General features: G+C 45.9%; 2 protein-coding genes across 3 annotated transcripts in view; both read right to left on the reverse strand.

Moving 5' to 3' along the window:
• Positions 1-2,573, reverse strand: part of LOC132398015 (uncharacterized) — a 7,324-nt gene extending 4,751 nt beyond the window's left edge. Inside the window, exons 1-2 of the mRNA XM_059976945.1 lie at positions 2,387-2,573; positions 1,025-1,519 (exon numbers count right to left, since the gene is read on the reverse strand). Of these exons, the coding sequence (XP_059832928.1) occupies positions 1,025-1,519; positions 2,387-2,573 (682 nt within the window). The remainder of the gene's footprint in view (positions 1-1,024; positions 1,520-2,386) is intronic.
• Positions 2,574-11,103: 8,530 nt separating this feature from the next.
• On the reverse strand, positions 11,104-59,505 carry LOC132393093 (cell division cycle and apoptosis regulator protein 1-like). 2 transcript variants are annotated; one of them, XM_059967883.1, is made up of 21 exons: positions 59,361-59,505; positions 56,390-56,499; positions 55,243-55,313; positions 50,068-50,203; positions 49,328-49,451; positions 48,350-48,490; positions 45,668-45,893; positions 43,492-43,605; positions 42,632-42,798; positions 41,345-41,555; positions 36,632-36,715; positions 34,784-34,978; positions 32,056-32,247; positions 30,788-31,099; positions 28,094-28,211; positions 26,626-26,699; positions 25,375-25,524; positions 23,740-23,866; positions 15,640-15,831; positions 14,185-14,390; positions 11,104-11,704 (listed from the first exon to the last, which is right to left on the reverse strand). In XM_059967883.1, the coding sequence occupies exons 2-21, from the start codon at positions 56,421-56,423 to the stop codon at positions 11,675-11,677; spliced, it is 2,904 nt and encodes a 967-aa protein (XP_059823866.1). In that variant the 5' UTR covers positions 56,424-56,499; positions 59,361-59,505; the 3' UTR covers positions 11,104-11,674. The 2 variants fall into 2 exon arrangements, with proteins under 2 accessions (XP_059823866.1, XP_059823876.1); XM_059967893.1 differs by lacking the exon at positions 59,361-59,505 and adding an exon at positions 57,581-57,638.
• Positions 59,506-67,366: the final 7,861 nt, after the last annotated feature.

Here is a 67,366-nt window from a genome sequence, read left to right on the forward strand (position 1 = left end):
TCTCTCTCCCCTCACTCTCCTCAAACTCCCAACACTCTCCCCACACCCTCAACATTCTCCCCACACCCACAGCACTCTCCCCACATTCTCAACTCTCTCCCCACACTCTCAACACTCTCCCCACACCCACAGCACTCTCCCCACACCCACATCTTTCTCCCCACACCCACAGCACTCTCCCCACACTCCCAACACTCTCCCCACACTCTCAACACTCTCCCCACACCCACAGCACTCTCCCCACACTCCCAACACTCTCCCCACACTCTCAACACTCTCCCCACACCCACAGCACTCTCCCCACACTCCCAACACTCTCCCCACACTCTCAACACTCTCCCCACACCCACAGCACTCTCCCCACACACACATCTCTCCCCTCACTCTCACTCTCCCCACACCCACAGCACTCTCCCCACACTCCCAACACTCTCCCCTCACTCTCAACTCTCTCCCCTCACTCTCACTCTCCTCAAACTCCCAATACTCCCCACACCCTCAACATTCTCCCCACACCCACAGCACTCTCCCCACCTTCTCAGCTCTCTCCCCACACTCCCATCTCTCTCCCCTCACTCTCCTCAAACTCCCAACACTCTCCCCACACCCTCAACATTCTCCCCACACCCACAGCACTCTCCCCACCTTCTCAGCTCTCTCCCCACACTCCCATCTCTCTCCCCTCACTCTCCTCAAACTCCCAACACTCTCCCCACACCCTCAACATTCTCCCCACACCCACAGCACTCTCCCCACATTCTCAACTCTCTCCCCACACTCCCATCTCTCTCCCCTCACTCTCACTCTCCTCAAACTCCCAACACTCTCCCCACACCCTCAACATTCTCCCCACACCCACAGCACTCTCCCCACATTCTCAACTCTCTCCCCACACTCCCATCTCTCTCCCCTCACTCTCATCTCTCTCCCCTCACTCCCATCTCTCTCCCCTCACTCCCATCTCGCTCCCTTCGCTCTCCCCACATTCCCATCCCTCTCCCCATCAGTTTAACTTCATTCCCACGAGGTCTGTACGAGGCCAGTCTCCCGGAGCCCCCAGCACTTGACACGATCCAGGTGAAGTCACTCACGGGCGTCGCCTGAATCGTCAGTGGGGCTCGGCTCTCGGTGCTGGCAAACGGAGTCAGCACGACTGCGTGTTGGAGAGTCGCCACGGACACGAAAGGTCGGCGGGCCCGGATCGCCTTTCTGTATCTGCGGCTGAAGGTGGCGTCGAGCTCCACACCGTGCCCGTGACCGAGCTTCCCAGCCTGGCCGTGGTTCCCGCACGCACTCCGATCCTGGGCACCCGAACCAGAGGAGGGAGAGGACTCCCCCCCGCCGCCGACCACGTTCGATGTTCTAGACCGGAGGTCGCAGGGAGAGCGAGCAAACTCCACATAAACCGTGCCGGAGATCAGGATCCATCTTTGAACTTCACCCCATCCCCGACCCATCTCTGCAATCTCCACTGGCGCTCCGCATCTGCTTCCTCGGTCCGTCGATAACATTTTTCTCCCTCTATGAGGCCACGGGTTGGACGAGCACTGTTGTTCCGTCAGGGTAGCTTCCAACATTCATCCCTCCAACTTCCGCTCACTTCTCCCCGATCCCTCTTTCTCTTCCTCGATTCCCCATTCTCGCTCCCATCTCACACCTGCCCACCACGCCTCTGGTGCCCCTCTTCCTCCCCTTTTCCCCCATGGTCCACTATCTTCTCCAACCCATTACCTTTTCCGCCTATCACCCCCCGGTTTCTCACTTCACCCACCTTCCTCCTCAACTATCACCTCCCAGTTTCTCACGTCACCCCCCCCCTTCCCCCTCACCTGGCCTCACCTACCACTTCCCGGTTTCTCACTTCCCCCACCCTCCCCCTCACCTACCACTTCCCGGTTTCTCACTTCCCCCACCCTCCCCCTCACCTACCACTTCCCGGTTTCTCACTTATCCCACCCTCCCCCTCACCTGGCCTCGCCTGTCACCTGGCGGCTGGTACTCCTCCCCTCCAGACCACCTTCTTACTCTGGTTTCTGCCCCCTTCCTCTCCAACCCTGATAACCCCAACGATGGGGAGGGGGACGCCCGTTATCCCGCCGCGGGAACCACCTCCGATTCCAACCCGGAGCCGAGCGCTCACACCCAATTCAGGCAACACCCTTCCCATCACCTGGCCTCTCATATCACCTGCCCAGTTTGTCAGCCTTCCCCTCTCTCCTCTCCTTCTGCCCCCTTCCTTTCCAGTCCCGATGAAGAGTCTCGGCCTGTTTATTCCCTCCAAAGCTGCCCCCCGAAGCGCCGAGCTCCCCCCAGCAGTCTGGGCGTGTCGCCCGAGGTTTTCAGCACCTACACACTCATTTGATGCCCCCCATCCGCTCCCGCTCACCTTGCCGGTACTTGTGCAAGATGTCCTCTGCGCTGTCGTCGGTGGTGAACTCCACGTCAAAGCCTAGATTGCACAGCACTCGATGGAGTCTTTTCGTGTCTCTCGCTGCCCCCACCCTGCTGGGGAGGTCACGGGTAAACTTCTGCACCGAGACGATGAGAGCCCTGGCCTTGCTCCCCTCCGCCATTCTCCCGGTTCGGCCGCCACCTCTCGCCGTCGCGGAGTGACAGGACTGGCCCCTCTCGGATGAGACAGTTAAGGGTCGGAGGCCGGCGGTTCGGACGGTCAGCCCTCGATTCTCAGTCAAAACGCGCCGTTTCTCTCTCGAAGTGACTCCGTCGCCGAAGTGGAAATTGCCTTCGGAGCAGTTTATCTTCGGAAATTACTTCAACTTTTACGCACCGGAATCGCCACGGGCCGACTATTTATTGCTCTCAGCCGCTCCCTTCAGACAAACGGAGTCCGAAGTACAAAACAGCTGCACATCAAAGTCTTTGCGAATGTGTGCTTGACGCGTCCCACACTGCCCTCCATCCCTCTGCCTATCTTTGATCCGGGCAGGATATCCCACCCAGCCACCGCTCTCTGAAAAGAAGCTCCCCTCTCACTCCCGCCTATCCTTTCCTCCGAACGCCTTAACCTCATGCGACCTGGTGTTAGCCATTTCGGCCCTGGGGAGAAGCGTCCGGCTCTCTGCTCGGTCGATGCCTCTTATCATCTTGTGCGCGTCTATCAAGTTGGGACGGAACGGACGGGCCAAAGGGCCCGATTCTACCCTGCAGTGCTCTAATGATTAATTTTTAATTGGAGTCTAATACACTTTGACACTAAACCTGGATTCTGCCTCCAAGTTCAACCTCCCTTCAGACTTTTCCAGGTTGGACTCCACCTCGGAGGCACCAGAGACATCCCGAGCAACTCACGCGGCAGAATCAGGCCGTTCAGCCCATCAACTCCGCTCCGTCGTTCTATCATTGCTGACTTACTATCCCCCTCCCACTCTCCCCGGAACCTGGCGGGGATGCAACCCAGTCTCCTCTCTGATGGGAGCAGGACGTGATCAGGGTGACTGGGACCCTTCGTGATTTTACTGACCCCTTCCCGTATAGATGTCCTTGACGGTGGGCGATGCTTTTTACCCTTCCTGTCTGCTACAGAGTACCGTGCAGCGTGTTCATCAGCAGAAGGACATGTGTGTCGGTGTGCAAAGCCCAGCTCTCTTCAGCCTCAAAACGCAGAGGGGTGGGTGAGCTAGCTTGTCGGTGTGGAATGTGTTCTGGGACCATGAGAGGTTGTGTGGGATGTTCACTCCCGGGGGTTTGAAACGGCTTGCAGTTCCGGCGTCAGGCGTCCGGCGGTCAGGATGTTGTGTCCTAGCTGTCTAGCTATGCAAGCCTGGGCAGTACAATATGGAGTGCAAGCTGCTGCCCATGTTGCAAGCTTCCCCTCTCCACATCGGATGAGCCCGAAGGAACGGCAGAGGCCGATGGAGTTGCCAGTCAGCATTGAACTCACTGTAGGGCTGCCTTAGCGACTCCAGCTCCGGATCTTACTCACGGAGTTTACTCCCGAAGCCTTCCCCATGATTAGGTATGGCGCAAGTCAGTGCCTCCAGCCGAACTCTGTCTTTTTGTGTGTCCCCCCCACCCCCAGCTGTCAGTCTGTGGTTCTGTATTGCCACGTGCTCCTGTCCCCGCTCCTGCTCCACTCCGGCCCCTGTATCACTGAGTATTCTGTCTCTCGTCTGTTTCTCATTATTACCTGTGTTGCTGCCACCCGTGTCTCATTGTGCTCCACCTATCATCTGCCTCTCTGTTTATTGCTCAGTGTATTTCAGTCCTGTGTTTTCACCCGTTTGTGGCCAGATTGTGCCGGTGAATTTTCCTGAGCCGGTCTAACATTCGTTTCTGCACTCTGTCCGTCTGAATATCGACTCTGCTGGTTTCCCGATTCTGGTTTATGGATTTCTCTGGATGTTTTGATCTCTGCCTGAACGTTGATGCCGACTCTGTTTGCACCTCGGGATTTGTCACTCAATGTGTGCACGGTACTGGGTCTGCGATTGGATCCCTGCTCCCGAGTCCTGCCAAGATCAGAGTTTTCCTTCTAGATGAGCTGCCAACCACGGCTGACGAGCCCCTTCTGCCCGGAGCAACAGGTTTTAAAACGCCAGTAACCCGCCTTTTCCCCTTCTCCAGTCAGTAGAAACGGTACCACCGAGGCTTTGTAGCTAACCGCTCAGGAAGGATAGGAGCTGGACGGTTGTGAGAGGCTATTTGAGGCGTATGCCATTGGGGGCATTTAATAGGTAGTGAGATCTTGTCCCCATTACCATCCCCGGCTACAACAACCTCAGGAAACCATTGCTGGGCCGCCCCAATAAAGGGAGGGGGGAGGAAGCAGTGCGAGTTCTCCCGAAGTCAATAACCATCTCCTTTGTCTTATTGACTCTGAGGAAGAGGTTATTTGTTTGGACCAAGCCTTGAGCTCTCCCCCCTCTCTGCTGGCCATCTTATTGTCGTTGGCGATGAGCCCCGCCACCGTCGTGGCATCGCCAAACTTGACAATGTGATTGTTCGGTGCGTGGCTGAGCAGTCCCGGGTGAGTAAAGCATACAGCGGGCTCAGCGCCCAGCACCGGGGGTGATGGGGAGCGTGGGGCGTTTGTGCAGACCTGAGGTCTCCTGATTAGGAAATCCAACACCCAGATGCACAGAGGGGTATTTAGACCGAGGAGTTTGTTCACCAAGGTGATGCACCATCAATAACTCTGAGACGTGAGGCGAGATATCGGCCAATCGACCACCACGCTACATCCTGGAGACTGAGGGCAGGGCTCAGGTCTCAATCGCCTTTATACCGGTGTCTGTGGGAGGGGCCACAGGAGCAGTCAGCGGGGGGGGGGGGCGTGGGGCGTGTCCAGACAGGTATATGTAGTTTACCACACAAGGTTTGTAGGGCAATGCTGAACTGAAATCCAGAAACGGCGTTCAGTAAGTGTCCTTGTTTTCCAGGCGCGTCTGGGTGCGACAGAACAGGCCAGCAATACTAACTCTCCCGCTAACTTTGCCCGCTTAGTCACTCCTCCTCGCGCTGTCTCTGGTCAAGTTTCCCCAGTAGTTCTCAAACTCTGCCCTCCCGTTCACCATTTACACACCCCGACAATAAAACTATTGCTAGCTTGGCTAATCAAAACAATCCCTTCAGTTAAAGTGCTCTACTAGTTCATAACTCCTAAGGATTCCAGACACGGGCATTCCAAAGGGTTTCACTTATTTTCCACTCACACCGTTACAGCGGTTTGTAGACAGCAGAACGGCCCCGAAAGACCCAAGGGGCAGTTTAGAGTGTCCTAAAATAATGCCTGGGTTAGCGGGAGCAGGCGCACCGCCCTCTCCGCAGGCAGATTGAGCCCCTCAGTTCGGCTTTGCAGAGAGGTGTGGAGCTCGGATTTGACGGCGGGCGGATATCTATATTGGAAAGTTAACGACAAAGTGTGTCATAGAGAAAACATCTGTTTATTTGTAATTTTTTGGGTATATGTTTTCATTTGTCTTTGTAACTACTTCTTTCTTCACAACTTTTAGGGGGCTTTTTTATTCACCTGCAACTAGATAAAAAACCCTCTTGCACTGTCTGCTGTTGCGGCTCACCATCTTTTCATCCCCGATTGGTGACCCTCGTCGGGTAAGCTTGCCCACACCTGGCAGCCAAGCGCATGACAGATGCTTGCCACTGTCACAGAGAGCGTGACAGGAATGGCCGTTCAGTGCCATCGGGCGGTAGTCGTTCAGATCCGAGGGGTGTGGAATTCTTTCCTACTCGGATGATGGTGGCAGATTTGAAGCGTGTGGAGACAGCAGTTGGGATGAGAGATGGATCGAAAATGCCCCGTGAAGACGTCGGTGAGCTGGTGTGCCCACACCCCGAGTACTCGGCCTGGGGAAACTTTCCGCTCCGGGTCTGCGGCTCTTAGACAGGGGCTGCTCACCTGGGTGGCTGGCGTTGAGTTGCGATATTGTGTTTATCTATATTAATCCCATTTGCCTCCATCAATTCCACCTCGCTCTCTGCCCTGCTCGTCCAGATCCTCCTAAATGTCCCTGTCTCTGCCTCAGCCGCCTCCTCCGCAGCTCATTCCGGTCCACTATTCCGTGTGAGAAAAGACTTTGAGACTCTCCTGACTGGCTGCATCACGGCTTAGTACGGAAACACCGATGCCCAGGAGCAGAAACGCCTGCGGGAAGTCGTGGATACAACACAGAGCATCACAGGAAAAGCCATGAGCACGTCTGTAATAATAAGAATTATTATTGTTGCTTTATCATCTTTTTGTATTGTGCAGTTTGGTGACTTTTGCCCGCTGGTTGCTCATCCCCTCGGGGCAGTCTTCCATTGATTCTATATTGTTTCTTGTGAATGCCCGCAAAAATGAATCTCGAGGTTGTATGTGGTGACGTATGTGTACTTTGATCTTTAAACCCCCGCCACCCAGGCCGTGCTCTCTTCGCGCTGCTGCCATCAGGAAGGAGGGACAGCACCACCGAGTTCATGAGCATCAGGCTCTTTAAGCACTGTGGATAACTTCACTTGCTTCAACTCTGAAATGATTCCACAACCTACAGCCTCACCTTAACACCCTTTACAAATCCCGTTCTTGGTATTATTTATTTTCAATTTGTCTTTTACACACAGTTTGCCAGTCTACCCGTTTACGTAGTTTGTCCATAAAATTCTAATTGTTTCCTTTCCCGTAAACGTCTGTAGGGAAATGAAACTGGAGATAATATGTAAATACTTTGATAATAAAGTTACATTGAACTTTGAGATTCCAGCCACACGCGATTATGCAAATACACAATACTGGAGACACTCAGCATCTATGGGAGTTTCGGTCCTTCATCAGGACTGAGGCCAGATTAAGGGAGGGAGTGGCAAGTGATAGGTTCTACAGGCTGAGGCTTATTAGATTGTTGCCGGGAACGGGCGCGGCTCCAGAAAGCCTTATGTCACCATTGAATGATAACATATTCGTGAGAGCTCTTGGCAGGCGCTGTGGACAGGTCACGTTGTCCTCTCGTGGAAAGATCTATAAATAAAGGTCACTTCATACAGGAATAAAACGTTTTTTTTTTCCCTCAGAGGGTCTATCGGGCTCTCTGTCTCACATCTAAATAGTAGATACTTGATATCGGTGTTGGGTGAAAAGAACAGCGAGAGCTGGTAAGGTGCAAATTTGGAGATACAATCAGATCGGCCACGGTTTCATTAATTCTGCCCAACATGAGAACTAGGAGCATCTGGCCCCTAGAACCTGCTCTTCTATTCATAGGACCTAGGCTTATCTGCCTTTTCCCCAGAACCTGTAATCCTCCTGCTATGCAAAAATCCATCGGACTGTAGATAAGATCTATTTAATAAGGTGGCCTCTACTGCTTTCCTGGGCAGAGGATTCCAGGTTCATTAATCTCTGGGAAAAGCAGTTCCTGCTCACCCTTGTTCTAAATCTATTCCCCTGAATCTTGAGGCTATGTCTTCTTAATCTAGTCTTATCTACCACTTGCCAATAAACAACCCCTTCCGAGAACATACTTAACTCCGGTGATTGCATTACCTAATACCAGAGGGGAAAATCTTTCCTGCCTACATCTTATATACCCCTTCAATTCTTCAGAATTCTAGTGAGCATACTGTATTCCCCAATCTCTCCTCATAGGCTAACCCTCTCATCTCCAGAATCATTTTTTGCACGTCACGGGAATGGAATGACACTGCAATGAAATCTTCCGCCACAAAGAACTCATGGTAATTACCTCCTGTGTTCTAAACACCACTCATTGGGCAGAATAAGGATTTTAAAAAGTCTCTGACCTCATTGTAAAGTGGAACAGCTTTTCCATATTGACTCTGTTAAAGTTTATATACCTTTCCCATCATCCACATAATCTTTACTAGCACAGTCAAATTGGACTTCAGAGTCGGATGTGTTGTCACAGTAACCAGGAACTTTGCTCAGGTACACTGTGCTTACCAGCTGCTAAGTGGTTAGCAGAAACACGAGGAAGTCTGCCGATGCTGCAAATCCATAGCAAATGCTGGAGGAACTCAGCAATATCAAGAGCCTACTTTGCCAGAAACATTGACTGTTGACTCTTTTCCATAGACGACGCCTGACCTGTATTCTGTGTGTTGTAATTGTGATTGGAACTGATTTATTTTAACTGCACTTCATGTATTGTTAACCACATTGACTTTTGTTCTAAACTTGTCAGTCCAGCACTTGGACATGCCCGTAGAGGAATGCTGCCAACTGGCACAACACCAGTTGCAGAGTACAGGCTGAGGGACAAACTTGAAGCTTGGTGCAGCCACCGCAAGAACTTGGTAGGGAAGAACCAGACTATAGTGTTTCTCCACGAATGGATGGGAAGAGGTTGGGTTGGGTGAGGAAGTGCACCACCCTGGGGTAGGGGCACCAAAAACACACATGAATTTTGCTACACTATTCCATATGGCTGATTTATTATACCTCTCAACCCCATTCACTTTCCTTCTCCCCATAACCTTTTGACACTCTTACTTGCTCAAGAATCTTTCAACCAATCTTTAAATATACCCAATGACTTGGCCTCCACAGCCACCTGTAACAATAAATTTTACAGATACACTCGCCTCTGGCTACAGAGCATGAGTAACAAGTCTTGTTGGTCTTAATTATATATACCACTTAACACATTATGAAAATAAGAATTAAAAGGTATTGCATGGTATATTTTGATAAATAATGTTTTGAGTTTATTTTTTAATTAAAAAAATGAATCTTTGACTTCCTCAGCAGATTAGTTAGTAGGTATCAGTAAAAACATCTTGCTGACCATCAATAGCAGCGTACCTCATGAATGTGTGCTTCGCTTAATGCTCTACTCTCTACACCCACGTTTATGTGGCAAGGCACGATGGAAACGCCACCTATATATTTACCGATGATGTCAGCAGAATCTTGGACCAAGACCTACAAGAATCGGGTAACTGTTGAGTGGTGTCACAATAACCTTGCAGTGAAAATCCAAGTAACTGATTATGGACTTCAGGAAGAAGTTGGGGGAATACACACCAGTCCTCATCAAGGGGTCAGCTGTGGAAAGTGTGAGCTGCTTCAAGTTCCTGTGTGTCAACTCCTGAGGATCGCTCCTGGGCTCAATGCGTTGATATGTTGAAGCCAGCATGCCAGTTCATTACAAGTTTTGAGATTTGGTTATGTCACCAAAGACTATCAACCTCTGCACGAAGAGCATCCTAACTGGTATGGTATCACCACCTGGTATGGAAACTCCAGCACACAGGATCAAGAGGCTGCAGAGGGTTGTGGACCCATCCAGCTCTATCCCAGGCACATCTTCAAAAGGCAGTATAGATACACCCTCCAGGACATGTCCTCTTCTCATTATTACCTCTAGGTAGGAGATAAGGTCCATGAAGACATAGCTCTTTTCCCATCCAGCATCAGATTTCTAAAGTCTCACTAATCCTCCTTTGAACTACTGCATTTATTTATTCTTTTAGAGATGCAGCAAAGTAACAAGCAGGAGTACCCAGAGGAAACCCTACAGTCACAGGGGAAACATACAAACTCCTTACAGTGGAAGGAATTGAACACAGGGTGGCCAGCATTATGCTGCCATACTTCTGTTGAAAGATCACAAAACAGATTAACGCATTATATGAAAGACATATATATTTTTGCACTAACAGTGACATAACTGTGCTCCCATGCATGTAGCCATGGGCATCATAAACACCAGTTACGCTAGGACATTACTATCTGAATGTATGGCAGTCTCTGCTGTGTCCAGAAGCTGCCAGACGTGTGGAGATGGGGCTCCTACAACAGTCCAGCATCAGGTAGCTCCGAAATCTGGTGCAGCCACAGTGAAGATGACTATAATGTCCATCGAAGGTGTGGCACAGAAGTGACTTTCTTTTTTATGGTTCATAGGGATGGTAGGGACAGCGTAGGGAATTAGAAGTCAGCAGCATTAAATGAAATTAACCGGTTTTGGAGGCCACATTGAAGTCCTTTCTGGCCAAAGGCTGGGGATCCCATGGTGCTGAGATCAGTAATCTCAAGGTCAGTGGTCTGCATGGGCAGGAGTCAAGAGGGACGGTGTCACCAGGGTTAGAGGTCTGTGAAAATCTGGAGACTGAGGACTGCAGGTCAAACCCATGATCAGCAACTCCTGGGATTGTTAGCTAGAGGTCAGTGAAGCTTTGAGCACAAAGCTGAAGGTTGAAGTCCAGAGGCTTGGCAAGCCCGACAGCTAGTCTGGAGGTCAGAGGCCCAATGTCTGCATCTGAGAATTGGAGGGCCCACGGCTGAGTCTGGGAATCAGAGGCAGCCTGTTCTAGTGCTGGAGGTATGTCTGTCTGTCGGCGGGAGAGGGTGTTTTGTTGTTTTACAGAACATTGTGGGCATGATATATTGGTGCAGAATATGTAAGAACACTTGAGCTGCCCCTTGGTCAGTATTGGCTATTAATACAAATGAGGCACCTCACTGTTTCAATACACATGTGATGACTATGAATGCTCTTTCAGAGAAAAGGCTGGCCAAATACCCTCCTCAGCTGTGCAAAAGGGGAGAGAGGGGTATAGGAAGGTGCCCATAATATTCTCAGTAAAGATCGACAAGACAAGGAATAAAAGGCACAAGACACTCCGTAAGTTTTAAAAATGAAGAACCTTTATACTGTAAACACTGACATCCTGACAGAAGGGTGGGGGTGGTCAAAGGTCCAGAAAGAAGGCATCTAAAGGAAGGGGGGGGGGCAGTGGGATCCATTCCCACAGACCACAATCTTAGGAAGAACTGGAACAGGGTGTGTCCCATGAATGATTCCACAGCGATCAGTAGTCTGTGCAAGGAATGGTGCGCTCCAGCAGGCCGGCACATTGCGATGGAGAGGGGAAAAGGGCTGTACTTGCCCAGGTTTGCCAGAATACTAACAGGGGTGACGGGCAGGGGTTTGGGGAGAGAGCACGCCCTACTGAGGATGTGGCTTAGACATGGATGGTTACACCAATACACACATCAATTGCTGCTCCTCAATTGTACATCCTGGATACAGTGCACAGGCCGACGCAGAAATCAAACAGCACACTTTGATAAAGTTGCAGGTTGAGACATTTTGTGTTTGTTAGGATAAGGAAAGCAAGGGTTCACACAGGTCACTACATCTGGTGGGAAGTGAATGGATTCTATCAGGGATTTCTTCTTTCAATTACCAGCGCCTCATTTGTCCTTCTCTGTCAAAGCGTTATTCTGAAAAAGAAAAGCAAATCAAAGTGTAATTCAAGGTACATTTATTTTTAAAGATCATACAGTATATGTCACCACATACAACCTTGCAGGCATACTCAGTAAATCCAAGCATCATAATAGAATCAATGATAGGTTGCAACAGGGCAGACAAACTGATGTGCAAGACAACAAACTGTGCAAATACATACATACATAAATAGGCAAACAATGAGAACATGAGATGAAGTAAGTCCATAGGTTGTGGGAACAAGTGAAGTTGAATGAGGTTATCCCACTGGATCAAAGATCTGATGGTTAAGGGGCAGTAACTGTTCCTGAACCTGGCAGTGACAGATCTGAGGGTCCTGCACTTTCTTGCTGATGGGAGCAGTGAGAAGAGACCATGGCCTGGATCAGAAACCATGTTTCTCTACCAGGCTGTGATGCAACCAGTCAATATACTCTCCACCACACATCTACAGAAGTTTGTCAAAGCTGACCCTCTTCATCTTTGAGGACTGGTCCAGCAACCCCCAGTTTCCTCCTTCTAAAGTCGACAATCAGCTCCTTGGTCTTGCTGACATTGAGTAAGAGGTTGTTATGGCACCACTCAGCCAAAGTTTCAATCTCCTTCTTATATGCTGATTTGTCACCAACTTTGAGCTGTCATACGTGTAAAGCGAGTAGAGCAGGGCACTAAGCACACAGCCTTGTGGTGCACCTGTGCTGATGGAGAATGTGGAGGAGGTGTAGTTGTCATTGTGAACTCACTGGGGTCTACAAGTGAGGAAATCAAGGATCCAAATGCACAAGGAGATATTGAAGCCAAGGTCTTGAGTTTATTAATCAGTTTTGAGAAGACGAATCATGTAAATAAAAATAATACTGAGAACATGAGTTGTAGGGTCCTTAAAAGTGAGTCTGTAGGTTGTGGAATCAGGTCAGAGTTGTGGTGAGTGAAGTTATTCACACTGGTTCAGAAGGTTGTAGGGCAATAACTGTTCCTGAACCTGGTGGTGCGGGACCCAAGGCTTCTATACCTCCCGCCTGATGGTCGCAATGAGAAGAGAACATGGCTGAAAGGTGGGGGGCCATCCAGAGAAACAGGGAGTCTCACCTATTTAACCACAGGATGCTCATTGTTTACGGCAACTGTAGACAGCTGAGCTTTACTTGGATAGCAAAGAACCCTCGAGAATCCCGAACACAAACCCTTCACCTCGAGGCATTCCCCTACACACCTACAGAGAATCCGTGCCAGAGGAACGCCACCTTTGATTAAAGAACACAGAATCCCAAAGGGGTCCTGGCATGGAGACACCAACGTGGGATGGGCACAGGGAACACTGACTCTCTCCTACACGACCTGTTGGTCTCATGGACAGACCCTGGATCTCCACAACACAACACACCACACCTCAGCCCATCCATTCCTCAAACGAGGGAAAGCATGCATTACTGGAAAACACTTCCTTCATTAGACAAAATTTTGTAAATTGAAGTTGAGTGAAATACACAATGGAACTCTGCCATATCATTTTTTAAATTTAGAGACATGGCACAGTAACAGGCCCTTCTGTGTCAACAACCCCAATTAAACCCACTTGCCCAATAAAGCTATTAAAGCGTACATCTTTGGAAGGTGGGAAGAAACTGAGAGCATCCAGAGGAAACCCATACAGTTACAGGGAGAAGGTACAAACTCCTTATAGAGTTTGGTGGGAATTAAATTCAGCTACCAGCATTAATCTGTAACAGAATTAACACAAAGCTACCGCACAACCCCCCCCCCCCACTCCCCCACCGCCCTGGTTCGGTGTGTTATATCCGATTCTGGGTACTGGATTTTGGAGTCTAATTCTGGTGCGGTTCTGTGAGAAGTCTCTGTATGTCCTCCCCATGGAGTGCACATTCCTCCCACAGCGGGTAGGTTAACTGTTCACTGTAAACAGTCCTGTGATTAGGTTAGGGTTAATCGGGGCTGTGGTGTGGCCAGAAGGGCCTATTCCACACTGTATTGCTAAGTTAATATCAGGTGCTAGAGTAGCGCAGCAGTTAGCGTGATGCGATTACAGCTTCAATTCCGATGTCATCCATGAGAGTTTGGAAGTTCAACCCGTGCAATGTGTGGGTTTTCTCTGGATCATCCAGTTTCCTCCCAGAGTTCATTCGTTCCCATTAGTAGGTCGTTGTAAATTGTCCTGTCATTAGTTTGGGGTTAAATTGGAGGTTGCTGGGCTGTGGAGCTTGAAGGGTCAGAAGGGCATTTTCCATGTTGTATGTCTAAGTTAAATAAATATGACACATCCCATGATGTATGATTCATGGTAGCAAAAAAAAACATTAAATATTTGTTAATCAAATTATACCTAGGCCAACTGCATCTCAGGGTAAGGCCAGGCAAAGATCAGGGAAGTGTGGACGTGCATTCAGTTGAAGTGCTTGAGGAGAGGTAGGGACAGTGGATGGGGAAGGTGATACGTGATATTTCCAATAACTACCTTCTTGATGATGCGCTGAATCTCCTCCAGCATGGAATTGAGATTCCTGGTGTTGTCCTGGAGACGCAGCTCGTAGAAGATCTTCAGTTTCTCGGCCGCTTTGACCCGATCCTCCAGCTCGGACACCTGCTTCTGCATCTCCTCTATCTTGGAAGTCAAGGATTTGTTCACAGTGTCGTTCGAGGACACTTTCCCCATGGCTTCAGCTGCAGGAGAAGATAGACCAAACACCATCAGTCCTTGCCCAATACCACTGAATTCTCCCCACACTGGGCATCTCTTTACACTCTGACCAACACCCATACCCTGCCATTCCAGTGCTGCTCTCTGCCCATATACCATATTCACCACACTGCCCATGCTCCATTTTTTTTTTACCAGTGTTGGGATTAGGGTGTAGAATGGTTATTTTTCGTGTAGGTTAACATCCCTATGCTTGCTTGTTTATATATATATATTTAAAAAAATCACCCATATACATATAATTGTTCAGTAAATTTTCCATCAATTCTAGCACAGCTGCTTCTGTATTTTAAGAAATTTCTTAGCTTTCTGTAGCAGATGTCATGCGACATGAATCTGGCTACTTTATAGGTTAATTGTTATCATTGGATTTTTAAAAAAAATTCTAGTCTTAGTAAGAGGTGACCACATTTTATAGTCTAAATTTTCTTTGTTCTCTTGATACCTCTTCATCTTTGCTCTTGTAACATTTAATGATTGTAAGCAACAAGTTTTATGCCTCATTCTTCACTTCTGAAGAATCTTGCCAATTTAACAGCATTAGCATCCAACACCGACCAGGCCCTGGTTGCACTCTGATCCATCTTGTACAGTTTGGACAATACCCATGCAATGCTGGATACTGCCTGTAATCCACACCACCCCCCCCATACCAAATCCACTCCCCCTCACCAAGCCCTGCCCATCACTGTGCAGGACACTGATCATTATGTTAATCGCTATACTACGTGCTATCATTGCCTGAAAAACAGACACACGAGGTCACTGAATGGTGAGATAGGAGACCATTAACGGTTCAATTCAATTTTAAACCCCCCTCCTATAGCCCATAGTGTCTGGAGTTCGGAGTCCTATTCTGGCACCGTTCTGTAGGAAGTCTCTGAGAGACCCGTGGAACGTTAAGGGGGGGTTTCCTCGCACAGTCCAAAGATGTACTGGGGAGGTTAACTTGTCATTGTCAATTGTCCTGTGATTAGGTTGGGGTTAATTGGAGTCTTGGGGTTGCTGAGCTGGGGCAGTATGGCGTGGAGAACTGGAAAGTCCTATTCTGCGCTGTATCACTAAATAAGTAAATATAGACCGACCCAACTCTCGACGCCTATCTGCCCGCATCAAACCCCCAGATCTTGATCTCAATCACCCATTTCCTATCCAACCATCATTCATAGATCCAGCCACGAGGAATCACCCCACACTAGCCACAACTCTTACCCAGCTGGCTCTCCACGGTGCGCAGCTTTATTTCCATGTCGGCACGGTTTCTCTCATCCCGCTCCAGTTTCTGGATTAGGTTTCCAACATTGACCATGTTGCCACTGTGCTCGACAAGGCTGCCGTCTCCAGACCGTGTCCGGGGCTTGACTGCTGTGACGTTGGTGTTTGTTGGCAGAAGATGCTGGTTACCTGAGGGAGGATAGCAACAAAAACCCCATCTTGTCAGAAAGGTACTGGGAGGCAGGAGAGTAAAGTGTGGGGGGGGGGGGGGGGCAGAGGTGAGATGAAGCCGGTGAGGGAGCTGCACTGACATAAATCCAGCCAGAATTCCTAACCCAACTGACAAGAGTTGTAAAAGTGTGGAAGGAGTATGTCACAGTCATTCGACAGCCATGGATTTTCAATCGCACCCGCCATTCACACAATATTACTAGGATATTCCTCCAGATATTACCGAAGGATGCAAATTTTCAATGAACAAAGGCAATAGTACAGAAGATCACAGTAAATTTATTATAAAGTATTCAACCCCCTTGAAAATTTTCATGTTTTATTGTTTTACAACATTTGATCATAGTGGATTTAATTTGGTTTTTTTTGGACACTGACTGAAAGAAAAAGACTCTTTCGTGTCAAAATGAAAACAGATCTCTACAAAGTGATCCAAATTAATTACAAACGTAAAACACAAAATAAAGTTGATTGAATAAGTATTCACGAGGAAATCTGCAGATGAGAGTCAGCGGGAGACGCTCATGGAGTGAGTACTGCTTTGGATTCACTCCATAACCTTTACTTTTTTTTAACCTTTGATCACCCTTATTCAGCTTATTTTTACCTATACCGAAAGCATAATTTTTTTTTGAACTTACTGCCAAGAACTTTTGAAGATATGCAAACAGAAATATCTCTCAGGTCTAAGGGACGGGATCCTACGGTAACGGAAAGAAGCAGGCTCCGCCACAACAAACTCAATTAACTTATGAATTGTTTATGGAGGTTTTGGATAAAAAATTTGATGAACTACAACAATTTTTTAAAGAAGATATAAAGGCTTTTCAAGAGTACATGGTTAAGACGGATTCAGTAATTAACCAGCAACAAGCTCTTATCGCATCTCTGCAAGAAGATGCTCGGAAGCAAGATTTGACTATTGAAAAACTGCAACAGGATTTAATTTCGACCATTAAGCTGATGGAGTGACGATTTTGAGAATCGGTCCAGAAGACAGAACCTACGTATACTTGGTCTTCCAGACGGCATAGAAAAAGATGACCCTTTGAAATATTTTGCTCAACTTTTAAAAGAAGCGTTTCTGACGATTTTCCCGAATAACCCTCCTTTATTGGATCGGGCACATAGAATTCGGCGTCGATCACCGAGTGCTACAGACAAACCTTCGGTGGTAATTGTCCGGTTCCATTATGTACATGACAAAGAACAACTTATACGTGCAGCTCGTTGGGCAGGAATGATTAAATGCAAAGAATACTGCTTCCGCCTGGTCGAAGACTTTAGCCCCGACCTTTTAAAAAGGCTTCTTTTTAAACCGTTGATGGCTGAATGTTATGAGAAAAATCTGAAACCTGCGCTCCTATACCCTGCGAAGCTTCGAATGCTCCAAGACAGGTTTTTCTTTCAACTTCAGAAGCGAGAAAATATCTGGAGGAGAACTTCCCTACTGCTCCAGACACCGGTCTCTAATAAATGAACGATTCTGATCGTGTAAGATGGTTCTCAATCTCTTAAACCAGAATTAACATCTGGTTATTGGTAGGTTCATCCTATACTTTATACTTAAGTTAAAGCGTGTTTTCGTCATATTAATTGTTCTGCCTTATACACTTTAACCATTATACTACATTCTTGTCCATTAACTTTGTTCCTTCGATGGTATATTTTTAATTCTTTGAAGGTGAATTTTTCTTTGATTAAGATGGTGGTTTTTTGAAAAAGATTTTTGGTTTTGCTTAAGATGGCATTTTTTTTTCTTTCTTTCGTCTTCTTCCTACAATGCATCGCTTATCATAGCTTAAATACTTTTTGTTTTGTCTGGGCTAGAGCCTGATTTATAATTTTTTTTTAGTGGACTATATTCTTATTTTTTTTTACAACTAACTATACTTAGAAATATGGTTTTTATTATAGCGATTTTAATTTTTAAATTTGGGCTGATTCTTTTATATATATCCTTTATATATGGAGTGTTCTTCAGCTGACATGGGGGTAGAATTAGTCTTACTTTTTCCTTTTTTAAGTCATATTTTGGCTTTTTCTCTTTTTCTGGGGGGGTGGGGGGATGATCTGTTTTCTAATTCTATTTTTTTTGCATCAGTTTGTGTTAGCTTTTTTATTTGGGCTGTTTTTGAACTTCAAATATGTCTGTGTTGTCGTCACTTCCGGGTCTTCTCTTTGCTTTTGTTCCTCTTCCGGGTGCATGAGTTTATAAGTTGGTTAACCCTTTCTATACCAAAGGGTTGATTTTAGAATTATGGCTCAGACCATTAATTTTGTGTCTTGGAATACTAATGGTTTAAATCATCCAATTAAACGAAAGATTTTCAAAGTATTCCAAAGACTTAATGCTCATATCATTTTTGTACAAGAAACTCATGTGAGGAAGGAGGACAAATTTCATTTTTTTAGATTTTGGAGGGGTCAACAGTATCACGCAAATTCGAATGCTAAAGTAAAAGGAGTTTCAATTTTTATTGACTCCTCTATTCCATTTGTTCAACATGATATTTTTTCGGATCCGAATGGTAGATTTTTGTTAATTATGGGTTTACTTTGTAATAAAAAGGTTGCTTTGGTTAATGTTTATGCTCCAAATGTGGATTGTCCTGACTTTTTTAAGTCCTTATTTACCTCTTTACCCAATCTAAATGAATATAAGTTAATAATGGGTGGTGACTTTATTTGCTGTTTAAATCCTTTGATGGATAAATCTTTATCTATTCAGACTTTACTTAATAAGTAGGCCACTTGTTTTTGACTGACAATGGAGTTTTTATATTTGGAGATTTCGGCATCCTAAAGATAAAGAGTTTCCTTTTTTCTCACATGTTTATCACTCTTATTCGAGAATTGATTATTTTTTTGCAGACTCTTGTTTTATTCCATTGTAACTATGATATTATAGCTATCTCTGATCATGCTCCATTATTACTTTCTATGAAATTTACGGATACAGCTTCTAATGCCAGACAATGGCGATTTGACTCTACTTTATTGCAAGACTCAGACTTTATAAAATTTATGGAGGAGCAGATCAACTTCTTTTCAACTAATTCTACAGATGATATCTCCTGCGGAACACTTTGGGACGCTTCTAAAGCGTATATACGTGGACAGATTATTTTTTATTCTGTTGGTCTGAGGAAACGTACTAAGATGGAAATTCTTTTATTGGTTGATAAAATTAAAGAGATTGATAAGAAATATTCGATTGCTCCTAGTAAGGAGCTTTACAAACAAAAGGTTGAACTTCAAATGGAACATAGTTTATTACTTACATCCTCGATTGAAAATCAATTAATGAAAACTAGATCTGATTTTTATATACATAGTGATAAATCTGGTAAACTGTTAGCTAGTCAATTGAAGAATGCTTTGGTTAAACGTCAAATCACTAAGATTTGTCAGCAGAATGGGAATCTGACAGTTAATCATGATGAGATACATAAGGCATTTCAAGACTTCTATACCTCCCTGTATCAATCTGAATTTCCTCAAGATCATAATACCATGTCTGATTTTCTTGGGAAATTAAATTTTCCAAGATTATCATCTGATGATCTTTTAATATTGGATACTTCTATTACGGATGTAGAAATTAAAGGGGCTATTTCCTCAATGAATTCTGGGAAAGCACCGGGTCCAGATGGTTATACAGTTGAATTTTTAAAAAATTTTTCCGCTACTCTTTCCCCTTGGTTATGTAAGGTTTTTGAGGAAGCCATTAGATTGGGGAATTTGCCACAATCTTTTTATAGAGCTTCCATTTCTCTAATATTGAAGAAAGATAAAGACCCTACTAACTGTGCTTCCTATAGACCAATATCTTTATTGAATGTAGACTCCAAGATTTTTTCCAAGTTACTGGCATCTAGATTGGAGAAGGTATTACCCAAAATTATTTTAGATGATCAAACCGGTTTTATTAAAAATCACTATTCTTTTTTTAACATTAGGAGATTGTTGAATATTGTTTATACTCCCTCACATGACACTTCAGAATGCGTGATTTCGTTAGATGCGGAGAAAGCATTTGATAGAGTTGAATGGCCTTACTTATTTAATGTGTTGGAGAAGTTTAATTTTAGTCCAATATTTATATCATGGATTAAATTGATTTATCATACTCCAGTAGCCTCAGTGTTTACCAATAATCAAAGATCTCCCTTTTTTCGCCTATTTCGGGGCACTAGACAAGGATGTCCTCTTAGTCCATTACTATTTAACATTGCCTTAGAACCTTTGGCAATTGCCATCAGACAATCACAGGATATTTTGGGTATTAATCTTGGGACAGACATTCTTAAGTTATCTTTGTATGCAGATGATTTATTACTATTCATTTCTAACCCGGAGAAATCCATCCCAGCAGTTTTATCATTATTGGCTCAATTTAGTGAGTTTTCTGGGTATAAGTTAAATCTTAATAAAAGTGAATTGTTTCCTTTGAATAAACAGGTCCCAATTTATGGAAATTTACCTTTTAAATTAGTTAATGATTCTTTTACTTATTTAGGGATCAAAATCACAAAAAACCATAAAGATTTATTTAGATTTAATTTTTTACCCTTAATTGATCAGATTAAAGCTTTGTTTCCTAAGTGGTCACCATTATCTTTATCCCTAATAGGTAGGATTAATGCTATTAAGATGGTTATTTTACCTAAGTTTTTATATATTTTTCAAGCGATACCAATTTTTATTCCAAAATCTTTTTTTTACTAATGTTGACTCAAAAATTTCTTCATATATATGGCAGAATAAAAATCCCAGGTTAGGTAAAATATATTTACAGAAGACAAAAAAGGAAGGCGGGTTAGTATTACATAATTTCAGATTTTATTATTGGGCAGTTAATATTAGATACTTGTTATGCTGGTTGAAAGATGGGGGTGGATCTTTCGGCCCTTGTTGGGTGAGTTTAGAAATTAAATCTGTATCAGCTTATGCTCTGGGTTCTATTTTAGGGACTTCTCTCCCTTTTGCTCTTTCTAAATTGCCGAAACGAATTGACAACCCGATAGTTAAACATACTCTGCGTATATGGTTTCAATTTCGGAGATTTTTTGGGTTGACTCAATTCATTTTGAATAGTCCTATTGTATCTAATTGTTTTTTCCACCCTTCCATTACAGATCAAGCTTATTCGGCATGGAAAACTGGGATTACTAAGATTTTCTGATTTATTTTTGGACAATTGTTTCATGTCTTTTGAGCAATTATCCAACAAATATAACTTGCCTAGATTTCATTTTTTTAGATATTTACAGATTAGACATTTTTTAAGTTCTGTACTCCCTATGTTTCCAAATTTTGTGCCTTCAGATATTTTGGAGAGTTTATTTGAATTAGACCCTTTTCAAAAAGGGCTTATTTCAAAACTTTATAATATAATTATGAAGATACGTTCAGAGCCTCTTTATAAGACCAAAAAGGATTGGGAAAGAGAGCTTAGCCTTATTATTTCTAATGAGAATTGGGATAGAATTCTTCAATTAGTTAATACATCATCGATATGTGCCAAACATTCATTAATACAATTTAAGGTCGTACATAGGGCCCATATGTCCAAGGATAAATTAGCTTATTTTTACTCTCACATTAGTCCTATTTGTGATAGATGTCAATCTGAAATTGCGTCTTTAACTCATATGTTTTGGTCTTGTTCATTTTTGGAGAAATATTGGAAAGATATTTTTGATATTATTTCTGCAGTTTTGAATATTGATTTACATCCTCATCCTATTACCGCAATTTTTGGTTTACCAATGTTAGGCTCACTGCATTTATCTTCTTCTGCTCATCGAATGATTGCATTTCTAACTCTGATGGCTAGAAGATCTATATTGTTGAATTGGAAGGAAATTAATCCTCCCACTGTATTTAATTGGTTCTCTCAAACTATGTTATGTTTAAATTTAGAAAAAAATAGAAGTGGTGTTTTTGAGACTTCTATTAAATTTGAAAAGGTATGGAGACCATTTATTCAACATTTTCGTATGATGTAATATGACCCTGTTCCAAATTCATTTGATTTCCCAGCTTTTAGCTTATGTATGTTGAGAGGACCGGAAGTGACGGCATTGATGAATATTTATTCTTGTGAGATATTATAAACAGCCCCCTTTTGTTTTTCTCTTTTTTTTTGCTTTTTTTCTTCTATATTAGTTATTAGATTAGTAGACTAGCTAGTTTTGTATTATATATATATATTTTTTTTTAAATTTTCTTTCCTTTTTCTGTTTTTTTTATATCATATATTATGAAATATTTAGACTTACCATGTTCATACATATATTATATGGTTTGTCTTGGTAAACTCATTTATATTGTAACTATTATGTATGTTTTTTTTCATATGTAATGGAATTTGTATGTTTGTAATTTCTTTATCAATATATCATTTGTATTCTGTCCATATTACTAATAATAATAAAAAGATTTAGAAAGAAAGGAAATCTGCAGATGCTGGAAATTCAAGCAACACACACAAAATGCTGGTGGAATGCAGCAGGCCAGGCAGCATCTATATGGAGAAGCACTGTCGACATTTTGGGCAGAGACCCTTCGCCAGGACTAACTGAAAGGAAAGATAGTAAGAGATTTCAAAGTAGGAGGGGGAGGGGGAAATGCAAAATGATAGGAGAAAACCTGAGGGGGTGGGGTGAAGCTGAGAGCTGGAAAGGCGATTGGCAAAAGGAATACAGAGCTGGAGAAGGGAAAGGATCATGGGACGGGAGGCCTAGGGAGAAAGACAGGGGGAGGGGGGTACCAGAGGGAGATGGAGAACAGGCAGAGTGATGGTCAGAAAGAGAGGGGGAAAAAAGGGGGGAGGGAGAAAAACTAAATATATCAAGGATGGGGTGAGAAGGGGAGGAGGGGCATTAATGGAAGTTAGAGAAGTCAAGGTTGTCAGGTTGGAGGCTACCCAGCCTGTATATAAGGTGTTGTTCCTCCAACCTGAGTGTGGCTTCACCTTGACAGTGGAGGAGGCCATGGATAGACATATCAGAATGGGAATGGGACGTAGAATTAAAATGTGTGGCCACTGGGAGATCCTGCTTTCTCTGGCTGACAGAGTGTATGTGTTCAGCGGATCGGTCTCTCAGTCTGCGTCTGGTCTCACCAATATATAAAAGGCCACACTGGGAGCACCGAATGCAGTATACCAGATGAGAGAGCAGCTGCTGGGGACCTGTTGCTCTGGTAGGCAAGCTGAAGTCCAAGGCAGGAGCTGATATGTTTTATCACCAAGGTGGATTCTGCCATTTCTGAACCACAGGATCATACATCTCTGATGGACCCAGTAGGTGTGTCTGCCATGTTTGCTAATTTACAGGCAATGGTTTAACACTGTCATCTCACGATTGGAGATGATGCAATGGGGGCCAGTAGTAGTTTCCATTCTATGTCGACCCAAGGCAACACGGGAACAGCAATCAGATTTATTGACACTGATTCATGCCCTGAAATCTGTTATTTTGCGGCAGCAATACAGTGCAAGGCATAAAAAATTACTGAAAGTTACACAAATAAATAGTGCAAAAGATGAATAATGAAGTAACATTCATACATAAAATGGTGGAGGCACTCAGGTCAGGCAGCATCTATGGAAATCCATAAACAGTGAGCATTTCAGGCCAAGACCGTGCTGAATGATATAGAGTTGTGGCCTGAAACATTGACTGTTTATTCCCCTCCACAGATGCTGCCTGACCTGCTGAGATGTTCCAGTGTCTGCAGCACCTCTTGCACTGATGAGGTAACATTTCATGGACCATTCAGTAATGAAGGAGTCAGTCAGCGCTCCCCCCCCCCCCACACACACACACACACACACACACACACATTCTGACTCACCCAGCACCATGTCGTCTGTCACAAGACTTTTATCCTCCATTTTAACCAGATCCCCTTCACAGCCATCTGTCAGGTTCCGATACAGGCACATGTTCTGGGAGCACACCTTCCCTAGCAACTGCTTTATCTGTAAAGCAAGGAAAGGCCACGTTGAGCCCGGGCTTCAGTGAACAAACTCCCCATTACCGATTACAGTGGAGTCGCACAGCTTTAGTCATAATGACCATTAGACACAGAAGCAGAATTAAGCCATTTGGCCTGAGTCTGTTCTGTTATCCAATCATGGCAGGTTTATTATCACTCTCAACACCATCCTCCTGCCTCTTCCCAGCACCCTTTGAGGCCCTGACTAACCAAGAACCTATCAAACTCTGCTTTAAATATACCCAATAAATTGGCCTCCACAAATTCACCACCGTCTGGATGCAAGATGTCCCTTCTCATCTCTATTCTAAAGGGTTGTTCTTCTTGTCTGAGGCTCTGCCATCTGGTCCTAGACTCACCCACTATAGGAAACATCCTCTCCACATCCACTCTATCCAGGTCTTTCAACATTCGATAGAATTCTATAAGATCCCCCAGAGCCAAATGCTCCTCATACCTTAACTCTTTCATTCCTGAAATCATTCTTATGAACCTGCTCTGGACCCTCTTCAACCCCATCACATCTTTTCTTAGATAAGGAGAACTACTCATAATTTTCCAAGTGTGGTCCGACCAATGCCCATGTTGGGGAAATATGACTGTTACATAATTCCCTCTCCTGCTCCATTGGGAATCTCTCTGACCTAACTGAAACCTATCAAATGGTGAAAGGCCTTGTTAAGAGTTGATGTGGAGAGGTATTTCCCAAGATGGGAGAGTCCAGGACCAGAGGACTTAGCCACAGAATAGAGGGGCACCCTTTTAGAACAGAGAAAGGAGAATTTCTTTAGGCAGAGAGTGGTGAATCTGTGCAATTCATTGGCACAGGCATCAGTGGAGGCCAAATCTTTAAGTAATATAAGACAAAGGTGATAGGTTCTTGATTGGTCAGGGCATGAACAGATACAGGGAAAAGGCAGGAGATTGAGGCTGAGTCATGATGAAATAGTGGAGCCAGACTCGAATGGCCAGATGGTCTAATTCTGCTTCTGTATCTTATGGTCTTGTGTATCAAATCAGAAACCTGTCATAGCTGTTTAAAATGCTTTTGTGTCCTGGAGGCAAAGCTGCTGCAATCCAAGTGTAATAACATTACCCAAACGTAACCCAGGATCAAAACCTGTCTGGAATATCAAGAGCTCACAGCCTTGACCTGGCTAAATTTAAGTGTGTGTCAAATTCAGAGGCTCCGTGCAGACATGGAACCACTCAGAGTTAAAGTTCAGTCTCAGGAGTTTGTTTTCCTGCTGTTGGTTTGCTGAATATTGTGGGCATTTTGAAATGATGCTGGAATGTGTGGCAACACTTGTGGGCCGCCTCAGCATGCTTTTGGGTGTGTTGGCTGTGAACACATATGGCACATTGCTCGATATACATCTGATAAACAAATGAACAATCAGGAGCGAGAGGGTGAAGGGGCTGGGGCTACAGTCGGAGACAGGACTGAGTGTGATAGATGGAGCCGAGTCCAGCTGGTTGAAGACGTGGTACCTGGGCTCTGGTTACGTGCAGCCCCAGGGTGCTGAGGATCAGCTCTAAATCCTTCTCCATCAGGTAGTTACACAGATTACGGTCGAAGTAAACAAAGGCGAGCAGCACATCCTTGCGCAACGACACCACCTGGGCGACTTCCTTTTCCTGCTACAGTTATCAGAGAGAGAGAGAGAGAGAGAGAAAAAAAGTTATTACTGTCCTAGTGAAAATGCCAGCACCTGCGCTACTGCCCCACCACCCGTGTGCTCTCACTGAAATTCAGTTCTGCTGCCCTGCATTCTCTATCAGACTCAGAAGTAGGCCATTCAGCCCACTGGACTTGGACATCCATTATTAATTTACACTGACCCTACCTGAGTAAAAGTTAGCGCAATCACTGATCACAGTTTGATTCCTGTCACTGTCTGTAAGAAGCTTTGAACGTTTTCCCCACAACCACACAAGTTTCCTCCCACAGCCCAAGGGTTAGGATTAGTGAGCTGTGGACATGCTATGTTGGCACCAGAAGATTGATGACACCTGTAGGCTGCCCCTAGCACACTTCTCACTCATTTGATGCAAACAACGCATTTCACTGTATGTTTCACTGTACGCATGACAAATAACATGAATCTTTACACTAACTTCAGTTCCGATTCTCCCCACATTCCCATCCCTTACTCACCCACACACTAAGGTTATGTCGTGCGTGTGAGAGACTGGTAGAATCTGGGAGTTGACAGGTTCTTGATTAGTTAGGGTGTCAAAGGTTGCGGAGAATGGGGCTGAGAAGGAAAGTAAATCAGCCATGAGTGAATAGCAGAGCAGATTCGCTGGGCTGTATGACCCAAATCTGCTCCTGTCTTATGGGAACATTGAGGGAGTACAATGACCTCTAACCTGACATCATATGGGATGTGGGAGAATGTGCAAACTTCACAAACAGCACCAGGAGGATTAAACATCTTTGGCACTGTGAGGCAGCGTGTCTAAAAGCGGTGTCACGAGACAGACCCTCACCCTCTAATGGTGCCACCTCCTGCGCAGAGTTACCATACCGCTAACCAGCTGCTACACAGGCTGTGAATGCCAGTACTAGTTCAAGATTACAGTTCAACTGTGCTGTCATTCAGATACCAGAACCTCCCATGACACGTCCAGACCCTGGTCACTCCTTCACACCTCATCCAATACAGTACCAAAACCAGTTCCCTAGCAGGCTCCTACTTCCTCAGTCATCTGTTTCTCAGCACACCACACTCTCCTTACCGTTTCTTTAGCAGATGCACTCTCAGCCTCTGTGGTTTTCTCATTTTGCTTCTTTTCACCAGCATTGGAGATACCTGCAGCAAGCAAAACTGGACATCGTCACAGAGTCCTGAGGTGCAGGGGAAGGGAGGAGTGTGAACAGTTTAAAACAAGTAATTTATCCCATCAAACACTCCCAGGATAGGTACATCTTGGATTAGATAGTGAGAATTTCCTTTTCTTCTGTTCACGTGCCCAGAACAGAAAAAGCACAGGCTAGGTACACAGTACAGTACATCACAGGCTAGAGTACACAATACAGGTGAGCAGGAGAGGATGAGGAGGTGGTTGCGCTCGCAGTATTCTGAAAACTGCAGCTTTTTGGCTACCTCATTCTTTTACATGAGCCTTTCTGGTATCGTTATGGGGCAAGTTATAAACAGTATTGTCATTGCGAGGTAAAACATTGCCCCAAGGTTTGGGGGGGTGTGAGTGGAAACAAACACACACAGAACGAGCACACACATTATAAGCATGGCTCCATTGGCTAGGAGGCTGTCCAGCAGAAACTAGCCTGTTGTATAGTGTTTAGAACAAATAAAATAAGATCAGGAATGGGCCATCTGCACTGTCGAGCCTCTTCCGACATTCAATTAAGATCATGGCTGATCTGGCCATGGACTCAGCTCCACCTACCTGCCTGCTTTCCCCCCTTAACCTTTAATTCCCCTGCTACACAAAACTCATTCTGTGTCTTAAATATATTTAGATCATAGAACAGTAAAGACCCTTTGGCCCACAATGTGCCAACCTTTTAAACTGCTCCAAGACCAATCTAGCTGATCCCTCCCACATCAACCTCCAGTTTTCTTTTTTATCAATGTTCCTATCTAAATATCTCTTAAATGTGCCTAGTGCACCTGCCTCTACCACCACCGACAACAGTGCACTCCATGCAGTCACCACTCTCCATATAAACAAAAACCTACATCGGAAAGCTCTCCCATACTTTCCTCCAATCACCTTAAAGTTATGCCCCCTTGTATTAGCCATTTCCAACCTGGGGAAAAAGTCTATCCACTTTATCAATACCTCAGCATTCGTATCAAGTCACCCCATTCCTCCTTAGCTTCAAAGATTGCTTGCTCAATCTTTCCACACACGATAAGCTCTTTAATCCAGGCAGCATCCTGATCAATCTCCTCTGCACTCTTTCTAAAGCTTCCCTGTCCTCAATGTGGTAGCATCCACTGCTTCCCTGGACAGAAAACTCAACAGATTCACGACTCTCTGGGAAAAGTAGTTTCTACTCACAAGCACCATCTATTCCCCTCTATCATTAAAATGTAGTTTTAATTTTACTTACCATTGGAAACAACTTTCCTAGCTCTATCTTATCTCTGCCTTTTATAATTTTATACTATGAAATTATAAAGTTCTTATTCCCCTCATTCTTCTGAAGGACCAAGTTTTGGTCACGTTTCCTCACCGAAGTCCTCCTCATTGTCTTCCAGGAAGAGAACATCATCCATCTGCAGGAGGTTGTCATCTTCAGCCTCAGTTTCCTTTCCTTTTGTCTCCTTATCTTTAGTTTCTCCTTCTTCTGGCTGTGATCAGAAAGAGGAAGATGTTCAACTACCACACAGTGAAACACAGCTGCAACAGTCAGATTCTAAACACATTACTGGTAAGACACTACTTGAAAATCTATTGAGATGGTATTTAAAATTTCCTTCTAACCAGAAGCAATCAAAGGGTCAATAAAATATGTTAATTTAAAGTAATGGGCAAAAAAAGATGAAAATTTAACACAGTGAGTTAAGATCCGTAATCAAAGTACATTTATTATCGAAGTACAGATATGTCACCATGTACGACCACAAGATTCATTTTGCAGGTACTTGCATGAAAATAAAGATATACAACTTATGAAAGCTCTATATAAACAAAGACTGACAAAGTGCAAAAAAAGACAAATTGTGCAAGTAAAAAAATAGTAAGAACGATTTGTAGAGCCCTTGAAAGTGCGTTCATAGGTTGTAGTGAAAGATGTATTCCATACTGGTTCAGGAGTTTAATGGTTATAGTGTAATAACTGTTTCCGAACCAGGACCCAAGGCTGCTGCAACTCCTGCCCAATGAAAGCGAGAAGAATATGGCACGCATGGCGGGGATCTTGGATGATGGATGCTGCTTTCTTGTGGCAATGCACCAAGTAAATGTGCTCAGTGCTGGGCAGGGCTTTGCCGGTGATGGACTGAGCTGTGTCCGCCACTCTCTGTCAACTTTCCCATTCTTGAACAATGGTGTTTCCACACCAGGGTATGATGCAACCAGTCAAGATACCCTCCACTATGTATCTACAGAAGTTTCGCAAGGGACTGGCTCATGGATATCTGTTTTCTTCTTCCTGTAGACCTCTTTGGTCTTGCTGACATGGAGTGAGATATTGTTGTTGTGGCACCACTCAGACAGATTTTCAATCTCTCTCCGATATGCTGATTTAAAACCACCTTTGATTTTGGCCAACAGCAATGCTGTTATCACCAAACTTGAACATGATATTGGAACTATGCTTAGCCACCCAGTCACAGGTATGAAAGAAACAAGGTTCAATAGCAACCAAATGAAAAAAAATTGGAATTCCAGTAAGATGGTGGCAAGCAAGTTTGCAGCAGCCACTCTGGGTCCAACCAAATTTGCAACTGCTGTCCATTTTGTCTATTTTACGATAGCAAGACTCTGCTGGTTTTCAACATCAAGTAAGCAGGTGTAACCCCAGCAACGACGAAGTTGCAGTTATGCAGACTATGATGCCACCTACTACAGGAAGGCGCTGGGAGTTGGTGAGCAAAGATGGCGAGCAGTCGAATAAATGGAGTGAGTGACTTTTCATGTGATCACAGGCCCCTGTCAGACACTGGTAATGTAGAATACAGCATCTGGTTCATTAGTTCCTTGGTGAGATCAATGGCAAGGAAGCTTGGTTGTAGCATGGACAAGGCCCTCAAGACACAGTGTTGCCTGTTGCAGCCGTCCGGGGGGAGTCGCAGAAGACGGTGTGGGTCTGTGCTGGTTGGGGGCTAGCCCCTCCTGTCGCTGGTGTGTTTGGTGGATTGCATTTACTTGCAGACCGCTGTGGGCTTGTTCTTGCCGACAATCGCCAGGCATGCCATGCAGGGATTTGCACTGCATTACATTATGACTAGACGTACAGTCAGTGGCCTGATTGTTAGTCTAACTATCTAAACAGCCAATTATATGGCAGCAACTCAGGAGGTTCAGTTGTTTTTCAGACAGTCATCAGAATGGGGAAGAAACTTGATCTAAGGGACTCTGACCGTGGAATGATTGTTGGTGCTAGACGGGGTTTGATATCTCAGTAATTGCTCGTCTCCTGGGTTTTTTCACATGCAACAGTCTCTGGGGTTTACAGAGAATGGTGCGAGAAACAACAAACATCCAGTGAGCAGCAGTTCTGTGGGTGAAAATGCCTTGTAAATGAGAAAGGCTGGAGAATGGCCAGACTGGTTCAAGCTGACAGGAAGGTCAAATAACCACGAGTTACAACGGTATGCAGAAGAGCATCTCTGAATGCACACCTTGATCCTTGAAGCGGATGGGCAGAAGACCACGAACATACAGAAATACACTCAGTGGTCACTTCATTAGGTACCTACCTCCTGAGAGAAACAAAAAAAATACATCCAGTGAGCATCAACTCTGCGGGCAAAAATACCTTGTTAATGAGAGAGGGTGGAGGTACCTCCTGTACCCAATAAAGGGGCTTCTGGGTGTATTTCCTATTGTAACGTAGTTTTTCCCCCCAATGGATTGCACTGTACTACTGCCACAAAGTGTATCAGTGTCCATAAACCTGATGCATTGATCTCACTCACTTTTCCACTGGATGTGTATTCCATCTCCCATTGGATCCTTTTCCCAGCCACCTCACTTATTGATTATAACCAGGCATCACCCAACTCTGAGTTCTACCCCTGAACACACAGCAAATCCACAGAATAGCAACTTTCACAGGATCAATGAAAAATCAGCCAGAGTGCAGGACAACAAATTGTGTAAATGCAAATATAAATAAATAGTAATAAATCATGGGAAGGAGTCCTTAAATAGAGATTCCCAAGACACATGGCTCATCCCCACCCTTCTTCAACAGACATACCTTTGTCAGTTCCCATTCCCAATTTTCATCCTCCTCCATTGCAGTGGGTTTGGCCAATGTATCGCTAGTCTCCTTCACCTCCTCTACATCCTTCATCTCCACCAAGTCATCCATCTCTTCCCCTTCGGTCTTCAGCTCTTTCGCCTTGTCCTCCTGATCCTTGGATTCCTGTTCCTGACTGGCAGGAGCTGCCTTTGGTTTCTCAGGCACCTCCTCAGGTTTCTTCTCCGGGTACGCCAGCAGGGTCTTGTAGATGGTGTAACCGAAGTCCCTCTGTAGCATCTCGCTGAAGAGCTCTGCAAGCCACAACACCTGACAGCAAAACAGAATCGGCTCACAAAAAGCATCATGGCGGTGGGTAAGTTTTATTCACTGAGGCAGTGCTGAATAGGCCCTTCCAGCTCTTTGGAACATGCCACTCAGCAACCGATTTAACCCCAACCTAGTCACAGGACAATTTACAATGACCAATTAACCTATCGACCAGCAACACTGGACCGTGGGAGGAAACCAGGGTACCCAGATGAAACCCATACGGTCACAGGGAGAATGTACAAACTGCTTACAGACAGCCACAGGAACTGAACCTGGGTTGCTGGTACTGCACCGTGTTGTGCTAACCACTATGCCCAAGGTTTAGAGAATTAGTGTGGTACAGTAGTGTATCAGCATGCAGCTCAGGGCATTCCGGAGTTCAGAATGCCGTATAGCGCTGGCGAGCGGGGTTCAATTCCCACCATTGTCTGTAAAGAGTGCGCATGTTCTCCTAATGACTGCATTCCAAAGACACACAGGTTAGAGCTAGTAATTTGTGGGCATGGTATGTGGTGCTGGAAGGATGGCATCACTTGAGGGCTGCCCCTAGCACAACCCCAGACCACATTGGTCATTGGTGTAAATGATGAATTTCACTGTAAGTTTCAATACAAGTGTGACAAACAATGCGGCACATTTGTAAGGCGAGTGGAGGAAAGTGTAGGGGGATGTCAGATGTAGTTTCCTTTTCGTTTTTAAAGAGTGTGGCGAGTGTACCGCTGGGGGGTAGCGGTAGAGGCAGATACATTAGGGAATAGGTAGGTGCATGGATGACGGAAAATGGAGGCCTATGTAGGTGGGAAGGGTTATATTGATCTTAGAACAAGTTAAAAGTACTTCTGCGCCATGAACTTGTTCCAGGGCAGCTGACGCTCAGCCTAAATTCCAGTACGACTTAGCTAAACAAAACTGCTGTTATATTCCAGACTGGACAGCAATCTACCAACAAGTACCTCAAATGAATGGCCCTTGGAGTCAATGCGATAGCTCCTCAGATTACTCAGGGACAGCACAGCACAGCCGAAGTTGCCCCCCATGGCGGCGGTATTGGGGCGGACAATCACAGAAGGCTCGGCTGGGAGGGGGCAGCGAGGTTCTTCCTTCGGCGCAGCTGCGGAATCTTCGGGCTGCTTTGCCTCCCCTTCCTGCATGGAATACAACAGCCACGAGTTAACATAAGGCAGAGTTAAGATGAATTCACGATATGAGTAAGTTAAAGGCAACCAAGGATAGACAGACATGTCAAGTTGAGCTTCCCATCAGATTAACCACAATCTTACTGGTGGAACAAGGGCATCACATAGGGGAATAGTATACTCTCGGTCTAGTTTTATTTGAATGTATTTCAGTCATATTTAATTAACAATTCACAGAAACCCTGGCACACAAAGAACATTTTCCTGCAGGCAATCATAGAACAAACACAATAGAACCAATGAAAGCCTAGACACAAAGACAGGCACCACTTGTGGGCTGCCCCCAGCAAACCCCCAGACCACATTGGTCACTGGTGTGACAATGTGGCAAATAAAATTTTTTTTTTAAAAAAAACTGATAAATAAATAAACAAAACTGAGCAGTAGAGTCCTTGAAAGTGAGTCCATAGTTTGTGGAATCAGTTCAGCGTCAAGTGAAACTATCCGTGCCAGTTCAGGAACCTGATGGTTAAAGGGTAGTAACTGTTCCTGAACCTAGTCATGTGGGATCCAAGGCTCCTGTACCTACTGTCTAATGGCAGCAACAAAAAAGGAGCATGGCCTGGGTGGAAGGGGCTCTTGATCAGAATTGCTTTCTTCTGGCTCGTTAAAAGAACGCTGGGAAAAGTTTTAAAACAGTCCTCCCAGAAGATGATAAACCATTGCCTTCCGACAGCAAAAATGAGTATTGCAACTGGAGAGATCTCAATATAGCTACAAAGGGAGGGAGGGAAGGAGGGATGATAACAAGGTGAGAAATTACAGACAAGTAGGGGAAGTTACAATGAGAAGAGACGTCAGTACAAGCTAGGGGCATCCAACCAAGATCAGCTGGTGGCAGTGAAGGGAGAGATCGAGGGTGTGAGTGAAGAGGTAGGGAAATGGGGAGGAACGACAGGTTAAAAATGAGTAGGGATGTTACATGGGAATAGACGTCAGTATAAGCCAAAGGAACCCAGCCAAGAATAGAATGTTTTAGTGGTGGCACTGGTGATTGGGGGGTCCTTGATGAATCATTGTGTTTCACAATACAGTAAGCGCTGACAGTGGAGTCCACGAGTCAGTCCTCTCCACAGAATTAACCCCATCACTGACCGCCACATTAACCAAACTATCAAGCAAGATCCTGCAACAGACCAATGTCTGCCTCCACACCACCCAGTGCCCAGAGTACCCAACACTACCAGTGGTCTGTGCCCACCACGGCTTTGCCTCAGGTTGCAATCTGAAAAAACAATCCAGCCGTTTTCAGTTCTTAGAAAAACAAGTACAAATGCAGCTTTACTTTTCTGGAGAGATTGCTAGTTACCACCATTCACCATCCTGTTACCCCGTCAACTCACTGATGTACTCTAATATGAATCTACCAACAAACATGCAGGGCAGAAGTCTGTGCACAACATCCCCATTTTGAAAACTGCATCCAGAGTAAAATGTCAAACATTGGAACACAACTAGGAATGGTTTTTAAAGTAACAGAAGAGAACTTTCAAAGTAGGCCACTGGGACACTTAATCAATTATGATCAGTTCATGGCCCAAAAACAGTGCAGCACAGAACACTGGACTGCCACCAGATCTTCAGAAGGGCTACATGGCGAATACCTCTCCCCGATCATCAATACCACCAGAACTTTCTCAATTAGAATCTTTCACGACTCACTATCTTATTGCTTCAAGAATGGGGGGGGGGGGGGGGGGAATCTCACTGAAACCTACTGAATATTGAAAGGCCTAGATAGTGTGGACAGGGACAGGATGCTTCCTATAGTGGGAAAGTCTGGGACCAGAGGGCACAGACTCAGAATATAAAAGCACTATAAGGATGCTCTCTTGGAAAGTAGATGAGGAGGAATTTCTTTATCGAGAGGATGGTGAATCTGGAATTCATTGCCACAGATAGCTGGAGGCCAAATAATTGGGCTTACTTAAAGTGGAGGTTGATAGGTTCTTCATTTGTAAGGACGTTAAATATTACGGGGAGAAGGCAGGAGAAATGGTTTAGAAGGAATTAAAAAAAATCACCCATGATTGAAACTATCAATGGGAGAGCAGAATGGCCTAACTCTACACTGCTATTTGATCAACTTCCAACATTTTCAGGCCTCACCCTCTCAAAACTGAGCCATTTGTCAGATATTACCTCAGCTCTGTCATCCTGCAAAAATTAACACAAACATCTGTATTGAACTCCCTGGGCACCATATCATTCCATGAACCTCACAGTATCAAATTCCTCACTAAATACTGAAGGAACACAGCCGGTCAGGCAGCATCAATGGGGGGATAATAAGCAGTCAACACATCAGGCCAAGACCCTTCATCGTGTCTGATGAAGACAAAGAGTCCTGGTCTGAAACATCAAGTATTTATTTCCCTCTATAAATGCTCCCTGACCTGCTGAGTTCCTCCAGTATTTTGCTCAGGAATTTCAGCATCCACAGAATTTCAGTGTTCAAATTCATCAGTGTGCTGTGTTGTCTCACCTGCTTCTGCTCCTCATCAGGGCTCTTCTCTGGAGTACTGACCGTTTCCACCTCCTTCACCGTGGACTCATCCTTCTCTATCTCCTCTTTTGCAGCCTCTTCTTCCAGCTGTTTCTCCAGCCGACTCACAAGCTGAGCCTTTGTGCCTTTCCAGTTCAGATTCCTTGCTTTCAGCTCCCTGCGGAAGTCTTCCACCTAAAAAGATAGTAGAACCTGTCACACCACGGACTAATAACAGCCATTGGTCAGGCTGCACTTGAGAGTACTGTGAGCAGTTTCAGCCCTTTATCTAAGAAAGAATGTGCTGGCTTTGAACAGTATCCCAGAGGTTCACGATGGTATTTGATGGACCTGGGCTTGGAGTTTTCTAAGAATGAAACTAATGGAATATTGAAAGGAGAGGATGTTTCCTAAAGTGGGTGAGTGTAAAACAAGAGGGTAAAAACTCAGAAGAGATCCCCTTAGAACAGAGATGAGGAGGGATATCTTTAGCCAGAAGATAGTGAATCATGGAATTCATTGCCACAGATGGCTGTGGAGGCCAAGTCACTGGGTATATTTAACACAAATTGGTTGGTTCTTGATTAGTAAGAGCGTCAAAGGTTACGGTAAGAAGGCAGGAGAATGGGATTGAGAAGGGTAATAGATCAGCCACAGTAGAATGCTAGAGCAGGTCGACAGTCTGATCTCACGTTTTATAGTCTAACAGCGATTAGGTAAAGTCTCTTGTCTTTTTGTATAAAAAGACCTCGTCCCACAATAGACAGCTTTGACATACAGTCTCAAACATTCTACAGCAGTGCATCTCTATACATTGAGCTTCCCAAAAATGAAGGCAAAACAGATATGCTTTTGACAGGACCTTTCATAGGCTGCCAATTCTTTACCAAGAGCACGCCAATTTCTTGATCATTTATTTCTCACACATACATTGAAACATATAGTGAAATATGTAATTTCTGTTAATGATGTGATTGGAGCAGCCCAAAAGTGCTGCCACAGGCCGTGTGTCCACATTGCTCACATAAAAAAAACACACAAAATAGTAAGAGTTTTGTTCCTCTCTCCCACCCACCCACGCAGATGGTACTCCAACTCCAGAACAGCCCGGCTTCTGCCTCCAGCAGTCTTGGAAGATTCAGACTTCCCCAGTAGACCCAGACTAAGATTCTAGTCTCACCAGCAGCATGAAGCTGGCCTGAAACACAATCTATTGTTTCACTAACTTCAGATACTCATCCATTTTGCAGCAAATGCTGTGTTTCCAAGGATCACCAGAGTGTCACAGAACCTTGCAGCTGCCATTCAGCTGACTATGCTTGAACTGTTCAACTAACCCTGAGAGTTTCTATAATAATGGATCAGGTCAGGCCTGAATGATTCAAAGTGGAGTCGGGTTTCAAAGAAGGAAATGTGCACTGAACCAGGGATTCTGAATTACAAATGAACACCAGCTAGAATGGAGCAGATTACAGACACACAGCTCTGTCATAGCCGCCCCACCATGGAAAAAATGTTGAAAAGGTGATGTCCCAAGAAGGCTGCATCCACCATTGAAGACCCTCATCAAGTGGGACATGCTTTTTCATTGCTACCATAAGGGAGAAGGTACAGGAGCTTGAAGAAAAAACACTAAATGTTTTAGGAACAGCTTCTTCCCCTTTCTGAAAGCTCAATTTTGGCCTCGTTTTTACATATTATATATTCATTGGAATTTATAGCATACTTCATCAATTAGATGAAACAACACATCTGTGATAATAAACGAAACGGATTTTAATGGGGCAACGACTATGTTCCACATCCACAGTATGCTGGCTTCTCCACAGGTACAAAAGTGGCTCTTACCTTCATTGTCTTCAGATCCAGGTTGCTCCACTGAGTTGGGGTGGGGAGAGCTTCTTCCCCTTGCTCTTCCATCTTCTCTTCAGTCTGTGAGGACAAATAACATCACGTTAGACCAAGCAGCCTGGCAGTGCTGGTTGAGCCCTGCTTGCTATCCAGGTTCCACGGGCAGCTTGCATCGTGCCACTGACAGCACTCGGAAGGAAACTGTCTGGAACACTCAGTCAGCGAAGCATCCTGAGCATACATCGCCTCCCAAGTGAGGGGAGGCACATGTAGGCAAGAGGCATGAAAGGGGAAGGTTAGGAAACGTGGACTTCGTACGGCAACCCATGAGCAGCAGTATTGAAGCTGCACACCATATCCAACAATCAGACTGTCTTCTGGACCCTCTCGCCCCCCATTTGTAATCAGTTTCAATTAAATTTACAGCATAGACCATAAGATTCACTGTGTCCAGGCCAGGTAAAAAAGTTACCCAGGTGAACTCCATTCCCAGCTAGCAGGTTCTAGCCCTTCAAATGCTGACCCAGAAGCTTTTTAAACATGAGGAGGGTTTCTGCCTCCACCACCTTTTCAGGCAGTGAGTTCCAGACCCCCACTATCCATCGAGTAAAATTATTTTCAACTCCTCTCCCAACCACCCAACTTTTACTTTAATCTTCTTCAGCATGGTTCCTTAGATCTGCACCCCACTACTAAATGAACTCTCATTAGAAAAATGGGTCCTGCCCTATTGTTCTTTTATTTTAGACACACAGTAAATCTGTCAGCCTCCAAGTAAAACCCTGGTACAAGTAGAATTCTCCAGCCCTGATAAATGCCCTTTAATGTTTTGCTCACAAAGCTTTCTATAAAATGGTGACCAGGACTCTACCCAATATCCCAGCTGTTGCTCGAGTTTTATGTAATTTTGTTATCTCGTTTCTCATATTCTATGCCTTGGCAGACAAATTGTGTGGTTTTAACAATGCTGCTTACTTGGCCTGCCTTCAGGGTCCATCTGTTCTTCTACACGTCTCAGTATTCTGCCACTGATTGTGCATTTTCATGCTATAACCGTATACTGTAAATTTCCAGGTACAGCTTCAAATCCCATACCACCCCAAATTCATTACATGTTTCATGGGCAGTCTCAATGAAGACTCTCAAAAAATACTCTCATCACAGCGGAGATAACCCACCAGGAATGCTACACTGCTCTTCAGCTACCTAACGGCAGCACTAATTACTCCCAACTCAGCTAAAGCTGGGCAAGAGACAGAGTAAAGGACCCTCGCAATGTTCTATCAAACATGCCCAGGGTAGGTACTGCATAAAAGCTGCAAAACAAAGCTCTCCTGCATGGTCAGAGTCCCTGCTTAGAAACACACAGGCAGAGTAAGGCTCCACAGTCACAGCAAATAGAAACAGGAATAAGTCTCTTAAACCAACTGCACCATCAAGATCCTGGCCAATCTATTTCCTTTTCCACTCTAGGCCCATAAACCTCAATTCCCTTACTAATTAAAAATCTACTTCAATTCCAAATTTGAGTCCAGAGGTATTGTCTGGACCCAAAACATTGACTGTCTAGATGCTGCCTGACTTGCTGAGTTCAAGTATTTTATGTGTTGTGCTCAATTTGAATATACTTGGGACTGAGCCACCAGTTTTTCCAGGACAAGGAAAGAGAAAAGCATCCCTATCTTTTGGCCCTTCTGCCATCTTTATTCTTTTAATACTCCACTTAACGCTGTTATATGGTTATTGAATGTTTCCCTAGTACCATAAGACTGATAGTACTGTAAGATGGACTCTTGACCTCACCATCTACCTCAGTGTGACCTTGCATCACACTTCCTCTGCACATTATTTTGCACTATGTTACTGTTTTACCTTGTACTACCCCAAGGTAGTGAAATGAATTGATTTTACAGACTGTATGCAAGGCAAGTTTTGTTTTTCATCTCACTATACCTTGGTACATGTGACAACAGTAAACAAATTTAACAATTTACCCCCTCTCCATTGTTCTGAATACTCCCAGATCAGTTACAAGATGGCCAGGCACAGAGAAAAGGTCCCTTAGAACTGTAACATCAACCAGCCTCAAGACACAGATTGGATATTCCTACCTCACTGTCTCATCAAACACTTAAGGCAACAGGTGAACACTGTTTACACTATTCTTCCTGTTGAGCACTCCCAGAGCGAGAACACAGTTCGATAGACCAGCCGCATTACACCGAGATACAGCAGCCACTGGTCTAATCCCTGCACTGGCTTGCTGATGCTTCCAACACAGGGAGGTTGCCAACTTTCCTCCCCCCCCCCCCCCCCCCCGAAAGACCAATCAGGTGCTGATTTCTCCATTGATCTCCTCAAGCCCCGACTGATCTGGAATGGAACAAACTGCCTGGTGTGGAAGCAGGAACACAGACCAAAACAAAGGAGGACATTTCAGTAAAACTGTTCATTAACCCATTGGACTCATAAGAGTCAGACAAGGCCGTGCTTTCAGCCAGCAGCAGCGAGACTGTAGGTGATAACTCCGTATGTTTCAAGGAGGAGGCCACAAGCATCAAACGTCAACAGGTTCTGAGGTAAGAAGACAGATGTCAATAGGACTTTTCAGGGCTGTGCTGAGCATTTCTATGAAATGTTGCACCAAAACTACACTACCCTAAGTCTCTTTCAGTATTGGATTTAATGCGGAGCAGCAGCTAGTTCTAACTGAGCCTGAACCTGGTAGACAGCCTGAGGTAAATGCAATGGCCAACTCAACACTGTATATTCTTGGGGTGGAGCTTCGATGGGTAGAAACCTACCACTGCTTTGGATAATTCTAGGTACAATGCCTGTGCTGTGTTACTTACAACAATGGTGCGGAGTGTTGGCAGAAACAAGCTATTACTGCATGGCACTGGATAAGGCACCAATTAACAGCCTGTTAATTCAGGGCGACAATGCTCTGCATACAATTATACCTAGGGTACAGGTCTAGTGTTTAGTAGCTGTGGGCGTGGTCTGTCAATATAAAACTTTGGGGGTGACAGCAGTCTACATGAGCTCCAAGTTCTAAAACGGCCAAAGGGTTTACTGTTTTCATTCCTAGTCACCAGTGAAATCCAGCTGCTAGGACCCAGAACTCCAGGTAACAATTCATCTACCCCCACGACTGCTCAAGGGCCCTCACTCAAGAAGATATCAAATCAACTGCTGATATCTGTTCTTTCTATGACTTCTCAGGCCTAGTTGGGATCTTGATGAAGGGTCTTAACCTGAAACATCAACTGTTTAATGCCCTGCATAAAATACTGCCTGTCCTGGTGAGTTCCTCCACCTTGTTGTGTACGTTGCTCTGGATTTCCAACACTTGCTGATTCTCTTTAGGTCTTTGGCTGCTCCAGCATTAAAGCCTCTGGCCTGAAAGGACATTGCTGTAAGGAACAGGAATCCCCTATAGGGAGCTGTCATCGTGGTAAAGGTTCGTCAGATATGGGAAAGGGGAAATCACACAAGTTTCGGACAGAACCCCACAGCAGCTTCACTAAAGGGCATGTGCATCCTAAAGCAGCAGAATACGGAACACGTGGGGAGTTCAGGTGAGCCCGTCAGGGAAAGGAACGGCAAGTTGTCTGGAAAAATGCATCATAAACAGTGTTTCATTGGGTGTGAAAGGATGTCAGAGGATGTACGTGTTAATGTGTCACCAGTGTAGTCTTGGTCTGTGTGTGGCCCTTCACATTGCTTTAAACAGAGTATTTATTTAAAGAGGTGAATTTGTTCTCAGTTGTAGCTCCCCAGTAATTAATCACTGTAATCCCAGGTGACAGAGATCAAGTGTCAAGCAGAGATAGCATGAGCTGCTCTTTCATCGTACTACACAGGACTGGAAATGCATATGGATTGCCAGCACAGTCCATGATGATCAAAACCTACCCACACCCTGTCAGGCTAACCTGCCTAAGCACATCCCACTTAGAGTACTACAGCACCAAAACAGCCTTTCGGCCCATCCATGCTGAACCTCATCCCACTGACCTACACCTGAACCAGTCCCCTCCATACCCCACCCATCTATGTGTTTTTACCCACCTGCACAACCCAAAATTCACTTCAATGCTGAAATCAAACCCACATCCGCCACTTAGACTGGCAGCTCATTCCATGCTCTCACCATACTCAGAGTGGAGAAGTTTCTGCCTGTCCTCATAAGGATCCCACGCTGACTTGTCACAGTGCCCACAAGGATTTACAGACCCATGATGCCCGTCAGACCATACCCTGCTTCAGCTTGCTGTGAGGAATCCTTGTGGAAATGAGACTGACCCATACTTCAGCCTGCAACACTACTGGAACTGGTCTAGGAAGCTGGACGTCACCCTGAACAAACAGTGTGCCAATTCCACCTGAACTATGGGATTCGTTGTGCCACCTTGACTCTGTTTAAAGCAACTGGGATGTGGGCACAGTGTATTAGTGAAGCCCCTCCACTTTTATTAAGAGTGGCAGCAACTTAAGGCTTTTCTGCTGCTGCATCATTTTAAATCTCCAAGTTACATTAAATTGATAAAAGCTCCCATCAACTGAGAGCTATTGGTCACTCTCACTATGGCAGTGGAGGGGTTTTGTGTGTGTGCGTGTATATATGCATAAGAGAAAGAGAGAGAGTGTGTGTATGGTATGCCTGTGTGGTGTAAGAGAATGGAGTAATAAAAAAAGATTCAATGCCTCATCTCGGTCCGTGTCCTTGTGCTCTGCCTGCTCCCTGTCAGTCAGTTGTTGCGTGTATCCCAGGGACAGTGCGTCCCACTCCAAGCGAGTAGGGAGGCAATGCCAAACATCCGGCAGAAATACAACCACAGTCTCCACGCGGGCTGGGAGCAGCCGCCCCTCACGGAGCTCTCCAGGCTGAAGGTAGCGAATCTCAGCAAAGCGAAACCTGTCACAAGGGAAGAGGGTTACTGGATATAATAGCACACAGGACCAGAAAACCAATGCCAATGATACGCGCCGCCCATACTTGTTAATTATCACGCCGCCCCACTCGTCTTCTGTTGCCAAACTACTTCTACCCCCCCCCCCCCAATCACATTCTCATCGCCAGACTTCTAGATTCCCTCCCACTCCCTGGAAAATGTTACTTTAACACTGGCTCTGTAGAGGATTGGTAACCAGCAGGAACAGCCTATTCCAAATACTAACCTTTGGGTGAATGTCAGCCTCACCAAGAGGTCCTGAGGTGACACAGCAGAGGATACCTTCTCTGCCCAGGTTCCTCGCAATGGGAAGGCTTCATTTAGTACCCCAAGGCAGAGACAAGTATCAATCCCAGATGGATGTGACTGAAAGATCACTCACAGTCGATGACCTTCCTACCGTGTGCCAGCCCACCCCACACAGCAACATCTATCAGGCTAACTCCACAGGGCAGTCAACTACTGTAACTATACTGCTCATAACTCATGTATTTTCTCCCACAAAGGCTCAAGCACACAGCTGAACTCATGCATCTAAAGAACCAACAGAAACAGGTTAGCCACATTACCATAGGAAACTTTATCTGCATGGAATGACACAGATTGGTAAGAACAAAGAACAAATCTGCAAGTAACCATACTAGAGGGGCTAGTCTCTGCAGTTTTGCATAGAGAAGCCAACCATGAGGGAACTGCACCTCCTCATATCCAGAGTGTCACTACTAGCCAGAGGGTGTAACAGAAACCCATGCACACTGTGCTTTCACAAACGCTGCTTTTTCACTCTCTGGTGCATCCCCTTAGCTCAGCTCATTCTATTCCTTTCCTCCTGAAAGCCCCCTTACTTTGACACAAGTACTTAGTCAGAGTTTGTATTTGTTACTGAAGGGAGATTGATTACCGAAGTCCTGCAGGTTCAAGGAAATAGGAGGTGGCTGACACAGCACATTCCTCCCCTTGCTAACCATCAAGCTCTCTGCACCCAGTGATTCAACATGCATCCACACACAGCTGCTCCTCTGCACAGAGGCGGACTCACCATTGAGTGCAGGCGCTCAGATCGATGCCGGTCAAGAACTTAGTGGTGCGGATGGCCGTCTTGATGAGTACCCTGGGATCCTTATCGGGGCCTGGTCCATCAAGGGAAGGAGACCAACTTCCACCAATCGCCACTGCTTCCTCCTTGCCCTTCATTCCTACTAGGAACTGTACACAGGAACATGAGACAGAGGGTGGGGAGAGGAGGTTTGGGGAGGGGGTGGAGAAGAGTGGGAGGGAGAAGAGCACAAAGAGTGGGAAGGAAGTCGAATATCCGCAGGTATGATGGAGAAGCATGGTGATAGGGATTGAAGGGAAAGGGTGTAGAGTGAGGAATGGAGTGTGGGTATGGGGGAAAAGTAGGGTTAAGTAAGGTACAAGAGAATAGACAGATAGGGGAAAGGGAGAAATATGAAACATAAATCAGAGCAGCACAGATCTGAAGCTCGTGCCTAGGTCGAGATGATAGCAGGCAATGTGCTATCCAGCCAGCACTCCAAGAACAAGGACAATACCCCTGCTCTACTTGAACTAACAAGATATTTTAAACAGTAAAGGTATTGGATAAGTACTTAATCCAAAAGATGTCATCTCTTCACTTTCTCTGAGGTTCCTCACCCCTTCGGTGTGGGATCACTGGTAAAAGACGTCGAGGGACTGCATTGGCTTGATCTAGACAGCACTCCCATTTTGTGGGCTACTGCACCGCGATAGAGTCAGCTGACAGGTTGAAAGCCGTGCCTAACATTACAGCTTCACCACTTGGGCTCAGTGAAGATATCAACCAACCAGCAGCGAGACCCACACCACCACAAGAGATAATGGAAAGCTCCTTTACAAAGAGCCAATCCTGGAACCTACCTTTATCAGTTTACTGGGATGCTGATGTGTCTCGTTTGTATCTTTAGGTGCTTCGGCCAATGTGCATGCCTGGCGGTACAAGTCGATGAGGTCTGGGCAGGACAACAGAATCACCTGAGGCACAAATTGGGCATGTCAGTGAAAGGGCTACAGTCGAGCAGTGAACAGAGACACCGTCACTCAAATATAGTCTGGTGTCTCCGAAAGGAAATGATCTGTTGAAAGCACAGTTCGGCTAACTGTGCAACTTGAACGAGCGGAAGGGCCTGTTCTGCACTGTATCTCTAAACAAATAAAAAATAAACAGTGCAATACAAACTCAAACCTTTTCCTGTTACAGCACTGTATCATAGCAGTTGGTGCTTCGTTTTAGTGCTGAATTCCCGCCACTGCCTGCAAGGGGTTCGTGTGTTCCCCCGTGGCCGCATGGGTTTTCTCTGGAAGCTCTGGTCTCCTCCCGCATTCCAGAAAACATACGTGGGCATGCTACATTGGCACCAGACACAGAGCGACATTTGTTGGCTGCCCAGCACAATCCTTGCAGACTTGGTTTGAACCATTTTGATGTACACATGTACACACTGGCAAATAAAGCTGATCTTTATCTTTAAACCTTTTTCCTGTTACAGCACTGTATCATAGCAGTTGGTGCTCCGGTATCCAAAAAGTTTCCAATCTCAAGTGCTCATCAATTTTTGAAGCTTTTTTGCCAGTCACGAGTGTATCTGGACAGGAATCCTTCAATGTGTGGGGGCTGTGAGATGAGCATTGTGAGCTCATGTCCACATAACAAAATAGTCAGTTCACCCCTAATGTGCTGAATAGAATCTACCCAAGTTCTCTTTGACTTGGGAACCACTCACATAAACTCTCACGATTCTGCTACTGAAAGGTGAGAGGTAAGCACAGTGTTACAGAGCATTTAGGTTGGGAATCCCTAGAGGTTAATGAAAGCAGTGACTGAACTCTGCAACTTTCAACTGGTGCTGATCAAACAGCTAACGTGACATAACATGGCTACTAGCAGATGGATAGGCACCTTTCATTCCTCAGTGATAACAGGGTGGCTCTGCAACATAATGGTATTACAATACAGTGACTGCCGCTCTCCTTAAAGAGTTCATATGTTCTCTCTGTGACCAAGTGGATTTCTCCGAGTGCTCCAGTTTCTTCCCACATTCAAAAATTGGCTATGGGTCAGCAGGTTAATTGATCACATTAGTGTAAATGGGCAACACAGCCTGTTACCGTACAGTTTTCCTACACAAAAAAATTGTCACATTTAATCACCGAAGCCAAAGGTGCCATGACACACCTCAAGTCTCACTGCGATTGCTCTTTGCTCCCTTCCATTGTTCTTTAACCAAATCTGTACTCAGGGAATGCAGATCTGTAATTATGTTGAAGTTGCACAAGACATTGGTGAGGTCTAATCTGGAGTATTGTCTGCAGTTCTGGAAAAATATCATTAAGTTTGAAAGAGTACAGAGAAAATTTACAAGGATGTTGTCAGGCCTTGAGGTTGAATAGATTAGGACTTTGTTCCCTGGAGCGTAGGAGAACCAGGGGAGATTTGACAGTGGCATGCAAAATTACGAAGGATATTTATAGGATAAATACAAGCAGGCTTTTCCCACTGATGTTCAGTGAGACTAGAACTAGAGGTCAAGAGTTAAGGGTTAAAGGTGAAATATTAAAGGAGAACTTTTTTACTCAGAGGATGGTGAGAATGTAGATTGAGCTGCCAGAAGAAGCAGGTTAAGTAGTATGGATAGGCACATGGATGGCAGGAGTATGAAGGGCTATGGTAAGGGGGCAGGTTCATGGGACAAGGCAGAGTAACAGTTCAGCATGGGCCAGATTGGCCGAAGAACCGGTTTCTCTGCTCTAGTGCCCTAATACTCTACCGTTAGTTTTCCTTCAGTTCAACTAACACACTTTTCCGGAACATTATGGTCACATAGAAGTCAATCTAATGGACAGAGATATTTCTCTGACCAGTACTTTCTTTCCAAATCCACATTGGCTCTATGATGTGAAATGTTCAGTATGCAACTTGTCGAAAGGGTTAGTAGCTCCTCAATGAAGTTCAATCACTTGATTCAGGAGTTAGTATTCACCCTTAAGGCAGCACAGCTCCCTGTCAATCACCCATTCCTTGAAAGCATCTGCTCACCTTGGCACTGTATGTAGAATCAGCATCTGGAGGATCCATTTCCATCTCTTGTTCCTCAATAGGTTCAAACCCTTTCTCCATTATGTGATAAACACACTTCTGGCCGATTTGCAAAGGGTCGTTCAGTGGGAATGTATTCACCCAGCACAGTCTACTGTCGAAGAACGTGTCAGGGATGTTGAGGCAGGGGTATCGACGCTGCACTTCAATTGTGTCACAAGCAGTGCTGAAGGGCAAAGTAGAGAATGCTCCATCAACAGACACATACCGAGGGAGGCAATCCTTCCAATTCATTATGTAGTTTGTCAATGACTGTACTGACCATGCTCCATAGTGGCTCCAAATGAGAGCTGGTAGGGGTACAGCTAATGAACCTTCCATGGTACTGATTAACATAGCTCACTACTGAATACTGCCACAGACTTGCCTTCCTTTCAGATCTTCAGGATAAGGGTAGTGGTATACTGCAGATGGGTTTTACTAACTGACCCCAAAACTATCTCACTGTGGGGAATCACAATCTGACCCTGGGCTCCCTCACTCCATGGGGCCTCACAGACTGACCCCAGATCCCCTCACTCCGTGGACCTCACAGACTGACCCCAGATCCCCTCACTCCATGGACCTCACAGACTGACCCCAGATCCCCTCACTCCGTGGGGCCTCACAGACTGACCCCAGATCCCCTCACTCCATGGACCTCACAGAGTGACCCCAGATCCCCTCACTCCATGGACCTCACAGACTGATCCCAGATCCCCTCACTCCGTGGAGCCTCACAGACTGACCCCAGATCCTCTCACTCCGTGGAGCCTCACAGACTGACCCCAGATCCCCTCACTCCGTGGGGCCTCACAGACTGACCCCAGATCCCCTCACTCCATGGGGCCTCACAGACTGACCCCAGATCCCCTCACTCCGTGGGGCCTCACAGACTGACCCCAGATCCCCTCACTCCGTGGGGCCTCACAGACTGACCCCAGATCCCCTCACTCCGTGGGGCCTCACAGACTGACCCCAGATCCCCTCACTCCATGGGGCCTCACAGACTGACCCCAGATCCCCTCACTCCATGGACCTCACAGACTGACCCCAGATCCCCTCACTCCGTGGGGCCTCACAGACTGACCCCAGATCCCCTCACTCCATGGACCTCACAGAGTGACCCCAGATCCCCTCACTCCATGGACCTCACAGACTGACCCCAGATCCCCTCACTCCGTGGAGCCTCACAGACTGACCCCAGATCCTCTCACTCCGTAGAGCCTCACAGACTGACCCCAGATCCCCTCACTCCGTGGGGCCTCACAGACTGACCCCAGATCCCCTCACTCCATGGGGCCTCACAGACTGACCCCAGATCCCCTCACTCCGTGGGGCCTCACAGACTGACCCCAGATCCCCTCACTCCGTGGGGCCTCACAGACTGACCCCAGATCCCCTCACTCGATGGGGCCTCACAGACTGACCCCAGATCCCCTCACTCCATGGACCTCACAGGCTGACCCCAGATCCCCTCACTCCGTGGAGCCTCACAGACTGACCCCAGATCCCCTCACTCTGTGGAGCCTCACAGACTGACCCCAGATCCCCTCACTCCATGGGGCCTCACAGACTGACCCCAGATCCCCTCACTCCGTGGAGCCTCACAGACTGACCCCAGATCCCCTCACTCCGTGGAGCCTCACAGACTGACCCCAGATCCCCTCACTCCGTGGAGCCTCACAGACTGACCCCAGATACCCTCACTCCATGGACCTCACAGACTGACCCCAGATCCCCTCACTCCATGGACCTCACAGACTGACCCCAGATCCCCTCACTCTGTGGACCTCACAGACTGACCCTGGGTCCCCTCAGTTGTGATTCTCAGACCAATACGTTCCATCACCCTGCAGATGCTTACAGGACAGCCCACTCATTGCCAACTGGGAAATAAACTCCACGATGAAAAAGGAAATGGCATGGTAAAGGAAGTAGAAATGGTAGCACTTGAGTGACCATCTTAGGTGAGCAGCAGCCAGTTCAGTGCCCTGGCATCAAAGAATGCTTGTAAGTATGATGGTGACAAAATCAGCCACTAACCTTGATCTGTACCAGTGCCAGAACCATCAGGCCACTGGATATCGAAGGTTCACACAGACGCCCTCCTCACTATAGGAATGGTAAAGACTACATGTGTTGTGTTCATTTTTGATTGCCTCATTATAGGAAGGAAATGGTAGGTTTAGGGAGAGTGCAGAGATTTACCAGGATGCTGCCTGCATTGGACACCATGATATGTTGAGCGAACTGGAGTGGAGGAGTGTGAGAGGCAACATGATGGAGGTGTACAAGTTAAGAAACATGGATTAAACAGACTGCCAGTGATTTTCACCCAGGGCAGAAATGGTTAATACAAGAGGACATAATTTAAAGGTGATTAAAGGGAAGTAAAGGGGAGTGGGGGGGGGGGGGGGGAGATGCCAGAGGTAATCTTTAAAAACAAAATAGTAATGAGAGTGGGTGCATGGACCCAATGCAACGGGTGGTGGAAGAGGCACACGGGGCATGGCGAAATGAAAAATGGAAGGCTATGTGAGAGGGAGGGATTAATCTGACTTTGATTGAGTTAAAGGGCGAGGGCCGAAGCGGCTACGCTGTAATGTTCTATGAACGCATGAGCGTTCTAAGGGCCAGTACCTGTCCAGGCAGAAGCGGGAGTACTGCACATTGTACGAGGGAATGTAATGGCGTGCCTTCTTTGCTGGCCCTTCCCCAGATGCCATATCCTGGTATCGTTTATGGGAGCCACCCTGGCCTCCCATGCGCTTGTAATTGTCCCTGGGTGGAAGAAAACAGAGAATAGACATTGGCAGAAAGTTACTAATTTAGACCACGAGATAAAATTCCTCAACATTCCAGAAAAAAATAGGGTACACTGAGCATTTTGGGCACACTGTTGGCACTTGCAGGCTGCCCCAGCATATCCACAGATGTGTTGGTTGTTAACGCAAATGACACATATCACTACGTTTCGATGTAGATGAGATAAACAAACCTGAATCTGATCCCATACGGACTCAGAGCAGGCTGGCAGTCCTGGACTTCCAAGTGTAAGCTCACAATGCAAGTCGAATACCGACACATACCCAGTGTGAGAACACATTCAGACAGAGATTAATCTCAGCATTAGGAGACACCCAGACCCTGACACATGGCTAGCATGCTCCCTCACAAGGCCTGATAACTCATGAGGTGTCCACGGGCAGGGACTTCAGCTATGCAATGCTTAGTATTTAGAGATACTGAGCGGATTGAGCCCTTCCAACTCTGAGTAGTGACGACCCTGATATAACCCCAACCTAATCACGGGACAATTTACAATGACCAATTAACCTATCTTTGGACTGTGGGAGGAAGTCAGAGTACCCGAGGAAAACCATGCATTTCCATGGGGAGGAAATACACCTCTTACAATGGACACTGGGATTGAACTCTGATACCGTAGCACCCCAAATCCAAAGCAACTGGATGGAATTTGACTGATAGCCTTTAAGGATGCCCAAAGCTGGGCTACCTTGCCTCAGCTTGAGGCAGCATGCCCAAATAAAACCTCAATAAGACAACCATCATCCCCACTAACTCTTTTCAAACTTGCAAGAATTAAAGCGCATTTACCTCCTGTCGCCTCTCCGACCCATGTCCATTCGACCATTCCTGCCCATTTGCCGCAATCCCAAATCCAGCCTGCGGCCAAGCTGGGCATGTGGTCCCAGGTGAACCAAAGGCTGCAGCAGACCAGCTGGAGGGGGAGGTGGGGAGACAAGAGGAACAAAGGGGCAACAGAGAGTTAGTGCAATGTGGAAAGGGGATAGAGCAGGGAGGGAGTCAGGAAGAGACAGAATAAAGGGGTAGGGGAGTAGAGGGAGGGTGCAGAGGAGAGTGGGAGAGGTGGGAACGGGGGGGGAAAGCAAGAAAAGGTGGTAAAGGGATGAGGTTGAGCAGTGAGAGAATAGAGAGAGGGAGGGGGGAAGAGAGAAGCTGTTAAAAAAGCACGACAACCTTTCATGATGCAAACTACACGAGGGGCAGAAACATATCACGACTGCAGAAATGAACTATTATTTGCTTCTATAACACTGGTTTATATTAAAACCTTCATCAGAGTTCTGTGGCAAGATAAAATAGAGAATAGGTGGCCTGGACTAGCACACACAAGAATCGAGACCACCGAGCCTTAGCTATAACACAGAGATGTAAATACGATAGAGGGCAGATTGTGATGGCACGAATGAGAAAGAGGCATCAGTCGAGTCGGCGGTGAAATTAGAATAGGTGTCAGCTGGTAGGTGCTTGAGCCACCTGATGGCCACTGATAAACCTCTGTGATCTATTGCCCTTGAGCAACCAATACTCACGTTTGTGAGGGAGCTGAGAAAGAAGCGGCTGCGAGGACAACAAGGAAGGAATGCGTGGAGCTTGGAGCAGAGGCTGCGGCTGGGGTTTAGCTCCAAGGATGCCTTGCTTCTGTCCAGACATCATGTGTGATGGATTCTAAAAAGAAAAGCAGCAATAAAAGCAGTCGACATAAGGTTTCACCAGACCCAGTCATTTACTTGGGTCAGATGCCTTCTGGAATCTCAGTCACTTATACTGGGCTAGTGACACAGGGCCAACAGTGACATATCACTCAAACCTTGTTCACAGGTGGCTAGGGTGGGGGAGGAAGTTGGTGGTGGTGGTGAGAGCAGGAAGGAAGGGTGGGGTATGTGGGGTGATGGCTTCTAGTGATATGTGAGAGGGGAAGAGAGTGTCCTTCAGCTTTAATCAAACCTGCAAAGCAAAGACAAAATTAACATGTGCCCCCCTCCACCAAGGCCATGCCAGATTTTGTAGCCACAAGTAACAGAGGGCCACCGGAGTTTCTGAATCAGGCACAAGTTTACTGTTTTGATGAAATATTACTAAAATATATAAATAAATGAACATACATAATTTAATTAGAATCCTCAATGAAATCAATGGGAAAAGATGCTAGATGATGCAAATGAAACAGCAAGGGGGTGTGTGTTTGTACATGCGTGCTGTGCATGTGAGAGTGTGATCGTCATCTCTGCTCTTTTTTGACCATGCGTCACTGTACACAACTGTAAATGAAAGTCACAAGTGGGCCAGGAGCAGAGGAAGGTTGAGGAACACTGGACTGGCACGTCAGCGATCAGGGCTTAATTCCTGCTGCTGTCCACAAGGAATTCGCATGTTCTTCACGTAACTGCGTGGGTTTCCGCCAGTTGCTCTGGTTTCCTCCCACATTCTGAAGATGCAAGGGTTAGTATGTTCTGGGCATTTTATGTTGGTGCTGGAAGCTTGTGGGCTGCCCCCAGCACATCCTCGGGGGTGTTGATCGTTCATGATTTCACCGTATGTTTTATTGTACGTGTCAGGTGAAGCTAGTTTCCAATCACCCCTATCCCTAGATCCACCCACCCATGGACAGTCACTACAACCACGACACTAGAACCTACCAATACCTCAAGTGTACAACTGATGGGATGGGCCGAGGAGCAATCGATGGGTGGGTGTGTACTGACCACTGAACTCTCCTATCTACTTTCAGTCCCAGTCTCAGTATCTACGCTGATTTATCATAAAGTGCAAGAACTGAGCCAGGTGTTGCTACAGGAGGAACGAGGAGTCTGAAGCAGGAAGGCCCACGTGGCATCTGGAAGATGCCCAAGAAACTGGAAGGACTGTGGCAGATGGGAACCTAGAGAGAAGGGAAGAAACAGGATTCGAGTATAGATGATAGATGAGGGTCTAAAGATTGATGTGTAGGGGGAAAAGGGTTAGTAGCAGTGGACTGGCTAAATCTTACTGAATTCCTCAACATAACTAACACCATTAACTGGCAACCGGGGCCTGTCAGTATTTCTTTTTCACTCAGCTAAAGCCTGTACCTGAGTGGGCTGCACCTGGACTGCGAGTGCGCTCCATTTCACTGAGTGATTGGGATTGAACACCGCCTTCACCAGCACTCGCTCCCCAACTTGGGGTATCCGACCCTTCACCACACTGCAATACAAACACACGCACAAATCATACATTGTCCACTGCTGCCCGTGCAACGTCGAGCCTCCCAAAGAGAGGGACGCCCTAAAGTGGGCCGGGCTCACAGACCACTCAGGGCAAAGTCCCATGGTTACGAGGCACTATCCCACTGGAAACGCTGCCCACTGGCATTGACGACCTCAATCCTAATTGCACTGTAGGTGAAGTCACACACATTCAAGAGGAACTGCCTATTTTTGACAGTTCCTGTGAGTGACTATCCTTACTTGAGCTTAAGACAGCAGCACACTTTGACAGGCTGTTCAATGTCTGTGACAACTGAGCTGAAAGTTCTCTGAACAGTGCTCTTCTACAGATCAGCGAAGGGATCTCGCAGAAAACTCTCTCTTTAATCAAAAGACACTGAAGTCCCCCATTACACAATCTTGTAATCAAGCTTAGAGTAACTGGGATCTGAATGGCCCAGTGGTCATTTTGGGAGTAAAATGGAAGCTTCCAATACTACACTCGCTACTGATTCGAGCACCATTTAATTCAGGTGGAACACTTCCTCGTCAATGAACCCAAAGTATTCGTGGAGACTTGTTACCTCTCCTGTAACCACTTGCTGCCTCTGCGAATGGCCTGCCTGCTAGTGGTCCTGCCAATAGCAACAGAACCAATGTCATTATTCAAAAGGGGCAACAATCTTTTAGCAGCACTCCATAAAGGGTAGACTCACTACCCTTCCAGACACACCCTTCAGCTGAATTTTGCTGGTCAACCATCTGTTCACTGAAAGGAAGGGGGGACTCCTCAAACGAGTCTGATCACTCTCAACTGACATCCCTGCTTACCATTCACCTTTGTTTATAATTAATGCTGAACACCACGGGTGACAGGTACACCCAACAATGTTGTTAAATGTTAGCATCAAATGGCACGTCTCAAATTACGAAAGGTAACTAACAGCTGATGAAAGGCAACCGTCTATTAAGTCCAAGTGGCAAAATGGAATCAAGACCTACAGCATTTATGAAACTGAAAGCTTGTCTGCTGAAAGTCCAGGTAAGTGAACTCCACACCATTCCACAGGCACAGAACTCTCTGAAGGCCTATCTGCTGACTGTCCAGGTACTCCGCAACACCATTCCACAAGCAACAAGCTCTGCCTGCTCAATATGTTAGACTGAGACTCTGTATGTTTTCTCTTTCTCTCTCTTTCTGGGTGAGAGTACAGACCAAAATTCACCCATCAACCAACAGCACGATTAATAACTTTGCCAAGGATGGTCGCAAGCCTGGCTGTAAAAGGACGGTTGAGCAACCCCATCCATTACAAAGCCAGAGCTATAGAAATGCCGACAGAAGCTGCGAGAGGAAGGATCTTCAAATATGGCCCAACCCGGGGACAACTTCAAAGACTGGAACAGGTTAAAGGACACTGGCAAGCAGCTGTTGGCTGCCTATGCCCCAGAAGTGGTGATGGGCTAAAGAAGACCACAATAATCAGGACTGATTCCTTAATCAGCTAATTGTCATTTGCAGTATCCTGTTGTGCACAAATGGTTTGCCAATTTCCAGTCTGAAAACCCAAGGCTGCTCATGACATCTAGAAATACTTACAGAATGCCTTCAGTAGCAAAGGTTTCTTAAGAGACATTAGGGGTATGATTCCAGAGCTCTACCTAACTGAAAGTGGAGGCCATAGGGCAGGGATCAGACAAGGGCCCAATATTTAAGTAACACGCAGATCAAGGAGAGTTGTACGAATGCAAGCAGTCACAGAGAAAGCAAAGGCTTTTTGAACACAATCCTTGCTGGTGTGCGAGGCAAGAGTTGAGGGTCTGGGGCAGTGAGAGGGTTGAGGCAGTTATCAGAAGGAGAGCAAGAACATGGCAGGCTTTCTATGGGAAGTAGTTTTTGAAGAGCTTCTAACAGTCCGCTGGAATGGTTTCACCTGAAGATGGCGTGGGTCAGGACTTCAGCAGAGGTGTAACAGAACTACACAAGGACAGGGAAGCTAAACACAAGCCTGCACATTGTTCCTGCTTTACTTTGTACATTAAAAGCTACCTGACAGCAGGGTGTCAGTTCTGCTCTGCCTGACTGCAGCCTATGGGGAATTCATGACACATAGAACTATGGAAAGTTTCAAGGCAAGTCAATGAGAAAACAGGCAACTGGGTACCCCATCAGCAGGCTGAAAGAGAAAGACAAGCCATTAGATCTAACAGGAACAGATACAGCAATCAGTGTGGTGAGCCATATGGCTCATGAATTATTGAAGAGAAAACAAAGTATTAGAAAAAAATCAAGGCCAGACTGAACCAAACCAAACTGGACCAAGACAGTATCAAGGAGAATCCTGTTCCAGACCCTTGGGATGGTGGGATAGAAGGGGACGGGCTTAGGAGAGTTGTAAAGAGTCTGGTGTTGAAACTGAGCACTTGACATGGGAGTAATTCTACTCCCCAAAACCAGCATCTCTAACCTCGAATACAAAGTTCAAAAGAGAAAGGGCACACGGCTAGCTTGCAAACCATGAATGAAGTGTACAATTGTGGAATGCCTCCAGTTATAAAGCAAGCATCTCTTCTCCAGGGCATCAGGCTCAAATGTAAACAGTCATTTTTATTATGCAGCAGGACACCAATTCCACTGGCTGATGAGCTTCACAGATTCTTAATCTGGCTCACAAATACTTAATATAAATTCAATCAGAAACATATAACCTCCTTTAATATCACCCACACATGACATCCCACAATCTTGTCAGTCTCTCCATTCACTGACACCCTCTTAGCAACCCTGACCCTCCCACCTGCCCTCATTTTAGGTAGGTTGTGGGAGCTTTACAGAGGGTGCAGAGATTTACCAGGATGCTGAGTGAGCTGGGGCTTTTTTCTCTGGAGTAGGAAGATGAGAGGTAACTTGATAGAGTACAAGATGATAAACAGGCATAGATCAAGCAGCCAGGCAGCACTTTTTCCCAGAATAGAACTGGCTAATACATACGGGGCATCATTTTAAGATAATCGGAGGGAAAGATGTTAGATTTTTTTGTTAACACACAGAGAGTGGTGGATGTGTGGGACTTGCTACCAGGGTGATGGTGGAGGCAGATACATTACGGGCATTCAAGAAATTCTTAGCTAGGCACATGGATGACACAAAAATGGAGGGTTTAGATGTTGGAGCAGGTTAGAAGGTTGGCACATCATAGGCAGAAGAGCCTGTATTATTCTATATTCTATGATAACTATAACTATGATAACAAGTGAATCTGCACTGATAACCCATCAGAAGCAATCCTTCAACAAAATCTGCCCATGGCCGAATTAATATAACCATTATGCTCTCCACACACCCCATAACATTAACTCTACTGATCAAAACCAACTGCGCCCACCCATACGACTGCCATCGCCAATATTAACCCAAGTGACGATGATAAACCAGCAGCAAACAATGCGCATGAGAGTCCCCCCACCGACACATCAGCACGAACTTCATAACATCGCATCCTCGACCAGCGCAGTTACCTGTAGCAGTGCCTGCTGTATGGATTGTGGTCCAGGTCCAAGCAGTGACTGCTGCTGGCCTCCATGGGAGCCTACAACAAGAAAACAGGCTTCACTTGTAGTTCAGTGACTTCACAGGACTTTATGATGTACCTCAAGCAGCTGGGAGCAGTGGGAGTGGTGGGCAGAAGCACAGGGATACTATACTGCAGCACCATGCCTCACACATCTGGTACTGGGCAATGCCACTTTAGGAGCTGCTTCTTCAAGAATCGGCACGAAGCTCTTATTGAATAGCCTGCATCCACAATGCACCCAGAGTACTTAGTCACTGCAGGTTGACCGACTTCACAATGCTTGCAAGCTGTCCTGTGTAACTGCTGGAATGATGCCCTGGCAGTCAACCATGTTACAAGAATGGGGAAACAGGGTGATACCTACACCGATACAACTACCAGAGACGCGCAATTTGCAGTGAAAAGCTTTACAGCACCTGCTGTAAGATTGGGGCTCGATTTCCACTGTAGGGAGTTTGTACATTTAACACGCCCCCCCCCCCACCCCCGTGACTGCGAGGGTTTCCTCCAGGTGCTCCAGTTCCTCCCACATTTCAAAGATACACGCTATCAGCGTTCATGAGTTGTGGGCGTGCTATGTTGGCACAAGACAACATAATTCACAGTGTGCTTCGATGTTTTAATGCACACGTGACAAATAATCTTTTAACTTTTTGGTTGAAGCAGGTTAAATGGCAGTTGGACAAATTATGAGAAATGCCTGGATCAGATGAGGGGCAAATGACCTGTTTCTGTGCTGTATTACTCTACAACTCTAATTACATATGACACACCCCTCAGGGGAGTTGGGGGGGGGGGGTATAGTGCTTGGATGGAGGCAAGAAGTGATGTTAAGGATGATGCTTGGGCTTGAGGCATAGGAATGAAGGGGGAAAGGTGCGGGGTGGGTGGAGAGGGGCAAAGGGGGAACTGAAGGGCTTGTAGGAAAACAAAGGGAGGAGCCAGGAATGGTGACGGGAGCGCTGTGAACACTTATTGTGTGGTGAATGTTGCGATGGCAATTAAGTTTTTGATAGTCATTTTCATCAACGATTTTTGCAAACAATCACCCTAAATAAACGCAGCCATACAATGCAGGATGAAATACATACCTCCCTTCGAGGACTGAAACTGATTGCCCCACATTGATCTTGTCTGCACTCCTCACCAAGACGAACGTGTTATCCCTCGGAAGGCAGAGTCTGACTCAACTGAAACGCACCTGAGAAAAGGATGGAATTACAGACAGTTGATGGTTTAGAATCCGGATTGCAGATTGCTTCACGTTCACCGTCAATCAGGAAGTGACTGCCAAAACTGATGCCTGCATCCAGTGAGATGCTTTAAAGTCAACTTATTATCAAAGTATGTACAGTGTATGTCACCACATATCAGGAGATTCATTTTCTTGCATTTCCAGTAGAACAAAAAAACTACAGAGGAATCAATGAAAAGTGACAACCAATGTGCAAAAGAGGAAACCTGTGTAAATACAAATAATAAAATAAATAAATAATACCAGGGCCAGGAGTTGTGGAGCCATCTGTAGTTAGTGGGATCAGTTCAGAGTGTGTGAGTGATCCTGACGGTTGTATTGTAATAAGTCTTCCTGACCCTGTGGTGTTGCACCAAAAGATCCTATCCCTCCCACCCAGTGGCAGCAGCAACAAGAGAGCCTGGCCTGGATGGTGGGGGCCCTCGATGATGGATGCTCCATGTAAATGTCCTCAGTGCTGAGGAGGGCTTTGCCTGTGATGGACTGCCCTTTATTCAATACTTTTCATAAGCTTTTCCATTCTTGATCATTGGTGTTCCCACACTGGGCCGTGATGCACTAGTCACTGCGCATCTACAGAAATTTGTCAAAGTCTTTGGCGACAATCAGGAGCCTCCAACATAATAAAAGACTCAACACCACACTCAACTTTGTGCCTTGGCCTCTGATGCTAATCGCCTGGATTTGTTCTGGTTAGGAAGATCAAAATAATGACCATCGCATGGTTTACTGACCCCACCACTATCAGTTTTTGTCCAGGGACATGTGCTGGAACCACAACAGACATTTCAGACCTTCAGTCTGAGGGATATCCCAGACACCTTGCAATTCCAACAGGGGAATTAGAAAATACTAGAGAAACCTCCTGGGCTTGGAAAAGTGGAACCTGTCTTGAACCTAACATACAAGATAGAAGGAAATCACATCGTAGTCTTAAAAGTGTCCAGATCCGCTTTACGGGCAAAACACTCGTATAGTTAGTGAAAACCCAAATTCAAAGTGCACTTATTATCAAAGTGTATACAACCTTGAGATTTGTCTTCCAGGCAGCCACAGGAATCTCCTTTATGGAAATAGATTTTTCTCTGGAGAGGAGAATGAGAAGCGACTTGAATAAGGTGTACAACACGAAGAGAGGTGTATATCAAAGTCACAGACTTTTTTCCAGGGCAGAAAGGGCTAACATGAGGGGGCATAACTTAAGGTGACTGGAGGAAAAGTATAGGGAGGATGTCAGAAGCAAGTTCTGTATAGAGTGTGGTGGGTGTGTGGAACACCACGCCAAAGGTGGTGGTAGAGACAGATACATTTGGGACATTTCAGAAACTCTTACAGGCACGTGAGAGGGAAGGATTCAATTGATCTTGAAGTAGGCTAGAGTCAGCACAAATTTATGGGCCGAAGGGCCTTACACTGTATTGTTCCACATGAAGCATTCAATCTTCTCTGCCAAGGGAAAAGGCTTGGAGTATCTTTGCTGGTCTTGGATGGATGTTAAAACAGTTGTCAAGCCTATCCCTGTTATTGCTGAGAGAGAAATGAACCTGTGCAGCTGAATGAGTCACAATAACCCAGCTAAGAGATGAAGTGAGGAGTTTGGCAAATCAGGAAGTCAGAAACTTTAGGTCAGAAATGGATGTTCAGTTAGCATGTGGTAGCTAACTGCATGGATAGAGTCAAAATCAAATTAACTACTCGAAATTTCATCTAGCTTCAAGCACCCACAGGAAAATAAAGAAAAGAATTTATGGGGGGGGGGGGAGAGAAACTATATATAAACAAAGACTGACGAGCAAAAGACAAATTTTGTAAAAATAAAAAAAAGCACGAAGGGAAAATAATAAAAATAATGGGAGGAAAAATGGGAAACCACTTTAGACAAGGCATTCAGTAAATAAAATTCAGGAAAAACAACTCTGAGTAACAGCACCGCGACTTTAGTCCCTAACACAAAGAGATGGAGGAGGATATATTTTCCAGCACTAAAAGATGAACACAAATTACTCCACATATCAAGACCCAAGACATATTGCTTAAATGCGAGAGAAAAAAAAAATGATTCATTCAAAGAACTAAGATTATTGTATTAGGTATAACACAAAATGAAAATGCGAGATCGTGTTAAAGGGAGAAAAAAATCGGAGGAATGGTATTAGAAAGGAAAAGAGCGACTATATTCAATAAATGTGCCGAAGAAGATGGTAGCAGTGCAGCACGGACGTGGAGGGGAAAAACACCAAAGATTGGTCCGGTCTTTGAAGCAAAATGTGAGAGGAGACACTGTAGCAGAGAGAGAGAAAGGAGAAACGTGGAAGACAGAGCTGCAGCAAAGATAGAAAAAAGGAGAGCGCGAAAAAAAAATTAAGCTGTAGGAGAGAGAGAATGAAACAAGAAAACCCGTGCGGAAGTAAAAATAAATCTACACAGGAGAAACACCAGGAAAACCGAACCGCAGCGGATCCTCACAACGGGGGCCGGCGTATGGGAAGCGAAACCGCCGTGTGGGGGAACCGCCATGTCAGGGGGGACGCCGCGTGGGGCAGAGAGCAGATATCCGCATGGCCGGGTAGACGCCACACGCCGGGGGTGGGAGAAGCCGAGTCGGTGTGAAGGCCCGAAGCCTTAATCTTAGGCCCAAGCCTATTCCCGCGCAGCCTCCCAGGGTGAGGGCGAGCGGCACGCCCGATGGAGGCAGCCGGCTCGCCTTCCGCCCTCGCACCACACACCCGTCGTGCCCCCAGCTTCCTTCACCGAATTTCTCCCCGATGTCGGGCCAGAACGCGGATCCACCACCGCGGCCTACCTACCGTGACCAAGTCGTCGCCGCGTCCACCCGCCTGGAGGACTACGCCAAGGCCGAGGAGAGTGTGCAGCGCCAAGCGAAACCCGGCACTACCGCGCCACCCGCCAGCTGAGAGATACAAAGGCAATGAGAACCTCCACCAACACCGCCACCGTGCGGCCCCTGGCTGACTTGCGTCCGTTCCAACCTCTCCAACAAAAGACTGGGTCCTGACTGTGTAGTCAGTGGGCGGAGCAGTAGATTCATTGTCATGGACACATAGCGCGAAAATTTGTTGTTTTGCGGCTGTGGTACATCGCAAGGCATAAAAATTGCAATAAATATGTTTAAAAATAAATACAGAAACTGAGGTAGTGTCCATGGTTTCATAATCCGTTCAGAAATCTAATGTTGTGTGGGAAGAAACTGTTCCTAAAGCCTTGAGTGTGCCTTCAGGCCCCTGTATCTCCTCCATATACCCATCACTGTGTGAAAAATGTGCCCCTCAGGTCCTGTTTAAGCCTTTACCCTTTCACATTAAGCCCTTTAGTTTTAGAAAGCTGAGCTGTTTATAAAATCATGAGGTAAATGGTATAGATAAAATGGGTGTTGAGTGGTGATCCTAAGGTATATAAAGTTAAATGTAATATTTATTATTAATGTATTATTATTATTATTATTATTATCTCCATATATGGATTCATTTTCTTGTGAGCATTTACAATAGATCTATAGAATAATAACCATAATACGATCAATGAAAATCCCCCCCCCCCAACTAGGACATTCAACCATAGTGCATGTAGTGTTCTCGTGCAGTGTGTTGAAACTCTGACTAAACGCCAAGTTAAACCGGAGCCAATGAAGACAGAGTCGCAGTAAGATTAACCGTTTACTGTTCACTCTTCCACATTAACGTTATGGTGAAAACTGTTGATAAAATAATACAAAATATATACAGTATCTGTTTCCTTCTTGGCACCACATTTGCATCATAAATATTTGTAAAAATAAAACTACAACAAACTGTATTACATTAAAGTCTCATTAAAGTACAACATACAGGCATAATCTGCTTAAGCCATCAACAGCTTTAGGTAGACTCCAACACAATTTTTCCAGCAATGCTTTCAAAGGCACAAGAAAATAAACCTCATCAACCATCATTTCTTTTAACAGAATCAGCGTTATCAACTGTCATGAACTTACGGCGTTGCTTCTATGATGTTTCTTTGTGGGTAGAAATGGAGCTTTTCACGTTGGTCCTGCACGTGCAAGCCCCCACTTTCCTGTTCCTCCAAACTGGAACTTACCCACAAAATGCGACAAAACCGGGGGGGGGGGGGGGGTGATGTCATCGGACGCCACGATACTTTACAGACAATGAACCTTGCCTTCATTAAACTGTAACGTAGCCCGATATGGCCTTTGTGGAAAGCAATCGGCAGCCCACCCTCCCTCCTGTGAGGAGTGACCACTCACCTGGCCTCCTCCACATTTGCCTCGATGGTCCAATCTTCCTTGATGCTTCGATCGGTGAGAAATGGAGCCGATCGTGGCCCCTGCCCCTTGTGCTCACAATCCCCCCGTCATGGAATTTTCTCGGGGACAGCAGAGCGTTAGATTCCTCGATTGAACTCCAGGCTGTAAGTCACAGACTCCAACAGTTTCCGAAGGGCAATTGAGGCAAAAGGAGCAGGTAGACAAAGCGAAACAATTGACTATCTGGAAGATATCGCCCGACAAATCATTGTTCGCTGGCACCATCTCAGCAACTCGAAGTGTACCAGTTGAGCACATTCACACCTTAACACTGAATCCCACAGTTTCAGATAACCAGCCATACCAGTTTTGCAATCTCATATTTCCGGCATTTATTGTTTTCCTGTCTCTTTTTCTGATCTTAATTCTCTCTCCTGAACTGCACCTCTTCCAGGCATGCTTTACAATTCACTACAACACACACGCAGGTCAGGAAGCAGAAGGCGAGCACTCTACATTGGCACCAGAAGCCTGGCGGCCACATCTGGCCTGCTGTACGTGATCCTCGCCGATCTGATTTGAAGCAAATAATGCATTTCACAAACAAGAGAAAATCTGCAGATGCAGGAAATCAAAGTAACACCGACAAAATGCCGGAGGAAGTCAGCAGGCCAGGCAGCATCTATGGAAAAGAGTAAACAGTCGTCATTTCGGCCCAAGACCCTTCATCAGAACTCATGGTAACATGTCTGAGCGACTGATGTCCTGTCACACTCACCTCAATAGTAAGCAAATGCTTTGAGAGGCTGGTCAGGAATTACATCTGCAGCTTGCTGCCACCCACACTGGACCCCCTAGTTCACCTACCGACACAACCAATTGACAGATGACGCAATAGTCACAGCTCAACACATCATCCTTACACATCTGGAGAAGAAGGATGCCTATGTGAGAATGCTGTTCTTCATCCACAGTTCAGCATTCAACACCATAGTTCCCTCCAGGCTCGACAAGAAGCTCAGAGACCTCGGCCTTGACCCTGCCTTGTGCAGCTGGATCCTGGACTTCCTGTCAGATGGCCAGCAGGTGGTAAGAGTGAGCCCCCTCACCTCTGCCCCTCTGACTCTCAACACAGGTGCCCCTCAGGGCTGTGTACTAAGTCCACTCCTTTACTCTCTGTATACCCATGACTGTGTCACCACCCACAACTCCAATCTGCTAATTAAATTTGCCAATGACACTACATTGAACAATAACGAGGTGACCTACAGGGAAGAAGTCGTCACCCTGACACAGTGGTGTCAAGAAAACAACCTCTCCCTCAATGTGGCAAAAACAAAGGAGCTGGTTGTGGATTACAGGAGAAATGGAGACAGGCTAATCCCTATTGACATCAATGGACCTGGGGTTGAGAGGGTAAAAGCTTTAAATTCTTTGGCACCCACATCACCAAAGACCTTACGGGGTCTGTACACATCAGCTGTGTGGTGAAAAAGGCACAACAGGTTCACCTCAGGCTGTTGAGGAAGTTTGGTATGGGCTCCCCAAGTCCTAAAAACTTTCTACAGGGGCACAATTGAGAGCATCCTGACTGGCTGCATCACTGCCTGGTACGGGAACTGTACTTCCCTCAATCGCAGGATTCTGCAGAGAGTGGTGTGGACAGCCCAGCACATCTATAGTTATAAACTTCCCATGATTCAGGACATTTACAAAGACAGGTGTGTAAAAAAGGCCCATAGGATTATTGGGGAACTGTCACCCCAACCACAATCTATTCCAGCTGCCACCACCCAGGAAATGATACCACAGCATAAAAGCCAAGGCCAACAGGCTCCAGGACAGCTTCTTCCACCAGGCCGTCAGAATGATTAAAATTCACACTGATACAACTGTATTTCTATGTTATATTGACTGTCCTGTTGTACATACCATTTTTTACAAATTACTATAAATTCAGACGGAGATGTAAGTAAAGATCTTTACTTCTCATGTATGTGAAGGATGTGAGTAATAAAGTCGATTCAATTCAATGTGCTCACCCAGTCATGATGAAGGGTCTCAGTCTGAAGCATCGACTGTTTACTCTTTTCCATAGGTGCTGCATTGGCCGGCTGGTGGTGTAGTGGCACCAGCACCAGACTTCGAGGCAAATGGTCCCTAGTTTGAATCCAGCTGGCTCCTTGCTGGGTCGAGCGTCAAGCTAGCAACTCGACCTCATACAAACAGTCAAATGCTACGAAATGGCAAAAGTGCTGCCCAAGACGTGAAGGGGAACGGCAGTAGATGCTGACTGACCAACATTTTGTGCTGACACGTTTCACTATGTTTCAGAGTTTGCCTTGCTGTTGCTGTTTATGTTGTTTGTTGTGTTCTGTTTTATTGCACTCCAGGTTGTCCTGCAGAACGTTGTGGACATGCTATGTGTTAGGGGAGTATTACGGAGTTATGTGACTGTAGCGGATATTAATTCAAACAAGAACCAGGCTTCAGTTGTATTGTGGATGCAATTAAGTTCAGAAGCTCGTAATTAGCCTTCAAACTGCAGGCAGGAAACTGATTCACAGACTGACGATGCTGAGGTACACCTCAAAATGCGCTGGGACACATCATCAGTGACTTAACCTGGGGTCTTTGGGTGTCTCCCGTCTTTCAACATCAGGCATTGTCACCCAACTAAGACATTGCACGCTGTACGCACAGAACAATCGTCAAGACAACGGGGTTGTTTGAATTGGCCTGCATCAAACCGGGCAACATGGCCAAGTTATTCGCACCATTGTGACTTGAGTTCAAGCTGGCAGACCGGACGGATCACAAACAAGAGAAAGTCTGCTTTTTCTTCCATCGGTGCGTAACCTGCTTCCAGAGATAGAGACAGTGAGATCGAGAAAGGGAATGGAAGGACAGGTGGTCACAGCTACCTGGACTATATCTCGTCCCACCCTGTTACTTGTAAAAATGCCACCCTCTTCTCTCAATTCCTCCATCTCTGCTGCATCTGCTCTCAGGATAAGGCTTTTCATTCTGGAACGAAGATTTCCTCCTTTTTCAAAGAAAGGGGCTTCCCTTCCTCCACAATTAACGCTGCCCTCAACCGCATCTCTTCCCTTTCATGGACGTCTGCTCTCACCCCATCCTCCCGCCATGCTACCATGTCCTCACCTACCACCCCACCAGCCTCCGCGTCCAGCACATAATTCTTCCCCCATCTCCAATCGGATCTCACCCCCACTTTCTGTTTTCCACAGGGATCACTCCTTATGTGATTCTCTTGTCCGTTTGTCACCCCCTCCCCCACTGAGCTTCCTCCCGGCACTTATCCTTGCAAGCAGAATAAGTGCTTCACCTGCCCCTACACCTCCTCCCTCACTACCATTCAGGGCCCCAAACAGTCCTTCCACATGAAGTGACACTTCACCTGAGAGACTTTTGAGGGGGGTCATATACTGTGTTCGGTGCTCCCAGTGCGGCCTCTTGTATATCGGTGAGACCCGACGTAGATTGGGAGACTGCTTCGCCAAGCACCTACGCTCCGTCCACCAGAACAAGCGGGATCTCCCAGTGGCCACCCATTTTAATTCCACTTCCCCTTCCCATTCCAATATGTCCATCCACGGCCTCCTTCACTGTTGCAATGGGGGCACACTTAGGTTGGAGGAATACCACCTTATATCCCTGCTGGTATGAACGTCGATTTCTTGATCTTTCAGCAACGCCTCCACCCTACCCCCTTCACCACTTCCCACCCCCTTGTCCCTCTCTTATGTTATGTCCTTGCCCGCCCATCGCCTCCCTCTGGTGCTCCTGCCCCTACCTTTCAAATCTACTCGTCAGCTTTTTATTCAGTCCTGCCAAAGGGTGTCGGCCCGAAATGTCGACTGTACGTTTTTCCATTGATGCTGCCTGGCCTTCTGAGTCCCTCCAGCATTTTGTGTGCGTGTATACCAGATGGATGTTGTCTTGTAGCCTATCAAACACAGTCACAGGTGTAGGCAATCAATAGTTTTTGTGTACCAACCGTATTGGTGTAGTCAGAGACAGCCCTGACAACATTAACTTTAGGTGCCTGGGATTTCTGCCCCCAGAAGCTTTTAGACTACAGTCGGCCCTCCTTAGCCGCGAGGGATTTGTTCCGGGACCCCCCGCGGATACAAAAATTTGTGGATGCTCAAGTCCCTTATTTAACCTGTCTCAATGTGGTGGATCCTAGGACCCAGCGGAACCCGAGACCTTATTTAACCTGTCTCAGTGCGGAGGACTTTAGGACCCAGCATCAGAGCTCCAAATCCGCAGTGTTTCTGTTCACGAAAATAATCACGATCGCGATTGAAAATAAAGTGGAAATAATAAAGTGATCAGAAAGAGGTGAAACGCCATCGATCATTGGAAAAGCGTTAGGCTACGTCGGTCAACGATCGGAACAATTTTAATGGATAAAATGAAAAAGGCTCTGCCCTGATGAAAGCTACAATTATTGCAAAGCAACGCAGTGGTTTAATTATTGGGTTTTGGGTTTTTGATCCTCCACATCAACCCGGCACAGTGGAGAGCGCACTCGGGAACGATCTGTCACTAGATCGAACCATAGGTTCTTAAGTGTTTTATATGCATAGAAAGGTAAAATATATACTATATATGAATGCAAATGTTTGACTAACTGACACTAAATAATACCGGATGTACCTGTTCTGACTTACTTAGTAAGAGAAGCTCCGATATTTTTCAATCCCGATCCAAAGTACTTTAAATCATCTCTAGATTACTTATAATACCTAACACAATGTAAAATAGTTGTTATACTGCATTGTTTAGGGAATAATGACAAGAAAAAAAGTCTGTACAAGCTCGAACAACAAGTGCTGGAAGAGCACTTCCCGGTTTTCACGATTCACGGTTGGTTGAATTTGCGCACATGGAATTCGCGGATAAGGAGGGCCGACTGTACTTGTGTGAATTACAAAGATGTTTGAACATTCAGAGGTGTCTGTAACTGTAGATATGGAATTCAAAGGAAGGATTGTATTGAAGGAAACTCTGCCATTGTAACTATTGTATTGTATCAGCTACTCTAACATTTGACCTTAAGGATATAGAAACATGATGTACAGTACCTGTGGGTTTGTGAGTGTCTCCAGAATGGTGCCTCCTCATTGTGCTGAATAAAGACTCCATATCACCAGCTTCTGTGTCCCTGCAGTTGCTTCACTCACAATCTCAACACCACGTTGCTGCTGGAATGTGTGGCGAGGCTCGCGGGCTGCCCCCAGCACGCTGCAAACGACACATTTCCCTGTATATCTCGATCGCCCGGCGTACGTGTGACAACTAAAGCCAATCTTTTAAAAATCTATTTCAATGGCCGCATTCCTCCGCCGTTTCCAATCACAAGACCTGTTAGTTGATGCAAATCCAGCCTCCCCGCACAGACTCCAGACTCCTTTCCCCAGACATTTTCCCCCAAGTTCAGCCTCCAGTTCTAACCCCCTGACCTCCTCACCACCATGGATAGGCTCACAGGTCCCAAACCTGGCTTGTACTCAGCGTCCAGCCTCACGATTCACTGGCCACAGCCAATCGCTCGGACTATGAGAACCCGGGGAATATGGGGAGAAGAGGTTACAGGTAAACTCAACGGGCGGGGGGGTTGGGGAGATTGAGATTTACTGTGAGCTGGCATGGATTTGATGGGCTGAATGTCTATGTCTATGTCAGAAGGAGATATTGAGAGCACTCACCTCTGGCATCAATGTTCCTGCCCTGGACGTTTGCTCCTTCACCTCAGACGATGACCTGCTCTCACCTGCGTCTGCTGGCTCTGGGCTTCGGTCGGCTGACCCCATCCCTCTCTCTGCCCCAGTGAGGACAGTCGTCCTGAAACAGGGAAAGCAATCTCTCCCCCTCCCCCCTCCCTCCCTCCGTCTCAGATTTCCACCATTTTCTGTTCAGAGAGAGGTCAATAGACAATAGACAATCGGCCATTGAAGTAGGCCATTTGGCCCCTTGAGCCAGCACTGCCATTCGATGTGATCATGGATAATCATCCACAATCAGTACCCCGTTTCTGCCTTCTCCACATATCCCTTGACCCCACTATCTTTAAGAGCTCTATCTAACTCTTTTTTGAAAGCATCCAGAGAATTGGCCTCCACTGCCTTCTGAGGCAGAGCATTCTGCAGATCCACAGCTCTCTGGGTGAAAAAGTTTTTCCTCAACTCTGTTCTAAATGGCCTAGCCCTTATTCTTAAACTGTGGTCTCTGGTTCTGGACTCACCCAACATCGGGAACATGTTTCCTGCCTCTCGCGTGTCCAATCCCTTAATAATCTTATATGTTTCAATCAGATCCCCTCTCATTCTTCTAATTTGCAGTTGTATACAAGCCCAGTCGCTCCGAGAGAGATGAAGAGAGGGTGAAGAGGGAGAGAAAGAGAGAGAGACAGACAGAGAGACATAGATAGAGTGAGAGAGAGAGGGAGGGTAAGATATGGAGAGAGAGACAGAGAAGGGGAGAGGGAGAGGGAGGGAGAAAGAGAGAGGGACAGAGACA

This window comes from Hypanus sabinus, chromosome 1 (genome assembly GCF_030144855.1).
Source record: "Hypanus sabinus isolate sHypSab1 chromosome 1, sHypSab1.hap1, whole genome shotgun sequence".
In the NCBI taxonomy this organism is placed as follows: domain Eukaryota; kingdom Metazoa; phylum Chordata; class Chondrichthyes; order Myliobatiformes; family Dasyatidae; genus Hypanus; species Hypanus sabinus.

Excerpts from the sequence above, each read along its gene's own strand:
- LOC132393093 (XM_059967883.1), bottom strand. The coding sequence starts at position 56,423 with ATGTGGGGCAATCAGTTTCAGTCCTCGAAGGGAG. Across the intron at positions 50,204-55,242 it reads TACAGCAGGCACTGCTACAG|AATCCATCACACATGATGTC; the intron begins GTAACTGCGCTG and ends TTTTCTTTTTAG. Across the intron at positions 48,491-49,327 it reads GGTCGGAGAGGCGACAGGAG|GGACAATTACAAGCGCATGG; the intron begins GTAAATGCGCTT and ends TCTTCCACCCAG.